Below are 72,089 nucleotides of genomic sequence, written 5' to 3' on the forward strand. Positions count from 1 at the left end.
ACATGGCGTCTGATCTCAATTCCAGCCAATTCTGCGTTGAAAAAGTCAAATGGTGCTCCTTCCCTTCCAAGCTCCCAAACAGTGTTTTACCCCCACATATAGGGTATCAGCATACTCAGGACAAATTGCAAAACAACTTTTGGGGTCCAATTTCTCCTGTTACCCTTAGGAAAATAAAAAATTGGGGGCAAAAATATCATTTTTGTGGAAAAAAATGATTTTTTTATTTTCACGCCCAGGCATTATAAACTTCTGTGAAGCACTTGGGGGTTCAAAGTGCTCACCACACAACTAGATAAGTTCCATGGGGGGTCTAGTTTCCAAAATGGGGTCACTTGTGGGGAGTTTCAATAGTTAAGGAACATCAGGGGCTCTCCAAACGCACATGACACCCGCAGACCAATCCATCAAAGTCTGCATTCCAAAACGTCACTACTTCCCTTCCGAGCCCCGACGTGTCCCCATACAGTAGTTTTCTCCCACATATGAGGTATCAGGGTACTCAGGACAAATTGGACAACAACTTTTGGGGTCCAATTTCTCCTTATACCCTTGAGAAAATAAAAAAATTGGTGACTTAAAGATCATGTTTGTGGAAAAAATACGATTTTTTTATTTTCACGCCCGGGCGTTATAAACTTCTGTGAAGCACTGGGGGGTTCAAAGTGCTCACCACACATCTAGATAAGTTCCTTGGGGGGTCTAGTTTCCAAAATGGTGTCATTTGTGGGGGGTTTCTACTGTTTTGGTACATCAGGGGTTTTCCAATCGCAACATGGTGTCCGATCTCAATTCCAGCCAAAAACGTCAAATGGTGCTGCTTCCCTTCCGAGCTCTGCCATGCGCCCAAATAGTCATTTACACCCACATATGTGGTATCAGCGTACTCAGGACAAATTGCACAATAACTTTTAGGGTCCTGTTACCCTTGGAAAAATAAAAATTGGGGGTGAAAAGATCATTTTTGTGGAAAAAATATGATTTTTTAATTGTACCGCTGTACGTTATAAACTTCTATGAAGCCCTTGTGGGTTCAAAGTTCTCACCACATATCTAGATAAGTTCCTTGGGGGTCTAGTTTCCAAAATGGGGTCACTTGTAGGGGGTTTCCACTGTTTAGGTACATCAGGGGCTCTCCAAACGCGACATGGCGTCCGATCTGAATTCCAGCCAATTTTGCATTGAAAAAGTCAAACGGCGCTCCTTCCCTGCTGAGGTCTGCCATGCGCCAAAACAGTGGTTCCCCCCCACATATCAGGTATCAGCGTACTCAGGACAAATTGCACAATATCTTTTGCAGTCCAATTTCTCCTGTTACCCTTGGTAAAATAAAAAAAATTGAACCTGAAGTATTTTTTTTGTGAAAAAAAGTTAAATGTTCATTTTTTTTTAAATATTCAAAAAATTCCTGTGACGCACCTAAAGGGTTAATAAACTTCTTGAATGTAGTTTTGAGCACCTTAAGAGGTGCAGTTTTTAGAATGGTGTCACTTTTGGGTATTTTCTATCATATAGACCCCTCTAAGTGGCTTCAAATGTGATGTGGTCCGTAAAAATAAAATGGTGTTGCAAAAATGAGAAATCGCTGGTCAATTTTTAACCCTTTATCACTTCCTAACGAAAAAAAATTTTGGTTCCAAAATTGTGCTGATGTAAAGTAAACATGTGGGAAATGTTATTTATTAAGTTTTTTGTGTGCCGTATCTCTGTGATTTAAGGGCATAAAAATTCAAATTTGGAAAATGGCGAAATTTTCAAAATTTTCGCCAAATTTCCATTTTTTTCACAAATAAACGCAAGTTATATGAATGAAATTTTACCACTTACGTGAAGTACAATATGTCTCGAGAAAACAATGTCAGAATCACCGGGATCCATGGAAGCATTTCAGAGTTATAACCTCATAAAGGGACAGTGGTCAGAATTGTAAAAATTGGCCCGGTCATGAGCGTGCAAACCACCCTTGGGGCTTAAGGGGTTAATGTGCCCATCCAGTATGTGGATTCAAAGGCTTATTGGGGTGCATATGACTTAGTAGCAGGGCAGGCCTTGCAGTCAATGCATAAGAAAAGAGAATGGGAGTACAAAATGAATAATGTGAAGTGGATTTTCCTGGGCCCATCCAGTACCTGGGTTCAAAGGCATATTGGGGTGCAGATAACTTGGCAGCAGGGCAGGCCTTGCTGTCAATGCAAAAAAAAACAGAATGGGAATACAAAATGAATAATGTGAAGTGGATTTTCCTGTGGCCATCCAATACGTGGCTTGAAAAACTTATTGGGGAGCATGTAACTTTGGAGCAAGCCAGGCCTTGCATTCAATGCAACATTTTTTCTGGAAGCCCTCCTGTACCTCTCATGAAAGGGGTATTGTGGTGCGTCATAATTCTTCTCAGCCCATCCACTCACTGCATAGGCAATAACAGTTTAGGAGACCCACTGTTTAATAATGACCCTTTAAGAAGATTAATTCTGCCTGATGCCCCGGTAAAAAATAGGCTCTGTGATTTTAAGAGTCCCTCCTTCATAAATGAAACAAGATGGGTCTGCTTATGTGTCACATACCACATGGCCAGCTAAGGTTGTAAAATGTTACAATGATATTTCCAAGTATATGCATTTGTATTGGTTGAAAGCAATGTTAAAGTTGAAAAACACTTCAAAAACGCTGTGTCTGAAGATAGCCCAAGTGGGGGAGGAACATTTTGGTCTGAAGTTAATTATTTTGCCTTATATACAAGTCATTAACCTGGAAAGGATGTACCTTTACATATTTCTATGCAAAATCCGTTTTGGTTTCGTTTTGGTATGTTTTTGGTGCACCGGTAAAAATGGCATGAAACTCTGACAACATTGTTTAAAGCTGTGAACTAGGAGTCAGAAATGCTTCCAGGGGCGATCCCCATGATGACCCTGTGTCATTTGAGCAGTGTTTCCATCATTTTCAGGCTTTTTATCCCTTAAAAGGATCCCCGGGGGGGATCGCAGTAAAAAAAAATGCTCGGGTCTCCCATAGACTTACATTGGGCTGGTTGTTCTGTCCAAGTACCCGAGTATTCCAATTTACTCGACCCGAGCAACGAGCACCCAAGCATTTTAGTGCTCGCCCATTACTACAGTCATGGCCAAAAGTTTTGAGAATGACACAAATATTAATTTTTACAAAGTCTACTGCTTCATTTTTTCTAATGGCAATTTGCATATACTCCAGAATGTTATAAAGAGTGATCAGCTTAACAGCAATTACTTGCAAAGTCAATATTTGCCTAGAAAATTAACTCTATCCCCCAAAACACATTTCAACATCATTGCAGCCCTGCCTTAAAAGGACCAGCTAACATCGTTTCAGTGATTGCTCCATTAACACAGGTGTGGGTGTTGATGAGGACAGGGCTGGAGATCAATCTGTCATGATGATTAAGTAAGAATGACACCACTGGACACTTTAAAAGGAGGCTGGTGCTTGGCATCATTGTTTCTCTTCTGTTAACCATGGTTATCTCTAAAGAAACACGTGCAGTCATCATTGCACTGCACAAAAATGGCCTAACAGGGAAGAGTATCGCAGCTACAAAGATTGCACCTCAGTCAACAATCTATCGCATCATCAAGAACTTCAAGGAGAGAGGTTCCCTTGTTGTCAAAAAGGCCCCAGGGCGCCCAAGAAAGACCAGCAAGCGCCAGGACCGTCTCTTAAAAGTGTTTCAGCTGCGGGATCAGGCTACCAGCAGTGCTGAGCTTGCTCAGGAATGGCAGCAGGCAGGTGTGAGTGCATCTGCACGCACTGTGAGGCAGAGACTCTTGGAGCAAGGCCTGGTCTCAAGGAGGGCAGCAAAGAAGCCACTTCTCTCCAGAAAAAACATCATGGACAGACTGATATTCTGCAAGAGGTACAGGGAGTGGACTGCTGAGGACTGGGGTAAAGTCATTTTCTCTGATGAATCCCCTTTTCGATTGTTTGGGACATCTGGAAAACGGCTTATTCGGAGAAGACCAGGTGAGCGCTACCACCAGTCTATCTCATGCCAACTGTCAAGCATACTGAAACCATACATGTGTGGGGTGGCTTCTCAGCCAAGGGAATGGGCTCTCTCTCAGTCTTGCCTAAAAACACAGCCATGAATAAAGAATGGTACCAGAATGTCCTCCAAGAGCAACTTCTCCCAACCGTCCAAGAGCAGTTTGGCGATCAACAATGCCTTTTTCAACATGATGGAGCACCTTGAATAAAGCAAAGGTGATAACTAAATGGCCCAGGGAACAAAACATAGAGATTTTGGGACCATGGCCTGGAAACTCCCCAGATCTTAATCCCATTGAGAACTTGTGGTCAATCATCAAGAGACGGGTGGACAAACAAAAACCTTCAAATTCAGACAAAATAAAAGCATTGATTTTGCAAGAATGGACTGCTATCAGTCAGGATTTGATCCAGAAGTTGATTGAGAGCATGCCAGGGAGAATTGCTGAGGTCCTGAAGAAGAAGGGTCAACACTGCAAATATTGACTTGCTGCATTAGCTCATTCTAACTGGCAATATAACCTTTTGTTACTCATAATATGATTGCAATTATATTTCTGTATGTGATAAAAACATCTGACAAACACACATAAAAACCAGAGGGCAGCAGATCATGTGAAAATATAATATTTGTGTCATTCTCAAAACTTTTGGCCATGACTGTAGACCTCACTCCTTGACTTTTACCTATGGGACTCTAGATTTGTCTGATTGAATACTAAATTTGAGCAAAGAGATTTTCAGGACCTCTGAAAACCTCTTACTACCTACCAGCATCTCCAGCGCCTCTTCTGCATAGTAGGCACAGTGCCACCTCATGCGTGTTTTACACCGCAACATAGTGGTGTCTCGAGTACTTCTAATCAAAAGAACAGAACGTTATTGAATACCCTTTTTTTCCTGAAATCTAGATTTGTAGATACTTATTGCTTATTAAAATATTAATAAGTAATAAATATCTAAAAATCTCCTTAGTAAGGCGAGATTCAGATGTCTTCTGTAAAAATGGGATCAATTTGCGGATGCGATTGTCTGCATGTGCAGCTGTGATGGCTCATGGCAATAAGTTATATGCTGTACATACGGGTGTATACGTTAAATTCCATTGTGAGGTTGGTGCTGAAAATACAAACCACTAGCGACACTTGCTGGCTGAAAAGAGGCAGTAGAACTATATCAACATTTTCTAGCCATGCAATATAATCAGTCATTATTTATTTCCAACATATTCTACAAAGTTTCGCTATTGGGATATACAGTATAACCTGTCAGTGGCAAATAGAATAAAGATTACAGCTATCTTCTTGCAAAGTCTCCAGTGACACCAGAGGGGGAAAATGGAGGAAGCTTTATTATGTTATCACCCCTGATACTGGTCACAGAGGAAGTTTGTCCTGTTTGCCAGCATACAAACCCAGGAATATTAGTGAATTAGAATCTGTAGGCCATGAGGAATGGATTAAGATTCCTCCAGAATGCTGCCAAAGGTTGGTATTTCAGTTTAAATTAGGTACCAAGCGTTTATTTATCCCTGCACAGGATGGCTAATTTAATCAGTGCTCCACCCGTGGCTGTTATTCTGTTAAATCCCATTATCAATCTTTGACAGAGGCATTTTACATGCGCAGGCAGGGGGTGTGTTGTTCCACACTCCCATAGGTGTATCCATGACTAGTGTTGAGCATTCCAATACCGCAAGTATCGGGTATCGGCCGATATTCGCTGTATCGGAATTCCGATACTTAGTTTGGATACTTTTTTCATATCGAATACCGGAATCGGAAGTTCCCATAATGCTAGGAGCCCGCTCGATTTGATTCAGCCAATGGGGATCCTCAGAAGTGTGGGCACATCCTGCTAGGCATGTAGGCATGTTAACTACTGGCATGGCAGTGATTGGCTGCTGAAATGATGTCATGATGCACTATAAAAACCGCTGCAGCCGCCATTTCTGGTCACTCTGCTGTGAATTCAGTTAGGGACAGGCTGCTGTTGAAGACTGTGAGGGACAGTTAGAAATAGCGATCATCCAAAATATCTATTGCTCTACCCAGGCTACATAATCCACCACTGTAGCATTTTTGTAGCCCAGCAGCGCTGTTTTAATAGCTGTCTGCAAGGGCTGTGTGAGTGCAGACCCACGCTGTGTAGTGTGTCCTGCAGGCACGTCTGCTTGTAGGCCGCCCAGCGTGTGTCTCTGCTTCATACACATTTTTCTTTTATTGCTGATTTTTTTTTTCTCCTGTATAGTGTGCTTCCATACGTATCCATATATGTTGGTTGCAAACACTAAAGGAGTGGACAGCGGAGCCTTTCAGCAGCCTTTCAGTGCTATAGCCCATTTCTCTGCACTGTTTTTGGCTGTCTGATAGGTCTCTCTGTGTGTGAGTGCAGCTCATGTTGCAGTGTGTTCTACAGCCACCGCTAGCTGTAGTCCGCTCAGCGTGCGTCACTGCCTCATACATAGTCCTTTTTTTGCAGCTAATTTAGCCAGATTTTTGCTCCTATATTAGTGTGCTTCCAACCGCATCCATTGTCATTGGTTGGTTGCAAACACTATATAGGATTAGATAGAGGAGCCTTTTTGCTGGCTTGTGCCCTTCAGGGCCAGCCAGACTAGTATCACCCTATTTTTTGGAGCCTCATCAATTGCATTGTAGGTTAGCTTCCTGCATTGTAATCGCTCCAAAAAGTTTGTGATACTATAGCTTTCAAACTTTGGTCACATCCTTTTCTTCCCCCCCCCCAAAAAAAAGGAAATAAAGTTCACCAAACACTCCACTTTACAGTTGTCTAGGCCACATTAGATCATATTAAAGTGTAGTACACACACTCTTAGCCAAATTAGTGTTTCTTATACTGGTTAGCAGGTGTTCAGGAATAAGAACACTAAGCCACCCCTTTTTTACTTTTCTGCCTATCTATCAGTCTACCAAGATGAAGAAGGCAGGGAGTAAGGCACGTGGTCATGGCCGTGGAGTTTCAGCAGGGAGAGGATGGGGGGATTCAGCAGGGAGAGGATGTGGGGATTCGATGTGTGCTGCGGCCACCAGTGACCCGGCATCCCCCACTTTTACCAGGCAACAGTCCTTCATGCGCAGCTTTGTAGGACCTCGCCGTACCCCACTGCTGCGTGACGAACAAATTGAAGCCGTTGTCGGATGGATGGCAGCTAACGCATCCACTTCAATGACTTCCGCATCCTCCCAAGGCCAGAGCACTGAAGAGCAACCATCTGTCTCTTCACCACCTGCCAAATTGCCCAGGCAGTCTGAGAGCCCTGGACAGGAGCCATCTCAATCTTTACTTCTGTTCTCAGAATCTGTTGGCTTGGAAAGAGGTGGCCAGCCAAGCAGCATTCTAGAGCGTGAAGAAGAGGGAGTATGCACTGATGCGCAACTGCTTTGTCCCTCTGAATCTGAAGAGGCGGGTGGGCCAGTGCCTATTGTCAGCACACCTCAGTGCTCATCTGATGATGATGAGACTCAGTTGCCAATTTCTGGTGCGTACGGTGCTGGCGAGACAACCCAGGACCAGCCGGTGCTTGAAGAGGGGAGTGGAGATGATGAGGTCCTTGACCCATCATGGCGTCAGCCACAGGAAGGTGGCGGGAGCAGCTCTGAGGAAGAGATTCCCCGAACGGCCAAAAGAGGAGGGAGAGGGCGGGGGAAGACTTGGTTGCCTGTATCCTCCACTTTGGCACCCGTGAGGAGCAATCCTCTTCCAAAACACAAAACGGGCGCTCCCAGGACTTGCAGTGCGTGGTCTTTTTTTGACACAGTTGCAGATGACATTTGCTTTGTCAAATGCAAGCTGTGTCATCAGAAAGTGAAACCAGGGAAAAATGTGAGCAACCTCAATACCACAAATATGTGGAAACATGTGTGTACCAAGCACGAGGTGGAGTTACACAGACACACTGAAGATGTAGGCCAACCTTCAGCAGCACCTACCACCTCTTCAGCTCGTGTTGGGGCCTCTTCCTCCAGCTCACACACAGCTGGTTCGGCTTCCTCACTGGAACGCCATGGAAGAACCACTGCCACTGTTGTCCAGAGACCCAGTGAAATTCCACCCACTGAACCACGTTCGCAGTCATCATCACACTCCCAGGCCACTCACCAGCAATCGGTAGCACAGGCATGGGAGAAAAAGCGGCCATACTCGGCAAACCATCCCCGAGCACTGGCTCTGAATGCCGGCATTGCCAAACTACTGGCCCTTGAGATGCTGTCATTCAGGCTGGTGGAGACTGACACCTTCCGGAACTTTATGTCATTGGCAGTTCCACAATACAATGTGCCCAGCCGCTTTTATTTCAGCAGGCAAGCCGTCCCTGCCCTGCAAAAGCATGTGGAGGGAAAAATTAAAAATGCGCTACTAAATGCCGTCAGTAGCAAGGTCCACCTGACCACCGAGGCGTGGACCAGTAGCCATGGACAGGGACGATACCTTTCCCTCACTGCCCATTGGGTCAATGTTGTGGAGCCGGGTACAGATCTGGAGAGTGGCTCTGTACGTATTCTGCCAACTCCAAGGATTGCAGGAATGCAGTCTGTACATATTGAGTCCTCCTCCTACTCTAGTTCCTCGGAATCAGCACTGCGTGAGCCTGTTAGGCCAGATATGAGCACAGGTGTGGCCAAACGTCAACAGGCCGTCCTTAAATTAATTTCTTTGGGGAATCGGAGCCACACAGCACAGGAGCTCTGGAATGCCATTAAGCAGGAGAGCGATGTGTGGTTTGTGCCAGCGAATCTCCAGCCAGGTTTGGTAGTGAGTGACAATGGCCGAAATCTAGTGGCAGCTCTGGGCCTAGGCAACCTCACTCACATACCATGTCTGGCACACGTGCTCAATTTGGTCGTGCAGAGCTTTCTGAGGGACTATCCGGATCTTGATGCACTGCTGCACAAGGTTCGCCTAGAGTGTGCTCACTTGCGGCGTTCCAGCATGGCAAGATCGCGCATTGCATCTCAGCAACGCCGATTCCGCCTGCCAGAACATCGCATCATATGTGACCTCCCCACCAGGTGGAATTCAACGTTACATATGTTGGAGCGGTTGTGTGAGCAGCAGGCAGCAGTAATGGAGTACCAGCTGCATCAGGCGCAAACAAGTCGCACTGTGCGCCGGACACACTTCACCACCACTGAGTGGGCCACTATGAGGGACATCTGCCAAGTTTTGCCTGCCTTCGATGACTCCACGCGGATGGCCAGTGCAGATGATGCACTAATCAGCATGACTGTCCCCCTCATCTGTCTGCTTCAAAAAACCTTACAAGCACTAAGTGAGGAGGTTTTTGAAGAGGTCGAGGATGAGCAGTCAGAAATGCCATCTGCTTCTGGCAAGTCTGCGCAACGTGCTTCCACACAAAGGCCCAGGCAGGGGACACTTAGTGAGGAGGATGACGAGAAGTCAATGGAGGAGGAGGAACACATCTCTCCAGAGGAGGGAGGTACACAAGGTTCTAGTAGTCAGTGTGTACAGCGAGGGTGGGGTGATGATGAGCAGGCAGAGCTGCTGCCTCAAGCTGGCGACAGCGTTTCCGGTCCAGTTGGCAGTCTGCAGCACATGGTTGATTTCATGCTGCAGTGCTTGTTAAATGACCGCCGCATCGCCAACATTCTCCACACGGCTGATTATTGGGTGTACACCCTCCTAGATCCTCGCTACCGGGACAACTTACAAAGCCTCATACCACAGTTGAACCGGGAGCGAAAAATGCCGGAGTACCAAGAAACACTTGTGCAGGCCATCATGTTCTCCATTCCCCCCGCAAGTGTTGCTGGTAGTGCTTTTCAAAGCAGCCATGTGGGTAGAGGCAGTGGAGGAAGCTCTGCACAAAGAGGTAGCAGAGGCAGTGCCGCAGGACAAGGCAAGGCCAGTATGGCCCAAATGTGGAAAAGTTTTGTGGGACCGCCACAAATGGCTACACCATCACAGACGGCTCCAGTCAGCAGGAGGCAACGTTTCCGTCAGATGGTGACAGACTACTTGTCTTGCCCTGTTAGTGTTCTCCCAGATGGCTCTTCCCCGTTCAAGTATTGGGTCTCTAAGCTGGATACATGGCCAGAGCTTAGCCAGTATGCATTGGAGGTGCTGGCTTGCCCTGCTGCCAGTGTATTATCGGAACGTGTCTTTAGTGCTGCAGGTGGTGTGGTAACAGACCGTCGCACGCGACTATCCGCCGATAATGTTGACCGGCTTACTTTTCTGAAAATGAACAAGGCCTGGATCTCACCTGAATTTGCCAGTCCTCTTCCAGAATAAATAATTGGCTGGCAACAGGATCCAGGTCTCCTGTTGTGTTCATGTTTCTTTGACCTGAACTTTATTTCGTGGGCTACAGCAACGCCCGTTGTTGCTCAGAAGTGCTGTCCACACAGACAAAACACTCGCTCATGTGTAAGTGGGGTTCGGTAACGTCAGCTGATCCCCTGCTGTGTGTATGGCAAAGTGTCCTGCTCCCTCCACAGTCAAACAACCTCAGATTTACACCTGGCTCCAAGTAAGCCTCGGCCTACTGCCTGATTTTCCCTGGGCTCCGACACCGCCAGTTGGTGCTCAGAAGTGCTGTCCGCACAGACAAAACACTCGCTCATGTGTAAGTGGGGTTCGGTAACGTCAGCTGATCCCCTGCTGTGTGTACGGCAAACTCTCCTGCTGCCTACAACTTCTGACTACCTCTGATTTAATATGTTCTCTGATTTGCCCTCTGTCTCCACTCTGTTTTGAGTATTTCCTCCGGCCTACAACACCGCCTGTTTCTGCTCTCAAGTGCCGTCTGCACAATCCACACTTGTTCCTGTGTTACCTGGGTCCTGTAACATCTGCTCATCTCCAGAGGTGAGCACGGCAATGTCTCCTGCTTTGTCTACATTCCCACTACTTGTAGTGAAAATGTGGACAGAGCAGGAGACATTGCCTGACTCACCTCTAGGGAGAAGCTGCTGTTACAGAACCCCAGTAACACAGAAACAAGTGTGGGTTGTGCAGACGGCATTTCAGAGCAGCAACTGGCGTGGTTGGAAGCCAGAGGAAATACTCGAAACAGAGTGAAGACAGAGGCCTAATTGGAGTACGTTGACAGTTAGTAGTAGTCTAGAAACAATCGCAAACTGCCACCAAGTAGGCCTTGGCCTACTACCTGATTTTCCCTGTGCTCCGTCACTGCCAGTTGGTGCTCAGAAGTGCTGTCCGCACAGACAAAACACTCGCTCATGTGTAAGTGGGGTTTGGAAACATCAGCTGATCCCCTGCTGTGTGTATGGCAAAGTGTCCTGCTCCCTCCACAGTCAAACAACCTCAGATTTACACCTGGCTCCTAGTAGGCCTCGGCCTGCACCCTGATTGTCCCTGGCTTCCAACAATGCTAGTTGGTGCTCGGAAGTGCTGTCCACACAGAAAAACACACTTGTTCATGTGAAAGTGGGGGTCAGTAACGTCAGCTGATCCCCTGCTGTGTGGAGGGCAAAGTGTCCTGCTCCCTCCAAAGTCAAAATACCTCAGCTTTACACCTGGCTCCTAGTAGGCCTCGGCCTGCACCCTGATTGTCCCTGGGCTCCAACAACGCTAGTTGGTGCTCGGAAGTGCTGTCCACACAGAAAAACACACTTGTTCATGTGAAAGTGGGGTTCGGTAACGTCAGCTGATCCCCTGCTGTGTGTATGGCAAAGTGTCCTGCTCCCTCCACAGTCAAACAACCTCAGATTTACACCTGGCTCCTAGTAGGCCTCGGCCTGCACCCTGATTGTCCCTGGCTTCCAACAACGCTAGTTGGTGCTCGGAAGTGCTGTCCACACAGAAAAACACACTTGTTCATGTGAAAGTGGGGGTCAGTAACGTCAGCTGATCCCCTGCTGTGTGGAGGGCAAAGTGTCATGCTCCCTCCAAAGTCAAAATACCTCAGCTTTACACCTGGCTCCTAGTAGGCCTCGGCCTGCACCCTGATTGTCCCTGGGCTCCAACAACGCTAGTTGGTGCTCGGAAGTGCTGTCCACACAGAAAAACACACTTGTTCATGTGAAAGTGGGGTTCGGTAACGTCAGCTGATCCCCTGCTGTGTGGAGGGCAAAGTGCTGCTGCTTCCAAATTGTAACTACTTCAGATTTAAACATTCTCTGATTTGGCCTATGTCTCCACTCTGTCTCTAGTATTTCCCCTGACCTCCAACACCGCCAGTTCCTGCTCACAGTTGCCGTCCACGCATTCCACACGTGTTCCTGTGTTACTGGGGTTCTGTAACGTCAGCAGATCCCCCAATATGTGTCCACCACTGTCTCCTGCGCTGTCCACCTTCCCACTGCAAGCGGTGGGAATGTGGACAGAGCAGGAGACAGTGGCAGACACTCATCAGGGGATCCGCTGACATTACAGAACCCCAGTAACCCAGGAACACGTGTGGATTGGGCAGACGGCTGCTGTACGCATAAACTGGCGGTGTTGGTGGTCACGTGAAATCCTGGAAACAGAGTGGAGACAGATGCCTAATTGGAGCACGTTGACAGTCTGTTGTAGCCTACAAACAATCAAAAACTGCCACCAAGTAGGCCTCGGCCTGCACCATGATTGTCCCTGGGCTCCAACAACGCCAGTTGGTGCTCGGAAGTGCTGTCCACACAGAAAAACACACTCGTTCATGTGAAAGTGGGGTTCGGTAACGTCAGCTGATCCCCTGCTGTGTGGAGGGCAAACTGCTGCTTCCTCCAAATTCAAACAACGTCTTATCTTAAACTGCCTCCAAGTAGGCCTCAGCCTACAAAATGACTATCCCTGGGCTCCAACATCGTCAGTTGTTGCTCGGAAGTGCTGTCCACACAGAAATAAACACTCGTTCATGTGAAAGTGGGGGTCAGTAACGTCAGCTGATCCCCTGCTGTGTGGAGGGAAAACTGCTGCTGCCTCCAAATTGTAACTACTTCAGATTTAAACATTCTCTGATTTGGCCTCTATCTCCACTCTGTCTCTAGTATTTCCCCTGACCTCCAACACCGCCAGTTCCTGCTCACAGTTGCCGTCCACGCATTCCACACGTGTTCCTGTGTTACTGGGGTTCTGTAACGTCAGCAGATCCCCCAATATGTGTCCGCCACTGTCTCCTGCGCTGTCCACCCTCCCACTGCAAGCGGTGGGAATGTGGACAGAGCAGGAGACAGTGGCAGACACTCATCAGGAGATCTGCTGACATTACAGAACCCCAGTAAACCAGGAACACGTGTGGATTGGGTAGACGGCTGCTGTACGCATAAACTGGCGGTGTTGGTGGTCACGTGAAATCATGGAAACAGAGTGGAGACAGATGCCTAAATGGAGCACGTTGACAGTCTGTTGTAGCCTACAAACAATCTAAAACTGCCACCAAGTAGGCCTCGGCCTGCACCATGATTGTCCCTGGGCTCCAACAACGCCAGTTGGTGCTCGGCAGTGTCTTTGGCACGGGTACTCCCTGTTGCGCAGCCTGGTTCCAGCACGCCAGCTGTTTCCGGGTAGTGTCAACGTCACTATGCCACCAATCCGTTGTCCTGTCGTCTTGCGGCCGGGTTAGCCGACTCTACGGTGCCTGCAGTTTAGGTGACTCCTATGTGGGCTGCGGGAACTGGCACTGAAGGCTGGATCCGTAGTGCCAATGGGACATGGACCCCCTGTAGGACTGTGGGTTTTGGTAACTGTGACCGGCTTGCGGCCTGGCTACTTTGCTTTGAATGGGTACCTTCTGCTACCCACCCGGGTTCCAGCACTGTCTGCTGGCTCTCGCCAGAGCCTTTGGCCTAGGTGCCTCCATCTCGGTATCCGAAGTCCAGCACCGTCAGCTGGTCCTTGGTAGTGCTTTCTAGCACAGGTACCTCCTGCCTAGTAACCGTGGTCCAGCACCGTCAGCTGTTCCTCGGTAGTGCCATTGGCTCTTGTAGCTTTTGCTACCCATCTGGGTTCCAGCACCGTCAGCTGGTTCTCGGCAGTGTCTTTGGCACAGGTACTCCCTGTTGCCCAGCCTGTTTTCAGCATGCCTGCTGTTTCCGTGTAGTGTCAAGGTCACTATGCCACCAATCCGTTGTCCTGTCGTCTTGCGGCCGGGTTAGCCGACTCTACGGTGCCTGCAGTTTAGGTGACTCCTATGTGGGCTGCGGGAACTGGCACTGAAGGCTGGATCCGTAGTGCCAATGGGACATGGACCCCCTGTAGGACTGTGGGTTTCGGTAACTGCAGCCGGCTTGCGGCCTGGCTACTTTGCTTTGAATGGGTACCTTCTGCTACCCACCCGGGTTCCAGCACTGTCTGCTGGTTCTCGCCAGAGCCTTTGGCCTAGGTGCCTCCATCTCGGTATCCGAAGTCCAGCACCGTCAGCTGGTCCTTGGTAGTGCTTTTTAGCACAGGTACCTTCTGCTTAGTAACCGTGGTCCAGTACCGTCAGTTGGTCCTCGGTAGTGCCATTGGCTCTTGTTCCTTCTGCTACCCACCCGGGTTCCAGCACTGTCTGCTGGTTCTCGCCACAGCCTTTGGCCTAGGTGCCTCCATCTCGGTATCCGAGGTCCAGCACCGTCAGCTGGTCCTTGGTAGTGCTTTTTAGCACAGGTACCTTCTGCTTAGTAACCGTGGTCCAGTACCGTCAGTTGGTCCTCGGTAGTGCCATTGGCTCTTGTTCCTTCTGCTACCCATCCGGGTGCCAGCACTGTCTGCTGGTTCTCGCCACAGCCTTTGGCCTAGGTGCCTCCATCTCGGTATCTGAGGTCCAGCACCGTCAGCTGGTCCTTGGTAGTGCTTTTTAGCACAGGTACCTTCTGCTTAGTAACCGTGGTCCAGCACCGTCAGTTGGTCCTCGGTAGTGCCATTGGCTCTTGTTCCTTCTGCTACCCATCCGGGTGCCAGCACTGTGCTGGTTCTCGCCAGAGCCTTTGGCCTAGGTGCCTCCATCTCGGTATCCGAGGTCCAGCACCGTCAGCTGGTCCTTGGTAGTGCTTTTTAGCACAGGTACCTTCTGCTTAGTAACCGTGGTCCAGCACCGTCAGTTGGTCCTCGGTAGTGCCATTGGCTCTTGTTCCTTCTGCTACCCATCCGGGTGCCAGCACTGTCTGCTGGTTCTCGCCACAGCCTTGGGCCTAGGTGCCTCCATCTCGGTATCCGAGGTCCAGTACCGTCAGCTGGTCCTTGGTAGTGCTTTTTAGCACAGGTACCTTCTGCTTAGTAACCGTGGTCCAGCACCGTCAGTTGGTCCTCGGTAGTGCCATTGGCTCTTGTTCCTTCTGCTACCCATCCGGGTGCCAGCATTGTCTGCTGGTTCTCGCCAGTTTCTCAGCCTTCTTGTACCTTCTGCTACATTTCCAAGATCAAGCTTTTTGAAATTGTCTTTGGTAATCCTTATTGATCTCCATGACGACGACCCTGATGATGATGACCTTGAAGACCACACCAAAGAAGACCAGAAATATGACCCTAAATAATAAGACCAAGAGGACAAAGAACATGAAGACAACCACCAAGATACAGAACAAAAGACAGAAGAACAAGAAGCAGAAGAAGCAAAAGCAGAAGAACAGAATGCAGAAGAACATTAAGCATAAGACTAAAAATCAGCATAGAAGAAATCAAAATTATAAGCAGAAGAAGACTAAGCAGTAAATGGGGGTGAGTCCGTTCCTCCTCGTGGTGCCCCTGGAAAATGCCTGCTGCTGCAGGCCAAACTGAATGCGGACAAATCCTGTTGTAAATCATAGAATCATAGAATCGTAGAGTTGGAAGGGACCTCCTGGGCCATCTGGTCCAACCCCCTGCTCAAAGCAGGATTCGCTAAATCATCCCAGTCAGATGTCTGTCCAGCCTCTGTTTGAAGACTTCCATTGAAGGAGAACTCACCACTTCTCGTGGCAGCCTGTTCCACTCATTGATCACTCTGTCAAAAAGTTTTTTCTAATATCTAATCTGTGTCTCTTCCCATTCAGTTTCATCCCATTGCTTCTAGTCTTTCCTTGTGCAAATGAGAATAAAGTTGATCCTTCTACAATGTGACAGCCCTTTAGATATTTGTAGACAGCTATTAAGTCTCCTCTCAGTCTTCTCTTTTGCAAACTAAACATTCCCAAATCCTGCAACCTTTCCTCATAAGACAGGGTTTGCAGACCGGTCACCTTTCTGGTCGCTCTTTTCTGAACTTGCTCCAGTTTGTTGATGTCTTTTTTAAAATGTGGTGCCCAAAACTGGACACAATATTCCAGATGAGGTCTGACCAAAGAGGAGTAGAGGGAAATAATGACTTCACGTGATCTAGACTGTATGCTTCTGTTAATACATCCTAGAATTGGATTTGCCTTTTTTGCTGCTGCATCACACTGTTGACTCATATTCAGTCTGTGATCTATTAGTATACCCAAGTCTTTTTCACATGTGCTGTCACTTAGCCCTATTCCTCCCATTCTATATATGCTTTTTTCATTTTTATTGCCCAGATGTAGTACTTTGCATTTCTCCCTGTTAAAAACCATTCTGTTAGTTGCTGCCCACTTCTCCAGTTTATTTAAATCTTTTTGAATCCTCTCTCTCTCTTCTCTAGTATTAGCTATCCCTCCTAGCTTTGTGTCATCAGCAAATTTAATCAGTTTACCCTCAATTCCTTCATCTAAATCGTTGATAAAGATGTTGAACAATACAGGGCCCAGGACAGAGCCCTGTGGTACCCCACTTGAGACATTCTTCCAACTGGATGTGCAGCCATTTACGACCACTCTTTGGGTCCGATCACTAAGCCAGTTATGAATCCACCTAACAGTTGCCTTGTCCATTCCATACTTAGTCATTTTTTCAATAAGGATTGTATGAGAGACTTTGTCAAATGCTTTGCTGAAGTCAAGATATACTATATCTACAGCATTTCCTTGATCCACCCAATCAGTGATACCGTCATAGAAGGAAATTAAGTTAGTCTGACATGACTTATTAGTTAGAAACCCATGCTGACTCTGTTTAATCACTTCATTCTTATCCAGGTATTGACATACATGTTGTTTAATAATTTGTTCAAAGATCTTTCCTGGTATAGAAGTCAGACTCACCGGCCTATAGTTGCCTGGGTCCACCTTCTTCCCCTTTTTGAAGATAGGAACAACATTTGCTCTTCTCCAGTCTTCTGGCACTTCTCCTGTTCTCCAAGAATTTTCAAAGATTATGGAGAGGGGTTCAAAAATTTCTTCTGCTATCTCCTTCAGTACTCTGGGGTGTAATTCATCTGGACCTGGAGACTTGAATTCATTTAGGTTAGCTAAGTGTTTCCTCACTATCTTTCTGTTTATAGATATCCTGGATTCTTCTATTCCCTTAATAGGACAGTGAATAACAGTTGATGTTGCATTTCCTTTCTGAGAGAAAACAGATGCAAAATAGGAATTTAAAAGTTCAGCCTTCTCAACATCCTGTCTTACCATTTCATCATTTTCATCCTGTAAAAATCCTATAGCATCTTTGACTTTTCTTTTACTTTTGACATATCCCCAAAATCCTTTATTATTGCTTTTGACATCTCTTGCAAGCCTCAGTTCATTTTCAGCTTTAGCTAATCTGATTTGTGCCCTGCAGGTTCTGCAGACAGCATTATATTCTTCTTTAGATATGTCTCCCTCTTTCCATTTTATAAACATTTTTTTCTTCCTTTTTAGCATGTGCTTAAGTTCTGTGTTCATCCATCCTGGTTTCCTTAAATGCTTCCTATTCTTCCCTCTTTTCGGAATTGTTAACAACTGTGCTTTGAGAATTTCATTTTTCAAGATTTCCCATCCTTCCTGGACATTTTTGTCTTTAAGGATATCCAGCCATTGGATCCCTCCAATTCTCTTTCTGAATCCCTTAAAATCTGCCTTTCTGAAATCTAACCTTGACGTCTGAGTCTTCACAGGTCTTCCACCTCTAGTAATCCAAAATTCTAAAATAGCATGGTCGCTACCTCCTAGGGTCCCAGCCACTTTTACCTCCTCAACCATTTCCTCCCTGTTTATAAGGATTAGATCCAAGGTAGCAGTTCCCCTTGTTTTCTCCCTTACCTTTTGGAAGATAAAGTTGTCAGCAAGAGAGGATAAGAATTTCCTTGACCTGTTAGTTTTGCCTGAGAGAGATTCCCAACAAATGTCTGGATAGTTGAAATCTCCCATGACAACTATGTCATATTTTTTGGAGAACTTGGCCATCTGATGCATAAAGAGTTCATCTATATCTTCGGCTTGCACAGGTGGCCTGTAGTAAATGCCTACAATGGTGTCCTTTCCATTGTTCTGTCCTTGTATTCTTACCCAAACAGTTTCCACAGAACTCCCAGTCTCTGAAGCTTCAATCTCTGTGCAGATATACGCGTTTCCAACATACAATGCGACACCCCCTCCTCGTTTATCAAGTCTGTTTCTTGCAAATAAGTTGTATCCTTCTAGTCTTGTATTCCAATCATGTGTATTGTCCCACCAAGTTTCAGTGATTCCAATTACATCATATTTCTGTTCCTGTGTTAGTAGTTCCAATTCTCCTTGTTTGTTGCCCATGCTTTGTGCATTAGTATAGAAACATTTTAGTTTGTGATTGGTTTCTCTTTCTCCAATATTTTTATTAATTAGATTCTTTCGTCTTTGTTCTTCCTTTCCACTTCTAATAGCAGAGTTCTCAATAGCATTTGTCAGGTGTATGGCTTTTTCTGGTCTTTTGCTTCCCTTCCCATGTTGTTCTAGTTTAAAGCTCTCCTTACAAGTGTAGCAAGGCGACTTCCAAATACATGCTTTCCAGTCTTCGTAAGGTGCACCCCATCTCTAGCAAGTAGTCCATCGTATAAGTAGTTCACTCCGTGATCCAGAAATCCAAATCGTTGCTGACGGCACCATCGACGTAGCCAGTTGTTCACCTGCAGAATCTTATCCCACCTCCTTGTTCCATGGCCACCCACTGGGAGGATGGATGAGAAGACCACCTGCGCTCCCAGTTCTTTCACTTTCTTGCCTAAGTCTTCAAAGTCTCTGCAGATGATTTCCAGGTCGTTTCTTGCGGTGTCATTTGTCCCCACATGTAGCAGGAATGGGTAGTCATCTGTAGGTCTGAAGAGTCCTGATATCCTGTCAGACACATCTTTAATTTTTGCACCTGGAAGACAGCACATTTCTCTTGTAGTTATATCCGGTCTGCAGATAGCGGCCTCTGTTCCTCTCAGCAGGGAATCCCCCATGACCACCACTCTCCGTTTCTTCTTCACAACATTTTTCTTTCTCCATCCAGGAGGACTCTGAGGGCGTACAAGGTTGCTGTTTGTTGGCAAAGTCTTATCCTGATGTATTTCTTCATCGTTTTCCTGCGTTAGAGCCTGGTACTGGTTCCTGAGCAGTATGGGTGCTGACTGCCTCCTGATCCTCCTGCTTCTCTGGGTCACATGTCTCCATTCCTCTGTTTCTTCAGGTGTACTTCGAATTTCTTCTCTTTCTGTAACATGAAGAGATAATTCTGCTCTGTCCAAGAACTCTTCACCTTCCTTAATGATCTTCAACGTAGCTAACCTCTCTTCGAGATTTTGCAACTTTTCCTCCAACAGGGACACAAGCTTGCATTTGTGGCATGTGAAGTTTGGCTTTTCCACTGGTAAATCTGTGAACATGTAGCAAGAAATGCAGCTCACCAAATGGCTCCTGGCCTCTTCCATCTTGAGATTTCTTAAAAACGATGAAAGATGAGCCAAAATTCGCTTTTTCCGATTTCCTCTTTTCAGCTGCAACGGCCAAAACCCAGTGATCGTTGAGCTCGCGGAGACTCTTCACTTATCCCAGAAGGCACTGGGAATATGCAAATGATCTCCTCAAGACTCTTCCCCTGGTTTTCCGATTTCCTCTTTTCAGCTGCAACGGCCAAAACCCAGTGATCGTTGAGCTCGCAGAGACTCTTCACTTATCCCAGAAGGCACTGGGAATATGCAAATGATCTCCTCAAGACTCTTCCCCTGGTTTTCCGATTTCCTCTTTTCAGCTGCAACGGCCAAAACCCAGTGATCGTTGAGCTCGCGGAGACTCTTCACTTATCCCAGAAGGCACTGGGAATATGCAAATGATCTCCTCAAGACTCTTCCCCTGGTTTTCCGATTTCCTCTTTTCAGCTGCAACGGCCAAAACCCAGTGATCGTTGAGCTCGCAGAGACTCTTCACTTATCCCAGAAGGCACTGGGAATATGCAAATGATCTCAAGACTCTTCCCCTGGTTTTCCGTTTTCCTCTTTTCAGCTGCAACGGCCAAAACCCAGTGATCGTTGAGCTCGCGGAGACTCTTCACTTATCCCAGAAGGCACTGGGAATATGCAAATGATCTCCTCAAGACTCTTCCCCTGGTTTTCCGATTTCCTCTTTTCAGCTGCAACGGCCAAAACCCAGTGATCGTTGAGCTCGCAGAGACTCTTCACTTATCCCAGAAGGCACTGGGAATATGCAAATGATCTCAAGACTCTTCCCCTGGTTTTCCGTTTTCCTCTTTTCAGCTGCAACGGCCAAAACCCAGTGATCGTTGAGCTCGCGGAGACTCTTCACTTATCCCAGAAGGCACTGGGAATATGCAAATGATCTCCTCAAGACTCTTCCCCTGGTTTTCCGATTTCCTCTTTTCAGCTGCAACGGCCAAAACCCAGTGATCGTTGAGCTCGCAGAGACTCTTCACTTATCCCAGAAGGCACTGGGAATATGCAAATGATCTCCTCAAGTCTATTCCCCTGGTAATCTTTAGTGACAGGCAGAACGTAAGGTGTAATCTTATAACTTTTATAGATAAGTACTACAGGAATACCTGTCACCATAAGAAAATGAAGACAAAGAAGAATAGGAAGAAGATGAAGAAATAGCATATTAAAATTAATAATAGCTGAATAAGAAGAATATGAAGAATGGAAAAAAAAAATTGATGGGAAGAAGATGAAGAAGAAGATGAATAAGGTGAAGAAAAAGTTGATGAAAAAAATGCTACTGCTGCGGATCATGAAGGAGAAAGTGTGGGAGAAGTACAAAAGAAGGTGAAGAGCATGGAAGTTGTGAAACATACATATCTGACAAAATATAAAAAAGGTTAACATAGTCAATATCTTTTTAACTCCGAACGTCTTGAAAAAAAAAATTGGAATTAATGCTATGCCAGGTGATTTGAATAAACCACTATGCCTTTAATGTCTCCTCCACCTCCCACAATACATTCTACATGATTCTTATTTGTTTTCAATTATGTAGAATTAGCCAACAAGGAAATAAAGGGCTATTTTTTAATTCCGATACCGGAAGTCCCATTGACTTGAATGGGACTTCCGGTATCGGAATCGGCGATACCCAATATTTTTTTCGTATCGGGCGATACCATTCGATACGATATTTTTGGGTATCGAACGGTATCGCTCAACACTATCCATGACATGATCCCAGGGCACTGATGGAATGTAATGACATCCCTGGGTCTAGTGATGACCCCTGTGCCTGTCATTAAGATCCTCTTGTAAAAGGCAGTCTGTGGCCAGCTTTAACAGGAGATCGTGTTTTTCTCTATACATAGAAGTGCTCATACCCTGCTATGCATAGCACAAGTGATCGAATGCCATCATGCCACAATGGTGCAATGAAATGCAATAAGAGGCTATCAAAACATTATACGAGGGGCGATCCAAAAGTAATGATAATCAATAATAAACACAATGAATATAGTCAAAAAAATTTTTTATTTTTCTACATAGTCTCCTAACAAGTCTATACATTTAGTCCATCTCTTTTCTAAACTTAGAATTCCCTTTGAAAAAAATTCTTGATCTTGACCCTCAAAAAACTCCCCAACAGCGGTTATCACGTCGCTATTGTCGTCAAATTTCTTGCCCCGGAGGTGTTCCTTGAGCCGAGGAAAGAGAAAGAAGTCACTGGGGGCTAGATCTGGCGAATAGAGGGGGTTTTCCACCAGTTCAAAGCCCGCTTCTTGAATGGTAGCCATGGCAACTGCAGCTTTGTGAGCCGGTGCGTTATCTTGGTGAAACAGCACTCCAGCCCGCAGTTTGTCGCGCCTTTTCTCCTTGATAGCCTCCCGCAATCTTCTTATTTGTTCTGCGCAGTAGGAGCCCGTAATAGTGGCTCCCTTCTCGAAATAGTCCACCATAATAATTCCTTCAGCGTCCAAAAAAACGGAGGCCATAACCTTCCCTGCTGAGCTTGACACTTTGAATTTCTTCGGCGTCGGTTCGTCGGCTCGTTTCCATGTCATCGATTGTTGTTTAGTTTCGGGATCAAAGTGGTGGATCCAGGTCTCATCCATGGTCAAAAAACGTGACAAAAAATGCTCCTTGTCTGCTTGGAACTTTTTGAGATTTGCTATTGATATGTCAACTCGTTTCTTCTTTTGCTCGTCGGTTAACATTTTTGGCACCCAACGCGCGGAGACCTTTTTCATATGCAATTCTTTTGCAAGGATTCTTTGAATACTGCCATATGAGATCCCTGTGACCTCAGCTACATGCCTGATAGTCACTCTTCGATCTGCCAACACAACTTCTTCAACTTTTTTCACGTTTTCTTCATTGAGGGACGTGGATGGGCGTCCTTCGCGATGTTCATCTTCCGTCGATGTTCTTCCCAGCTTAAATTCCTTGGCCCAGCGTGCAACTGTGGAATATGGAGGAGAAGAGTCCCCCAATGTTTCCACCAAGTCGCTGTGTATGTCTTTGGTAGACATTTTTTTCAAGCAGAGGTATTTGATGACAGCTCTGAGCTTGTTTTTTTCCATTTTGATGTTCACTCCTTGGCAGTTCATATTCAAATGAATGTAGCTCCCAGGAATCGTGGCCTATTTAAGTGATTTTTTTTTCCTGGACTAGTGGGTACCTAAGAGAGAAGAAAACATTTTATTTTAATTTCTGTGTGCAATAGAAATAACCGATTATCATTACTTTTGGATCGCCCCTCGTATCTACCCCAAAATGATATCAATAATAATGTCGGCTCAGGGAGCAAAAAATAAGCCCTCGCCCAGCCCCATATTCCAAAAAATGAAAATGTTACGGATCGAAAAAAGCAAAATGTTTTGTTTTTTTTTTACAAATTTACAAATTTTTTTCACCACTTAAATAAAAATAATATACTTGCTTGATATTTGCATACTCGTACTGAGCTGGAGAATCATATTGCTGGGTCAGTTGTTCCGTATAGTGAGCATGGTGAATAAAAAAAACAAACAAACAAACAATTGTAGAATTGCATTTTTCTTGCATTTTCACAACACTTGGAATTTTTTTCCCGCTTTCCAGTACATGTCATGATAAAATGAATGATGTCATTCAAAAGTAGAACTCGTCCCACAAAAAACAAACCCTCATACAGATATGTTGATGGAAAGATAAAAAAAAAGTTATGGCTCTTAGAAGAAAAGAAGGAAAAAATAAATAAAATTGCCCAGGGATAAAGGGGTTAAGTGTTTTCATGTTGAAATAATACAATAATAAAGCATGATACTTATCATTTCAGTCTACAGCATTTGCTTGTTTTTTTAGCGTTAAATTCATTAGGATGCCTAAATTTGTTACATTTTGTTCTAGCATGGTCAGAACCAAGACCCACATAGAAAATGGCTGTTGTAAGAAATCTTTCCCCACTAACTCAATAAATAGCAAGAATAAGGTAATATATATATATGTATGTATATATATACATACGGTATATATACAATTATACATATATACAGGGTGGTCCAAAAGTAGGTGGACAGTATGTGTAATAGTGTTATGAAGGGAACAGTCACAGGAGATAAGTATCTCAAAATTCTAATGAATCAAGTTGTTCCCCAGTTACAGCAACAGCCTAATTCAAATGACCTTTATTTCCAACAAGATGGGGCCCCTCCACATTACTCAAGAGTAGTCCGTGAGTATCTTGATGAAACATTTCCTAATAAATCGATAGGCCGAAGAGGCCCACTTGATTGGCTGGCACGTTCACCATATCACAATATGTGACTGGCCCTGCGTGACGCGCCCCGACTATCGGTCGGTCACCAAAACAACTAAACAAACAAGGGAACACTGGGGACACAATTACAACGGTGGGCCCTGCTATAGGTAATGGGGAAAGGGACACCTCCTGCACTCTACTGCGGCTGAGTCCTAGACTAACCTGACATCCCTATACAGCGCCAAACATTTCCGGAGTTGCTCGGCGGGCGCTCAGGTCCCCGCCCTGCATGTTTAGCGCTCTTTAGAGTGCCAATCAACATGCAGTTAATGTGGGTATAGTGGGTATACCATATTGAATACACAAATCCATCTAAACCAACAGTCCTTCAGAGGGCTATACACCACCAAATCTGTCCCTATCTCTGCAGCAACTCTCCCTACACTGCCTATGGCCCCGTCTCGCATAGCGAGATAGCCAGCGAGATCGCTGATGCGTCACTGATTTTATGACGCAACAGCGATCTTGCCAGCGATCTCACTACATGTGACACATAGCGGCGACCGGCCTCCCTGCTAGATATCGCTGATCGTGCTCGAATGTCCTAGGCCATTTTTTGATCGTTGGCGTCCCTCTGGCCAGCATGCATCGCTGTGTTTGACACTGACGAGCGACCTCGTTGGTGACGCAAAACTCAGGGACGCAGGCTGGAATCGTTCAGAATAGCTGATGTGTGACAATGCACCAGCGATCCTTACCAGTTCGTATCGTTGTCGGGATCGCTGGTGCATCATTGAAGTGATATGCCTGTTTGTCAGCTTACTAGTGACCATGTAGCGACGCACCAGCGATCCCTACCAGGTCGTATCGTTGTCAGGATCGCTGGTGCATCGCTATGTGAAACGAAACCCTTAGTATGGTGTATATCAAAATCAGTGGTAGGCAGGCATTTTATGTGGCATCTGTCTGCGCAGAAAATGATGCCATTTCTGGGCTACTGTAAAATTTTGTTGGAGTGTCTTATGCAAGTTATTGACACCAGTTTGCTGGAAAAAAAAATAGTTACCTATAGGCCAGCTATTTTAAACAAGGGTTTGGCCGTCACAGGGTTCACACCTGAGTACACAAAAAATTCTTCCATTTCTGGGCTACAGTCAAATTTTGTTGGAGTGTCTTATACAAGTTATTGACACCAGTTTGCTGAAAAAAAAAATAGTTACCTATAGGCCAGCTATTTTAAACAGGGGTTTGGCCATCACAGGGTTCACATCTGAGTACACAAAAAATTCTTCCATTTTTGGGCTACAGTCAAATTTTGTTGGAGTGTCTTATACAAGTTATTGACACTAGTTTGCTGAAAAAAAAAGTTCCCAATGTAAGGGGTTGAGAGTCTTACCCCCTTTAAACCTCCATGTTGTTATTGTGCATGTATATAAATATATATACTGTGTGTGTGTATGTATATATATATATATATATATATATATATATATATACTGCTCAAAAAAATAAAGGGAACACAAACAGTCTGTTGCAAATGGAAGTGTTCCCTTTATTTTTTTGAGCAGTATATATATATATTTAATACCGTTGTTGCGTAATATCGTGTATATTTTATGTTGCTGTATTACCCGTGTATAATATGCTGTTTTGCTGCTGCACCATGTATATGATAGGGTCAGGGCAGTCTGTGTTATGGCCACTAGATGGGGGCACTGAGCTCACTGCATAGTAGATATAGCTGTAGGACATATAGGAGTTAACTGTAGGAGGGATTAGCTGGAAAATAAGCCAGGAAGGTCTTTCTGTATCAGTCAGTCAGGGGCATGACCCCCTTGTGCTCGGGTGGGCTATATGCCCAAGCTGTCTAACGACCCCGTAATGTTAAAGCGTATGTCCAGCCATCCAGGGGGTACATAGAGAAGAACATGGTACAGCAGAAACAGCAGTAGAGAGGAAAAGAAGGAAGTAGAGGAAGCGTGAAGGACACCGTAAAAGTGTACAGGCAGGTCACTCCAGAATGTGGTGGATAGCTACGTGGGCTGAATCTCTGATGTTTGGGGTGAAACAGGCAGGAGAACGCTTCACTGTGGTGATGCTTTACAGGGAGGATACTAAGGAGCCGTTTGAGACGCTCCGTCCCACGGAAACACTTAGTGACGCAAGGAATAGTGAAGGGAAAGCTGAAGTAATGTGCCCTCTTTACTGTGATGAAAATGCTGGAAACTACGTGGATGTTATGTGTCCTGAAACAAATAAATTCGCTCAGTTAACAGTTGTCCTGGACTGTATCTCTATTCATTGGGATTCAGGATCAGCTTCAAGTCAGCGCAGCAAAGAAGACGATAACAGCACCGTGAGTACTGATAGTACTATGCAAGAGAAGAGGTACCATTTTCCTGTAGAGTGAGGCCAGGGTATGCAATGCCCGAGATACTCAGCCACGACTACTGCCTTGGCCATCCTTTACACCTACAGGCCAGCTATTTTAAACAGGGGTTTGGCCATCATAGGGTTCACATCTGAGTACGCAGAAAAGTCTGCCATTTCTGGGCTACTGTAAAATTTTGTTGGAGTGGAGTGTTGGCGTGGTGGAGTGGCTTCGGATACATTTTTTGCAAAAAAAATATCAACTAAATACCCTGTTTTTGTTATCATTTTTTACTAGCACTGGCTGTCTACTGTTATATTTTTTACAGCAGAGTATTGTTGCATGTTTGTCATACTGTGTTTTTTCTTTGTGTTTCAGTCTTTGGGTGGTGTGAACACTGTCCAACCGACTTGTTCACTTTTTGTGCGTGTCACATGTATTTTTAATCTATTAGTTCCTTGCTCAGCAAGGTTTGGGAGATTCCCGCCCCTCTCTTGTGTGACATGCACCTAAAGATCCGTCTCTTACACAGCGTACCTACATTAGGAAGCGCCTTCCTGAATCCTGCTCATTTAGGTACTGTTCACATGATCAGGTTTTAAATAAATTAGATAGGACTGCTCCAAGATGGGTATACCGTGACGTTGATGGAGTGGCTTCGTATACATTTTTTGCAAAAAACGTATCTACTAAATCCCTGTTTTTGTTATCATTTTTTACTAGCACTGGCTATCTACTGTTATATTTTTTACAGCAGAGTATTTTTGCATGTTTGTCATACTGTGTTTTTTCTTTGTGTTTCAGTCTATGGGTGGTGTGAACACTGTCCAACCGACTTGTTCACTTTTTGTGCGTGTCACATGTATTTTTAATCTATTAGTTCCTTGCTCAGCAAGGTTTGGGAGATTCCCGCCCCTCTCTTGTGTGACATGCACCTAAAGATCCGTCTCTTACACAGCGTACCTACATTAGGAAGCGCCTTCCTGAATCCTGCTCATTTAGGTACTGTTCACATGATCAGGTTTTAAATAAATTAGATAGGACTGCTCCAAGATGGGTATACCGTGACGTTGATGGAGTGGCTTCGTATACATTTTTGCAAAAAACGTATCTACTAAATCCCTGTTTTTGTTATCATTTTTTACTAGCACTGGCTGTCTACTGTTATATTTTTTACAGCAGAGTATTTTTGCACGTTTGTCATACTGTGTTTTTTCTTTGTGCTTACTGTAAAATTTTTATAAGCATACTACCCATGCCCATTAATCCCCTAAACAGGATGGGCAACACTCCACATCATACAGTGCCTTGCGAAAGTATTCGGCCCCCTGGAACTTTTCAACCTTTTCTCACATATTATGCTTCAAACATAAAGGTACCAAATGTAAATTTTTGGTGAAGAATCAACAACAAGTGGGACATAATTGTGAAGTTGAACCAAATTTATTGGTTATTTTAAATTTTTGTGGAAATTCAAAAACTGAAAACTGGGGCATGCAATATTATTCGGCCCCTTTACTTTCAGTGCAGGAAACTCACTCCACAAGTTCATTGTGAATCTCTGAATGATCCAATGTTGTCCTAAATGACTAATGATGATAAATATAATCCACCTGTGTGTAATCAAGTCTCTGCATAAATGCACCTGCTTTGTGATAGTCTCAGGGTTCTGTGTGAAGCACAGAGAGCATCATGAAAACCAAGGAACACAACAGGCAGGTCCGTGATACTGTTGTGGAGAAGTTTAAAGCCGGATTTGGATACAAAATGATTTCCAAAACTTTAAACATCCCAAGGAGCACTGTGCAAGCGATGATATTGAAATGGATGGAGTATCATACCACTGCAAATTTATCAAGACCTGGCCGTTCCTCTAAACTTTCATCTCAAACAAGGAGAAGACTGATCAGAGATGCTGCCAAAAGGCCCATGATTACTCTGGATGAACTGCAGAGATCTACAGCTGAGGTGGGACAGTATGTCCATAGGACAACAATCAGTCGTACACTGCACAAATCTGGCCTTTATGGAAGAGTGGCAAGAAGAAATCCTTTTCTCAAAGATATCCATAAAAAGTGTCTTTTAAAGTTTGCAACAAGCCACCTTGGAGACACACCAAACGTGTGGAAGAAGGTGCTCTGGTCAGATGAAATCAAAATCGAACTTTTTGGCAACAATGTCAAACAGTATGTTTGGTGTAAAGGCAACACAGCTCATCACCCTGAACATGCCATCTCCACTGTCAAACAAGGTGGTGGCAGCATCATGGCTTGGGCCTGCTTTTCTTCAGCAGGGACAGGGAAGATGGTTAAAATTGATGGGAAGATGGATGGAGCCAAACACAGGACCATTCTTGAAGAAAACCTGTTGGAGTCTGCGAAAGACCTGAGACTGGGACGGAGATTTGTCTTCCAACAAGACAATGATCCCAAACATAAAGCAAACTCTACAATGGAATGGTTCACAAATAAACGTATCCAGATGTTAGAATGGCCAAGTCAAAGACCAATCGAGAATCTGTGGAAAGAGCTGAAAACTGCTGTTCACAAGCGATCTCCATCAAACCTCACTGAGCTCGAGCTGTTTGCCAAGGAAGAATGGGCAAGAATTTCAGTCTCTCGATGTACAAAACTGATAGAGACATACCCCAAGCGACTTGCAGCTGTAATTCCAGCAAAAGGTGGCGCAACAAAGTATTAAATTAAAGGGGCCGAATAATATTGCACGCCCCACTTTTCAGTTTTTGAATTTCCACAAAAATTTAAAATAACCAATAAATTTCATTAAACTTCACAATTGTGTCCCACTTGTAGTTGATTCTTCACCAAAAACTTACTTTTGGTATCTTAATGTTTGAAGCATAATATGTGGGAAAAGGTTGAAAAGTTCCAGGGGGCCGAATATTTTCACAAGGCACTGTATGTAAACATATTGGTCTTACAGTCACTCGGCCAGACCGGGATCAAAAAGTGTCTCTCAAATCAATTTACAAAACAAATCAATTTTATTTAAACAGCTAAAATAGAACAAAATATAACAATAATAAAAAAAATTGGTGCCTCAAAGCATGCAAAAGAGGCCAACTCAAAAAAGGGGACACATGAATACCCATAGAAAAGTCCAATCACAGATAATTAATTACTATGTCAATTACTATGTAAATTCATGAGGGGCGTGGCCTGCATGCAGACCAGAGAGGCCACATAACTCACAGGCTCCTGCTTCTCCGGACTTAAACCGGCTAATAACAGCACTCTATATTACCTCTCCTCCTCCCTGTGCACAGCAACGGCTCCTGGAAGGTCCTGGGCACATGATGACCCGAGGGAGAGCGCAGAAGCGCAGTTCCCCGCCGAAGCTCCCGGACTTCTTCCCCCGAGGACAAACTGCACATGCTGCAGGTAAAATGACTGCGGCTTCCCCCTCAGCTTCCTCCCACTCATCGGGTGGCTCTTGGGGGAGGGGGGCTTCTGAGACTCACAGCAACCTGTCTCCTATTACTAAAGGAGACATGAGAGACTTTCTGGCCTCCATTTGTGCTTCCCTAAAGGAAGATATGCAGTCCATGCTGCAAGAGATTAGAGGGGAAGTCTCGTCCCAGGGGGAGAGAACTGCTCATGTCGAGAGCAAGATGGCTGAATATGCCAAGACTATAAATGCACTAGTGGATGAGAACGAAGCTTTGAGACAGGATATGGCTGTGGTCCAGGATAAGATGTATGATCTGGAAGATAGATCACGGAGGAATAATGTGCGTGTCAGGGGCATACCGGAGGACATTCCAGATGAGGATCTGGCTGACTTTTTGCTTAAATTCATGCAAACTGTACTCCCAACCTTGCTCCCCAGGGATTTCCTGATTGACAGGATACATAGACTCCCCAAACCCTGGCATGTGGACCCAGGCTTGCCCAGAGACACTTTGGCGCGCGTCCACTTCTATACTACCAAAGACGCCTTCATGCAGGGGATGAGGAAACCCCCTGAGCTCCCTGCTGAATACCAAGGCTTACAGGTGTTCCCAGATTTATCAGCGTCCACGCTGGCAAGGAGGCGAGAATTCGCTCATGTTTGTAAAGCACTACGTGATGTTCATATCCGATACAAATGGGGATTCAATCCTGTCAGGCTGATAATATCTTATGAAGGTCGTGGTGCGGTCTGCCAATCTCCCAAACAGGCTGAGAACAAGCTAACCGATTGGAAGATTTCCTTTGCTCCCCGCCAGAACCCGATGGGAAAGAAAATTGTTCAGGACTGGATTCAAACTTGAAGAGGAGGATGAGATGCTGTCCGGATGCAGGACTCTGCTGTGAGGGTGCTACGGATTTTGTCACTGTTTTTTTTTTTCTTTTTGCTCCTGCACCCCGTCCAAGATAACTCTCGGTTATTTTCCATCTTTTTGGGAGTGAACCTTGGAACTGCCCTGAGCTGACATTTACCTGCGGTCTAAGACTGACCACTCAGGCGTTTCACTGCCTGACTAGTGTGGCCTTTGGCCTAGTGCCTGCATGACTTTGTGTTTAGAATTTTTTTTACTTTTCTCTGTGTTTTGTTTCCCTTGTCTCCTGTTTTTTAGGTGCACCTCCGAAATGGGTCTTTTTAATGTGGTTACTGTGGTTCTCTGTTGCCAACACACGAGCCCAGATGCGGATGATGTGGGTTCATGAAGATGTATTTGTGATAGCAAGTTTTGTAATGTATAATTATGAGTGTAACCATTATGTCTTTAAATGTTAGGGGGTTGAATTCCCCCTGTAAGAGGTCCATCCTATGGAAAGAGGTGAAAAAATCAGGTGCAGAGATTATCTGCCTACAGGAGACGCACCTGATAGAAGCTGATAATTTTAGGCTGCGTCACCCACAGTTCTCTAATATTTACTTTGCTAATAATAACACTAAAAAGGCTGGGGTGTGCATCATCTTTAAAAATACATTAGCCATCAATTGTATTCAGAAGGTAGCGGATCCTGCGGGCAGATTTCTGTCCTTCATATGCACATTGAATGGCGAGTTGCACACTATCACAGTCATCTACGCCCCAAATCATTCACAACAGACATTTATCCGCAAAGTACTACATAGAGTGGATGGTCTGGCGCAGGGTGAAAAGATATACTGTGGAGACTTTAGTCTTCCCATGGACAGGGATCTAGACTGCTCACGAGGTGGCATTTGGCCTAGGGGGAGTTGAAAGGCATAGCCAAAGAATATCATCTACACGATTTCTGGAGGTACTCCCACGCGAGTGAAAAAGATTATACCTTTTATTCCTTCCGACACCGTACATATACTCGGATAGACCATATTCTGGTGGATACTTTGGTTCTTCCTAGGTGAGTCTCCTCCTGCATAGGACTAATTACCTGGTCTGACCATGCTCCCATTGTGTTACAGTTAGAGTTAAAACATCATGTGATCCCTGCTTTTCGGTGGCGTCTGAACCCGTCTCTTTTACTAAATGAGAAGGTGACGTGTGGTATCTCTACCGAGTTGACTCACTACTTCCATGTTAACGATAATGGGGAAGTTTTCAGATGAAACGCTATGGGCTGCGCATAAAGTGGTTATACGGGGATATCTCATACAACAAGCCTCCATACTGAAGAGTAAGAGAGGGATACGGGATGACCTCTTAGCTAGACTTGACCAGTTGGAATCACTGAATAAAACCTCACCCTCACAGGCGGTGTTGGATGAGATATACGGGGTTCGCTTTCAGTTGCGGGAGGTTTTGCTTTCTGCCTATGCCCGTAATTTATGTAAGCTTAAAACTCACTTTTACGCCACTGGAGATAGGGCGGGAGCAATACTGGCACGTAGGGTACGTAAACGAGAGGCTAAATCCAGAATAGATGGTTTACAAGATCAGAATGGGTGTCTGGTTAGGAATCCGATTGACATCGCGGAGACATTTGTAAAGTACTACTCCCATTTATATAACTTACATTCTGACCCGCAGACCCGTCAACCTACTCAGGTAGCAATCGATTCATATCTGCAATCAGTTAATTTACCGCGTGTATCCCAAGAACAATTATTATTGTTAAACGCCCAATTTACAGAAGAGGAGATCAAAAAAACTATTAAAAGCAGTAAGCTACACACCGCGCCTGGTCCGGATGGACTTTCAAATGAATATTATCGCGCTTTTCAGAAACTTCTGGCCCCGTATCTATTGAGGTTGTTTTCAAGTTGGCGGGATTCAGGCAAAGTTGCTGCCCCTAATTTGGAAGCTACTATTACCACTCTCCCTAAGCCAGGTAAGACCCCTGATAGTCCTGGGAATTTTAGACCCATTGCTTTATTGAATTGTGATTTAAAGATACAGTGGGGAAAAAAAGTATTTAGTCAGTCAGCAATAGTGCAAGTTCCACCACTTAAAAAGATGAGAGGCGTCTGTAATTTACATCATAGGTAGACCTCAACTATGGGAGACAAACTGAGAAAAAAAAATCCAGAAAATCACATTGTCTGTTTTTTTTTCATTTTATTTGCATATTATGGTGGAAAATAAGTATTTGGTCAGAAACAAGCAATCAAGATTTCTGGCTCTCACAGACCTGTAACTTCTTCTTTAAGAGTCTCCTCTTTCCTCCACTCATTACCTGTAGTAATGGCACCTGTTTAAACTTGTTATCAGTATAAAAAGACACCTGTGCACACCCTCAAACAGTCTGACTCCAAACTCCACTATGGTGAAGACCAAAGAGCTGTCAAAGGACACCAGAAACAAAATTGTAGCCCTGCACCAGGATGGGAAGACTGAATCTGCAATAGCCAACCAGCTTGGAGTGAAGAAATCAACTGTGGGAGCAATAATTAGAAAATGGAAGACATACAAGACCACTGATAATCTCCCTCGATCTGGTGCTCCACGCAAAATCCCACCCCGTGGGGTCAGAATGATCACAAGAACGGTGAGCAAAAATCCCAGAACCACGCGGGGGGACCTAGTGAATGAACTGCAGAGAGCTGGGACCAATGTAACAAGGCCTACCATAAGTAACACACTACGCCACCATGGACTCAGATCCTGCAGTGCCAGACGTGTCCCACTGCTTAAGCCTGTACATGTCCGGGCCCGTCTGAAGTTTGCTAGAGAGCATTTGGATGATCCAGAGGAGTTTTGGGAGAATGTCCTATGGTCTGATGAAACCAAACTGGAACTGTTTGGTAGAAACACAACTTGTCGTGTTTGGAGGAAAAAGAATAGTGAGTTGCATCCATCAAACACCATACCTACTGGAAAGCATGGTGGTGGAAACATCATGCTTTGGGGCTGTTTCTCTGCAAAGGGGCCAGGACGAGTGATCCGGGTACATGAAAGAATGAATGGGGCCATGTATCTTGAGATTTTGAGTGCAAACCTCCTTCCATCAGCAAGGGCATTGAAGATGAAACGTGGCTGGGTCTTTCAACATGACAATGATCCAAAGCACACCGCCAGGGCAACGAAGGAGTGGCTTCGTAAGAAGCATTTCAAGGTCCTGGAGTGGCCTAGCCAGTCTCCAGATCTCAACCCTATAGAAAACCTTTGGAGGGAGTTGAAAGTCCGTGTTGCCAAGCGAAAAGCCAAAAACATCACTGCTCTAGAGGAGATCTGCATGGAGGAATGGGCCAACATACCAACAACAGTGTGTGGCAACCTTGTGAAGACTTACAGAAAACGTTTGACCTCTGTCATTGCCAACAAAGGATATATCACAAAGTATTGAGATGAAATTTTGTTTCTGACCAAATACTTATTTTCCACCATAATATGCAAATAAAATGAAAAAAAAACAGACAATGTGATTTTCTGGATTTTTTTTTCTCAGTTTGTCTCCCATAGTTGAGGTCTACCTATGATGTAAATTACAGACGCCTCTCATCTTTTTAAGTGGTGGAACTTGCACTATTGCTGACTGACTAAATACTTTTTTTCCCCACTGTATATACCAAATTGCTAGCCTCCCGCCTTCATTTGATAATCCCCTCTCTTGTCTCTCCTGACCAGGTTGGTTTTGTGGCTGGCCGGGAAACCAAGGATGGTACCCGCCGAATGTTGAATCTCATTAGGGTGGCGGAACTGTCGGGCCTTCCCAGTGCATTCCTGTCCTTGGACGCTGAGAAGGCCTTTGATAGGGTGCACTGGGGATATTTGGGAAGTGTTCTTAGGAAGTTTGGTTTGGAGGGCCCCATCCTTTCGGCGATTTTAGCCATATATTCCACCCTATCAGCCAGAGTCCTAGCCTCTGGGTTTGTATCTACCCCCTTTTTGATCACTAACGGGACGCGACAGGGATGCCCACTATCCCCCATTATATTTGCATTATGCATGGAGCCACTTGCGGAGAAAATCCATCTTAACTATGATATCTCAGGTCTGATGGTGGGCCCGGCTGCTCACAAGATCGGTCTTTACGCGGACGACGTTATCATAGCCTGTGTGGACCTGGAGCGGTCGTTTTCGGCCGTCATGGTTGAACTAGAGGAGTTTGCGTCAGTATCCTATTACAAATTGAATGCATCCAAATCACTGGTATTCCCTGTCGCGGTCCCTTTGGTCACCAAAGCTGAATTAGAGAATAAGTTTCCCTTTCGTTGGACTGATCAGGGTATCCCTTACCTTGGTATAAAGCTTACACACTCTCAACATATCATAGAGGCGAACTATACTGCTTTATTCAGACAGATAAAGACCGCGCTGGACACCTTACATCTGTTTATGACCTCCTGGGTGGCTAGAATTAATATTTTCAAGATGAAAATTCTCCCCACGATATTATATTATTTCAGATGTCTCCCTTTGAGGGTCCCAAGCAAAATTATAACAAACCTTCAGTGCTTAACAAACAAATACATATGGGCCCACAAAACTCCTCAAGTGGCCAAGTCCCTTTTGTATTACCCTTATGATCTGGGCGGAATGGGATTGCCAAATTTGATGGCGTATTATAAGGTCTCAGTGGTAGCGGGGCTAAGGGATTGGTGGCATTTAGATAAGGATCATAGATGGTTGCAAACCGAAAATTTCTATGTGACTAGAGGCTCCACCCGATTTATGTTAGAGGTTGAAGCCTTTGGGCCGCGGCCTTGTAATCTCCCTCTACCAGCCATGTCTACTGCACTGCATTTTTGGAGACAGACGGTCCTGACTCTTATTAAAATCCTGTTACCTGAAGTGTCATTGAAGGCGCTAGAATTACATATCCTGTATATAGATTTACAGCCATGGGTACTGGCTGGGGTAAAATCACTTCATCAGCTGTGTGATGGCACAGCGATTAAGCCGTTTGACCGCCTAGTTGCAAAACACCCAGATATTCGACATAGATTTTATTAGTTTTTGCAACTAAGACATCTTATACACACTACACAACCGTCGTACTACTTTAATTCTAACCTAGACCGTACAGTAAATGGCCTCTTCCTGATGCCCGGACATAGTACTCACAATGTATCTATCTTGTATAGAGCCCTGAATGATCCTGACCCAGAGGTTAAACTGCAATTCATGAGACAATGGGAGGATGACTTGCAGGTCACCCTAGCGCCTGATGGGTGGCGGGAGGCGGTGTTAGAGGTTCGGAGAGTTTCCTCATGTTTAAACCATCTGGAAAAAAGTCCACTTACGCTGGTACTATTAACCAGTTAAAGTTGCTCACTTTGGCCCTCAGTGCTCCCCATTGTGTTGGAGAGGCTGCAGTATGCTGGGGACACTTAGCCACATGTGGTGGTCGTGCCCGAAATTACTAAATTTTTGGGCTAGCCTAGAGGACGTGATAGCTGAGGTAACTGGGATCCGGATGGCCTTACAACCCAGTATGGTTTTATTGCATATCGGTTTGGATGAGATCCCGTATGTGTTGAGAGGAGTGTTCTCACATTTGTTTATAGCCGCTAGACTGGCAGTGGCATCCAAATGGAGAGTGGCCAGCGCTCCGACCACACAATTTGTGATTGACAGGATGAACCTTCATTGCCAATACGAAAGGGCTCTGGTATTATCTGCATCATCTAAAAAGAAAAAGTCCCAGATTTGGGAACCATGGCTTGGTAGCCGTCTCTCCTTCAATCCACCGTGATGATGCTTGTGCTACTTCGATTCAGGGTCTGATATTCCCTGCCCGAGAGGAACCCTGCTATGTGTCTAGCTTATATGCCACTTTGATATTCAGGAACCTGCACTTTAGCAGGTCAGTTTCTGTTAAGACCTTTGATCTAAGTAATTTACAGTCGTATACTTAGGTGTACCTAACCCCTTTTCCCCCCTTATTCCTTGCCTCCTACGTTTGTATGTCTGTTTTCTTGATGTATTATTAATCTACTCTGCACTGTTTGCGGAATTGATGTGTTTTCCTGTTTAACTATGTAAAATTTCAATAAATATGATTTTGGAAAAAAAAAAAAAAACTATGTAAATTCATATAATTAAGATACTCTGTGATGTCTGCAAAACATACCGATAAGATTAATTGAATATCTCCATTGCTTATACCTAATAAAGATGCACCAACATTAGAATAATAATTTAGCCTGCATGTAGCAACATGCTCCTGTATAGAAAAAGTACAACGTGCATGCAAAGCAACACAGAGAGTAACAGATCGGTTAGAGACATGGTTTTGCCATCAATAGAAATCACTATAGTCTTCTACCATCTCTGCGCTCCTTGTCTAACTAATGAATGTCAAATGATAAGCATATCTATATTACCTAGGCCTGTGTCCGCTGTGTACATACAGTGTCTCTTGACACGCTGTGCCTCTGAACCCTGACGCGCGTTTCGTGAGTGCTTCTTCCTGGGGCATGTCTATGGATGGGCGTAATAGGAGTTATACCTTTGAGTGACCAATGGCACTTAAATAGGAGGAGTTACACCATCAAACAGGCAGTGAGATTTGAATTGGAAGAGATACACTATCAAGAGGCTACTGCGGCTTATGTGGGAGAAGTTAAGTCTTACACGTCATATATAGACTGCACATGTCCCGACTCATCGGTAACCAGGCATCCCGGTACAACCTTCAGCAACCAATGAATTCAAAAGAGAATTATACTGCGCGTGTTATGCAACACTTATGTATAAACTGGGCATGCAGCCATTAACTTGCCGGTGGCTATGCAACCAAATACATCTTTAAGCAACCAATGAGTTCAGAGTGAAAAGAATTAACCCACACACCTCACAGGGCAGCTACATATATGGCTGGAATTAAATAATAAACATATACTACCCAAATGCTGCTAGTGGACATATAGACTGCATTAAAATGCTACCCACTAAATACATGTTAATATGATACAATGCAAATAAAACACAATATATTACATTATAAAAACAATAATAATGAAAATCAAGTGCATGTATAATATATAAAATATTAAATGTGCTAAATAAGAGGAAGGGAAACAGTGACACTATTAAGATACGCTAATCCAGAAAGTGCACAGAAATGTAATGTGACTAGTGCCTAAAGAGAGTTCAATAATCAGAGAACCATGACCAATGAACTAGTGTGATTCTAACACTAGATCCAGGCTGACAGTGAGAAACGACTGCTGCCCCCCCTGCAAGACAGAGGCAAGCTAGTCATGAGCATCACTCAGCGTGTACCCAGCAATCATGTGCGTATAGAATAAGAGGTGATACAGTAGAGATATATATATATATATATATATATATATATATATATCCTAGTTGCAAAATCATAAAAAGGAAGCAATAAAAATGGAAGCAAATCCTTTAATTAGGAAAAAGTGACAAAGTGCATATAAAAGAAGCTGGATAGTCTGCATACAAATAAGGCACATGCAACAATTAAACCATCAATAATATATGATATTCCACCAAGATAGACAGTTTGTTTGAAAGAAAATATTATCAAAGATGCTTTAATATGCCTAAAGTAAGAGTAGCCTTGAAATACCCAGCAATCTATGCACTACTAGCATATTTTCCATAGCCAGTGCCACAACAATAAATGTCCACCCAAAAGAACATTCTGGGCTATACAGATTTAAAGGGGCGAACCCAATATATCCCCTCCCCTATAAAAGGATACCTCAATCACATAATTATAATTCTAACAGGAACAACTCGCATAATAAGGACAAAAGATCCCAAGCCTATGCCAAAACACAAGGATAATAATAAAAGGAAAGTCCCAATACAAAAATCTTCAGAAGTAGTATCTCCTTGGGTTCCTTCCAAGACAATCTGTAGATTAGGGTCCATATGGTGATGTCATCGTACTCAGTCCTCAGTGATCCCCAATGGACAATGGAGGAAACATGGAACTCCAATAAATAGTCAAAGTCATGACAACTCAACGACATACACTCCTATAAACAACAAAAATATAATTAAAACCAGAAAAAAATAGAAACAATAAAGAAACCACCATAAAGTAGGACACCCTACCACAAACACAACAATAACAAACATACGCTAAAAACACAATAGACTAAAAAAAATGGATATAAAAGATATGATGAATTACAAAAATGCACCAAAACCTCGGTTTTCATTAAGAACTTGGGGAGCCAAAGTGCCCTAACGGTATATCCAGCGACTTTCAGCTTGGCCAAGGGCTCTACACAAATCACCCCTCCTAGGTCCCAAGGTGACTACATGAACACCCTTTACCTTCATGAGATACGGGTCAAAGTTGGGAAATTTCTTGTAGTGTCGTGGAATGGTCTTTAACTTGGAAGCATCATCCACAGTCTTAGCCTTCTCAATGTCCAAATGGTGTTCACGGACTCGAACTTTCATTTCGTTCGTGCCTATGTACACTTTCCACATGGGCATGTTGCATGGTACACGACCCCTTTTGACGTAAAAGTGATATATCTCCTAATATCATATTTCTTGGATCCATCAAAATTCAAAAAAGTTCTGGCCTTAACGCAATTTGCACAGTACTTACATCTACCACATGGACAAAATCCAACTATTTCCTGATCTGGCTTCTTAGCTGTTTTATTGGGCTCATAATGACTATGCACCAGGATATCTCGAAGATTCCTGGATCTTTTAGCCACTATTGATGGTATGGAGGGTAAAATTTGCTTCAAAATCAAATCTGTATGTACAATGGGCCAGTGTTTACTCACAACTTGTTTAAATTGGTACCATGTATTGTGATATCCCGTAATGAACCGGACTTGATCGTCATTGGCATTAATAACTTTGGCCTTGTTATCATATAAAAGTGCATTCCTAGATGTTCATCTAGCCTGTAGATAACCCTTTCGTATCACCTTCCGATTGTATCCCAACTCCATAAACCTTCCTGTCAATTCCTTAGATTGAGCCTCAAAATCATTATCATTGGAACATATGCATCTAACGCGTAAAAATTGACCAATAGGGATTCCCCTGATAGTAGATTATGGGTGCGCAGATCGCGCATGAAGAGCCAAATTTGTTGCCGTCATCTAACAGGTAGGGCACGTATCTGAAGATCCAGTAAATCAACCAATCTACCAAATTTGAAAGTCAATTTTATGCTGAGGCAATTGTGATTAAGAGTATTCATCAATTTTTCCAAGTCCTCAACACTTCCCTCCCATACAAACCAAATGTCATCAATGCATCTCATCCATTCTTGGATGAGATAAATCTGAGGGATGGGATTGCAGATAAAGATCTCTCTTTCCTATGCCCCCAGAAAAAGATATACATAGGAGGGAGTGCAGCAAGCACCCATTGCCGTTCCCTGTAACTGCAGATACGTGTCCCGCCTGAACATGAACACGTTGTGTGTAAGCACAAATTCCATCAGTTCTAGTAGCAGCACGCACAATTTCCTATCAAGATTGCTGGATTCAAGATATGAAGCCACAGCTTTGATGCCATCAAAGTGCTTTATTGACGTGTACAACGACTCGACATCCGCAGTCACCATGACACTGTTTGCGGTCAAATGAAAATTGTCCAATCTGCGTAAAGCTTCTGTAGTATATTTTATGAATGACGGGAGTTCCCTAACCAATGGTTTTAAGTAGAAGTCCGGGACCTGACTAACAGTCTCACAAAGACTGCCATTGCCCGACACAATCGGTCTTCCGGGCGGATCCAACGGATCCTTATGTGTCTTCGGTAGGAGATACAGTGTAAACATCCTGGGATGCACATTTTTAGTAAACTCTAGTAGCCTCTTAGAGATAATTCCTGCAGAATGGGCTTTTTCCAAAATGGTACATAATTTATCTTGGTATGATCTCAAAGGATTAGCATACATTTTTCTATAACAATCCTTATTGTCCAGGAGACTATGTGTCTATGTGTTAGGCGTCGGATTCCGACCTCTGCACAGGAGGAATCCCCAGCCTTGCCTTCTATGGTCTCCCATTCAGTCCCGACCGCAGAGGAGGCTGCTCATTAAACGCGCCGTTCCCGGCGTCTTGCTCAAGCTAGTGAGGTCAAGTTGGTTGCTGCCGCCACCTCTGGTCCAGCTTTGGCAATCCGCACCAGTCAGCAGCGAGCAGCTTCAGATGCCAAGTTCTTTTTGCAGCCTACTGAGCATGCCCATGGGACGACCTCTCATTGGAGGTCGGAGGTCACATGCTCAGGTCCTCAAGCAGCTCGGATTGGACCATCAGGAAGGTTCACTTGACCGCTCGGCCATGCGCTAATATAGACTCTGATGGTAAGTTGTGTGTGTGATGACGGATGTATGAGACTGGTGACTGACTCATTATGAAACCCCTACCCTCAGTTGTGTATGAGTTAGGGTTTAGGGAGATAGAGTCAGCGCCAGTAATGGTATAATTTATGTTCCACAGAGCATCCCGCTCTCCACACGAGTGTTAGCACCAGATAGTGCCAGTCAGCACAAGGCACCACTGTACCGCATGTGCAACAGTGTTCCTCGCAGTGGCGCTGTGCGCAAGTCAAGCGCTTACCTCCTTGCTCTGGGTGGTTAGTGGCATCCGCTGAACCGGTGCAGTGCGCACATGGTGCGATTATATTATTTAGTTCAGGCATCGCAGTTGCGGTGTCGAACGCTAGTGGGATTCTAACCCTGCGTCCTTGGGGCAGAGTCCTGTGTCTCTTAACTAGTGTTCACCTTGCTGAACCCTGTGAGGTTAACAGGCTCCGGCTCTTGTGTTCTGCGGCTCTGTGCAGTAGCAGAGTTTGCTCCTGAACACCCAGCCGGTGTTCAATCTGTGTTCGCCATTACCGAGCAGCAGTATACCATCTCTACACTGTGGACTCCGGGTTGCGAACGCACCTTGTTATTATATTTTATTTGGTTCGTTCCGCCAACCCTAACACTATGTGCCTGCTCCTCATATTGCGTATGTGACCATATGACTAAATTCCAGCCTTTATCGGTGGGCTTAAACACTACATCATCCCACCCTTTCAAAGTATCCAGTGCTTGTCTGTCAGTTTGGCAAAAGTTGGAACTTCCAAAATCTTTTTTAGAAAGTTCCTCAATATCTCTGGACAACAGCTTTGTGAATACATCAGCAGCTGGACATATATTTAAGGCTGGAAACTTTGGGGCTTACCAATTAGATGATCTGGGAAATTACTCACCTTTGTTGGATTACTCTCCAATGCCAGGGCCTCCAAATTAGATTGAGCCTCCCTCTCCTCATCTGTATTGAAGATGTCATCCCCCTGTCCCTTGAAATGAAGCTTTTTCAATATTAATTTTTGAGAAAACAGATGTAGGTCCTTTACGGATCTGAATACATATGGGGAATACGAGGGACAGAAATTAAGACCCTTTTCAAGGATTTCAATTTGTCTGTCAGACAAAACATGTGATGACAAATTAATCACCTTCAATTTGTCATCTCTTTTGTATGTTTTTCTGTTGAAGAAATCTTTTGCTTTGGAATTTCCTCCATGCCTCGTGCGCTTATTATATGGAGTGATTTCAACAGTTTGATTGGAGGTACTGACATCAGACATAGAAGATACCGAACTGAAGGAATTTTTTCTAGATCTTTTACCGGATTCACCGGTCCTTGACCCTTGTCATATATACACATTATTTTTCTCATAGTCCAAAACATCCTTTTGGTATTTTTTGGTCGTGATTGCACAAATATCTCTTTCCCATTTTTCAAGGTCATAGTGACTGTTATGGAAATATATATGTATATGTATTTCATCTAGATCTCACTTGCCTGCTATAGGCTATATGCTATATACTCTTATATTCTCATATGCACACAGATACATATTCACAGTTTGAACCTTGTAACTAGTTGGTGGAAATGACCTGCTACCCCCCCCATGAGCCAGCCTGGGGAGCTGGTTATCTCATGATAGCATTGTCTTGTGACATTTGTCCCAGACATACTGAAGAGGAAGTTAGGCCAGATGGTCCAAGCCGATATTGGAGTCTTGCTGACATTGTAAGACAAGGGGGCAGTAAATCATCTGATGACTAAGTCACCTCAGGTCGGACACCCATATATGTTCATGTATTTAAACTGACCAATTAGATAAGAAGTTCAGCCTTTATGTTAATGAGCAACCATTCCTTTGTACGAACTGATAAAACCAAGTATATTCAATAAACTTCCAGAGTTCTGCTGGAAAGGATTGCTGCTAACTAGGCTTGGTGTCTTTCTTTCCTTGAGCGCTCAATAAGACTGTCTAATTAAGACAGGCCACAGCACACACAGAGATAAAGTATATATCTATATCAATCAAAAAGCTATGACAAGTGGAGCCCAGATGCGAGGCTGTGGACGAAAACGCACGGGGATCCTGCTGACCGGAGAGGACAGAGGTGCCGGCCAAGGCCTTGGCTCATGGGAACGGAGATTTGCGCAACTCCTTAAGTAAGGTAAGAAAATCTAGTTATCTTACCTGAATGTTCCCTGTGCCCAGTCCGGGTCAGCAACTCTAGCTGGTCAGTGTGGTCACCAAACCCAGGTAGTGTAAAAAAGTCCACGCTCTTATCCAAACCCTGGTGTGAGCAAAGTGTCTGCTGTGGTCCTGTGTGTCTAGATCCGGGAGAGAGTTGGTGGAAACACAGTGGCTGATTTGTGCTTGTGATTGCTGAGAAACCAATAGCAAGACATTGAATCTCTCTAACTAAGTTAAATCACGTCCCCGCACCACGCGGAGGTTTTGACTTAGACGGGATATCACAGGTAAGTTCCTCTGGGTAAGCTGTCACGGTCCCTGCACACATACACAGAGGTGGCAGCTTCAAGGAGGTATCACATGCAAATCCCTCAGCTGTCACAGCTCCCGCACACATGCGGATGCTGGCAGACTGGAGAGATATCACAGACTCATCACTGGAGAGATTACCACGGTCCCCGGGTGCACACGGAGGGGTGATAATCTAGTGGGATATCACGGCTCCCATCTCTCAAGACGGAGGGTGATACATCCCGGTGCTAACCAAAGCGCCACGGGTGATTGGCAGTTATCGGTTGTCAGCAGCTGTTTGACATACGAGTCACAAAACAAGGGCTTCGATGTCTCCCCGGATGTCTATATGTGCATCAACCTGTTTTTTCACTGCTGATTTCCACAAAGATCTGAAGCAGAAAAAGTTTTTTTCTTCCTTCTTGTACACTTCCTCTTTTTGCCTACAGGGTGTGCCCCTGATATATATATTTTACATATTGTCATATTTGTACTCTGCTTTTCCCTATTTTATGTTTTATCTTGCATTTTTGTTTCCACTACTTTTGAAGTTTTTACTAAATATTTTGGTTATCTTTTTTCTTCCTTTTTAAGCAAGTTAAAACGGGTTGCAAAGTTTTTAAAGTTTTAATCACCTTTTTTCAGTTTTTAAAACAGACATAGTATGTGGTTTTGCAAGAACAGTTTTTCTTCAAAGCTGTAGCATGGCTTAATGTATTGAAAAAAAAAAAAGGGAAGTTTAGCTAGTGAATCTAAATTGCCGTCTGCATTTCTTAAAGTGACAGCAGATTTTACAGCGTAGAAGGTGCTGAAAGTTAGTGTGACAGGAAAAGGATTATTTTTTACGTGTACAAAAAGTGTTCTCAGCGGCATTCTAATCTGTGCCATCTGAGAGGGACCACAGATCTAAGCATGCCTTCTGTGACAGCAGAAAAAGGGAAGCAGTCCGCTCCCCCCACCATCTCCTCTCACCCCACTCTTCCCTGCTCCCATCTCTCTCACCTCTCTCCTCCCTCTATCTCCGCTATTCTCACTCCCACCTCCTCTCTCATCTATTTTTCCACCTATACCTCCCTCGTCATCTCTCTCTCTCCTATCTTCTCCACCCCCGCCTATCTCTCCCCCTTCTCTCTCTCTCATCTCTCCTCCCTCTCCACCTTCCTCACCAACACCCATCTCTCATCCTCCCTCATCCCCCTTGTCTTCACTCTCTCCCCCTCTTTTATCTCCTCCCCACTCTCCTCCACTATCTCTCACTTCTTCTCCTACTCCCAATCTCTCCTCCACCCTTCCCTGCTTCTCTCGCTCTTCTTCCCCCCACCTCTCTGTTCATTGTCACCAGCTGGCCCAGTGCCAGATCCAGACAGTGAGGTGTCCCTATTTCCACAGGGCACCCTCTCTAAAGAGACAGCTATGACATCGGGAGAAGAAAGTGAATCACTCCCCACACACAACAACACAGGTGCCTTCCCGATACAACAGCTAGCAGAAGGGAGGTGTGGTCCATCAGAGACTGCATCTGCTAAGTCTGAGACTGAGGATCCTATGTGCCACACAGAGCTACAGTCTCAGAGGGGGGGAGTGCTGCCCACACACAAGACAAACACACAATGGCACGTTTCCTCCTCTGATGAATATGAAGAGGGGATTATGCTGCTCTAGCACTAGGGGAAACTCACAGACACCAAGAAGGCAGGGGCAGATAGAGCCAGAACTCTTACACTATGTGCCCTTCACCCCTAGTCAGGTGTTCAGTATTCTAAGAACTCTGCCCGACCCAGATATGGACCCCATGCCATTTTACCGAAGAATGCAGCAGAGCCAACAGACATATGTTGCAACCTGGAGTGATCTCTGGTCCATAATGGAGATAAAAGCAGGAGAAACACTCTGGCCAATCATGAAGGAACACTTCAAGCTTCCATCAGAATTAGATGTGCATTTCTGGGAATCAGGATCAAAGCTAATTGAACAGCTCAGAGAGTGGGCAAAAGCCAGACAAGCACTCAGCCTGCATAACATGAGCCAAGCCGAGTGAGTCTGTAGACGAGTTTCAAGGCAGAGTGAGACAAGTATTCCAAGTTTTAGGCTTCACTATTCATGATCAGATACACGGACAAATGTTGGCAGAGGCCTTTGTGCATGGACTAAGAGAACCAATCAAGAAACTACTAATAGTGGCCAGGCCTGAGTACAGGACAATAGCAGTAGATGTCCTGCTCGCAGTAGCCAGAAGAATTGAGTCCCTCCCAGGAGTGCGGAGGACAGTCCCTCCTATGGTGGCCACTGACGTGGAGGAGCAACCACCCTGCAGGAACAGGAGACCTGTCAGGTGTTTCAACTGTGGCAACCTTGGCCATTTCCGGAACCAGTGCACAGCACCCCAGCAACCCAGGTCATCCCGCAGAGGAGTAGGCCAAGAAAGAAACACAGAAGACAATGAAGAACCCTGTCCATTGGACAGAGGCAAACCAGGTCCGCTAGACGTCACGCCCCTGACATGTGAAACCCCACCAGCGGACCCAATACCTCAAATCACTGGGGGCTGTCATATCTTTCCTTGTGGACACTGGTGCAGTCAGAAGTAAAAATCCCCGACCCCACCAGTCTATCAGAACACTCTGTGTCTTGTATGGGGATTAAAGGTCAAGACAGACGTTCCCCAGCTTGCAAGTCCCTGAGCATGTGGACACAGCCAGGACACTCCATCCTGTTCCAGTTTATGGTGGAGACCTGCCCACCACACCTGATGAGCGCAGACCTACTGCAGGAACTGAAGGTGACCAAAGTGTCTCATGAAAATGTGACCTTGACCTCTTCTCCACCCCAGGCCCAGGAAGAATCAATCGTGCCCATGCTGGTGGCCCTACAAGAGCCTCACTCGAACAACCGGTGCAAGCCTACCCAAGGAGCTGTTGGACATAGCACCCGGAAGCCTATGGTCCAAGGGAGACTTCAAGTTGCGCCAGTGCGAATGTCACTCCAAGTCTGGAACCCCGGATGCTTAGAGGGCCCAGCATCCGCTGCTCATCACCCAGAGCCAAACTGCCTCTGACCAACTAGAGGTCTAAGTGGAACTGCTGTTCAAGAAACGGCCTAAGAATTTTGGCATTTGCCAGGAAAACTCTCAGCCCATAGGGACCATACCCGCTTCGTGAAATGACTACACTGCTTCCGGCTCCAGCGCCAGAGGATCATCTTGGACAAGATCCCGAGGGTGCTCCCTGAAGCTAATCCAGGCCCTGGACCAGAAGACAGCCACTCAGCTCCTCAAACTCGTTAACAAAAGCTGACCTGAGATAAAGCTGGGTGAAAGGAACTGCTGCTGGCTGGTAAAGAAGACGCCCCAGCAACAAGAAAGCTCAGCTGGACGTCATCTCGTATGAAGAGGACCCCAGTATAACGGCTTGTTTTCCTGCCAGCCCTAAACCAGAAGATGGGAGTCACTCATGGCACTGTGAAGAGCAAGGCCAGATTGAGCCGCCTCACCCACGGGAATCATGCAGTCCCAGCTTTTCTCGATCAAGAGGAAGACTGTGAAAGGAAAATCAGACTGGGTTGAATGGTGCATAACCTGAGGGCTGTGAGCGAAGCAACCGTGTTTGAAACCCCAGTTGTGCCAGATCTGCACACTCTGCTCACAAACGTGCCAGCCACAGCAACGGTGCTCATGGCAATAGATCTGTCCGAAGCTCCCCTCAATGTTCCCCCTCACCTGGATGACCAGTTCCTGAAAACGCACAAGGGGGGTGCAGAACAAATGGACAGTGATGCCCAAGAGGGCCCGGAACAGCCTTTCACAGCTTGACAGAGCATTGTCCTCCATCCCCGTCAACTGGATTGCGGAGCATGCAGAAGTCATCGACATCGCTACCTGCACAGCGCTTTCCATGTCTCCTCTACTCTGCCTGGTGGAGCAGCAACGTAAGTTCTGCAAAACAGAGTCCAGTGGTGTCAAAAGCAAGTTCCTGAAGACACCGTATTGCCCACTAGACGAAACACTTGACAGATGACCGGAGGACCGCGGAGGAGAAGATGGCTCCCTCAACAACTCCAAAGATGCAGGCCTTCCTTGGTCTAGTCTCGTACTGCAGAACTTGGATCCCTGATGCTCCAGGCTTAATGCAGCCTCTGTACAATTGCATCAACGCATTGCAGCCTTCATCTCGTACACGAAACTAAAAGACTTCATGGTCTCTGCGCCAGCTCTAGGCCTCCCTGACTACGAGAAGCCATCCCGTCTTTGCTGAACAGAAAAGGAAGGACAAAGATGGAAAAGGTCATGCTACTGGTGTCTTAAAACAGACCCACGGAGGAAAACCAGAGGCCTCCAGAATACCTCTCAGCCGGCCTGGATCCAGTTGCAAGGTTGGGCCCTCCTGCATGAAAACAATATCTGCAGTACACGCCCTCCTGACAGGGCTGTTCTCCACCACTCTTCAGTGCTCTCAGCCGTTACCTGTCTCTACTCCCACTCCCAAGGGGGGATGAGGATACGGACCCTCAGATGAAATGTCTGATGAAAAATCTGCAAGATACCGTAGATGGCTCCAGTTTTTCAGATGATGAAGGAAGGTTCCACACGGAATGTGCAGTGACCAGCAATCAAGACATCCTATGGTCCAGAAGTTTGTCAGCCAAGAGCCCAAAAAGCGGAACTGATAGAGCTGACGAAAGGCCTGCCAGATTGCGAAGAACAAAGCTTCCAGGTACTCGCATGGCATAGCACACGATTTTGGACCCATCTGGGCTGCAAGAGACTTCATCACAGCAAGCGGGTCGACTGTGAAGCACCATGGAGCCATCAGAGACCGGCTGGACGCTTTTCAACTACTAAAAGTGGTGGCAGTGTTGAAGGTCAAGGCACATGGAAAACTGAACAGAGTAGAGACACGGGGCATCAACATGGCAGACGTGGCAACCAAATAAGCAGCCAGAGGAAGACAATATGGAAAATGGGAGAGGTCGTAGAGCCGGACGGCTACTACATGACGACTGTAGATCAGAAAACCTGGCAAACAGAAGTCAATGGGAAAACCGGTGAAGACGCCATCTCTGAAATGGACAGAAGTGCTGCCTCCTCCTCCATCAGGGAACGAGCTGAATCACTTCCAGGATGAAGACTCTGACGTGCATATGAATTCTGAGGCAGAAGAATGGTGCCCACCTTTACCAGAAAGGACGTATTTGATGGAGAACATTCCAGAAGATTGTCCTCCACCTCCCCCTCGTGGGGAAGCTTCTTCTCCAGCACAATCCTACAGTCAGCAGTCCATGGCAACACTTGCCACTTCCCCCCGAGATTAGCTGCATGAGTCCGAAGGTATCCCAAGGCTACAACAGTTTGACTTTCCCCCTCATCCCCGGAGAATGCCGGCTGGATCTGTACCAATGCAAAGAGTCCCAAGTCCTCCTCTGACACAGTCTAACCTGAGTCTTCATACAGAGGGAGGCACGGACATAGACGAAACCTCAGCCAAAATCCAACAATCAGCTCAGAGAATGTCAATAACCACAACCCAGTCAGTAAACCTGACAAAATGACTTCCCGAAACCTGTACAAGAAGTAGCAGGATCAGACTCGGAAGGAGAAGGAAAGCTGGATGTTGAAGGGCAAAAGCACTGGGCTCCAAAGAAACCGTCTACCTCAAGACAGACCCAGTCTATCTCAAAGTGTGTACCCTACGGTGGTTCAATGGGCACATGGCCCCCGCACAGAATTGAAGACACAGATGAATGACCTGATTGGACTCAACTCACACCTTAACAGCCAAATTCCCAGCAGCTGTTTGGCCTCCAACAAATCCAACATCGGACAAGCGGGAAAAGTTCCCCCACGCCATCTGGCCTGAAGACTTCCCAGTAAGGAACCAGTTGGCGAAGACTACTGCAAAGAAGCTACTCTCAAAAATAGTGTGCGGATATGGGGGTTTCAGAAGCGATAGCAAGTGATCAGGGACCCACATTCACTGCAAACCTGACACAAGAGATCTGATCAGCAGTAGGGTCAGACTTAGGCCTACACACATTTCCCACCATCCCGCACCATAGACTAAGTGGGACACTTAAGAGCAGCATGCTAAAAAATATTGCCAAGAGACAGACAAACCCTGGCATTAGACACTCCCATAGGCTCAGAAAAAGCTGTCACCAATATGAAACTTTATTTGGGTCTAACCCCAGGTTAGGGGTATTCTTTACTTAGCAGTTAACTATGCAAAATGATACTTTGTCTGCATGTGTAATTGAATTTATCAAGAATCTTGCTAATGTCCATTCTCGAGTTTTTCCTTCACTGCCAGGTCCAGATTCGGTGCCTGGTATGCACGCCCTGAAGTCAGGAGACTGAGTGTGGGTGGAAAAAGTCCGTAAGGAGAAGCACTCGATCCCAGATCCGATGGCCCTTCTACATGTGCTGATGCCACCAACCTGGAAGGAAAGCTTCCACCTGGATCCACGCACCGCATTGCAGGAAAAAGCCCTCATACCAGAAGATACATCTGAGCTGGAATGGTGCTGTGGATGACCTACCTGACTGAATAAATCACCTACCTGATAGAGGATACACATGCACTGACTGTATAGACTGCTAACTAAGAGACTTTGATTACATTGCACCAAACCCCTGTTAGGGACAGATCTCCTGACCGCCCATTTGCGAAAAGTCTGTACAGAGGAGGATGTATGTGCTAGGCGTACGTCAGTCCACTGGCAGCATAAAAGAGTTGCAGCGCTTTGGGCCAGGAGCAGGATTTTAGGGCAAGTGATATCTAAGGGGGGATTGTTATGGAAATATATATGTATACAGTGGCATTTAAAAGTTTGTGCACCCCTGGTCAAAATTACTGTTATTGTGACCAGTTAAGCAAGTTGAAGATGGAATGATCTCTAAAAGGGCTAAAGTTAAAGATGACACATTTTCTCTGTATTTTAGGCCAAAAAAATTATATATTGTCATTTTTTACATTTTAAAAATTACAATAAGGAAAATAGGCCAATGCAAAAGTTTGGGCACCCTGCATAGTTAGTACCTAGTAGCACTCCCTTTTAAAAATATCACAGCTTGTAAACGCTTTTAGTAGCCAGCCAAGAGTCTTTCAATTCTTGTTTGATGGATTTTCATCCATTCTTCCTTGGAAAATTCTTCCATTTCTGTGAGATTCCTGGGTCGTCTTGTATGCACTGCTATTTTGAGGACAAGCCACAGATTTTCAATGATGATCGAATCGGGGGACTGTGAGGGCCATTGAAAAACCTCTAGCTATTGCCTTTTGAGGTAGTCTATTGTGAATTTTGATGTGTGTGATCATTATCCATTTGTAGAAGCCATCCTGTTTTCAAATTCAGCTTTTTTTACACATGGTGTTATGTTTGCATCAAGAATTTGTTGAAATTTCATTGACTCCATTCTTCCCTCTACCTGTGAAATGTTCCCTGTGCCATTGTCTGCAACACAACTCCAAAGCATGATTGATCCATCCCCATGCTTAATGGTTGGAGAGATGTTCTTTTCCTGAAATTCTATGCAATTTTTTCTCTGCACATACCTTTGATCATTGCGACCAAAGAGTTTTATTGTAACTTCAACGATTCACAGGACTTGTTTCTAAAATGCATTGGGCTTGTTTAGATGTTCTTTTGCATACCTCTGATGCTAAATTTTATGGTGAGGGTGCACGAGAGGTTTTCTTCTGATGACTCTTCCATGAAGGCCATATTTGATAAGGTGTCTCTGAACAGTAGAACAATTACCACAACTCCAGAATCTGCTAAATCTTTCTGAAGGTCTTTTGCAGTCAAGTGGGGGTTCTGATATGCCTTTCTAGCAATCCTACAAGCAGCTCTCTCTGAAATTTTGCTTGGCCTTCCAGACCTTATCTTGACCTCCACTGTTCCTGTAAACTGCTATTTCTGAATTACATATTGGACTGAGGAAAGGACAACTTGAAAATGCTTTGCTTCTTATAGCCTTCCCCTGCTTTGTGGGCCTCCACCATTTTCATTTTCAAAGTGCTAGGCAGCTGCTTAAAAGAACCCATGGTGGCTGTTTTTTCGCACAAGGTTAGAGGAGGCTATGTGTTTCTAAACCTGTGGAATCTGCATCATCTGGCCTTTCCTAACATTGAGGGTGAACAAGCCATACCCCTTACAGGCTAATTAAGGTCTGAAACCTTGGTCAAAGTTATCTGAGCACACAAATCTCCAAAGGTGCCCAAACTTTAGCATCGGACCATTTTTCTTTTTGTAATTTTTAAAATGTGAAAAAATGACAATGTGTATTACTTTTTAGCCTAAAATACAAAACAAATGTGTCATCTTTAACTTTAGGCCTTTTAGAGATCATTTTATCTTCAACTTGCTTAACTGTTCACAATAACAGTAATTTTGACCAGGGGTGCCTAAACTTTTGCATGCCACTGTATGTATTCCGTCTAAATCTCACTTGCCTGCTATAGGCTATATGCTATATACTCTTATATACTCATATGCACACAGATGCATATTCACAGTTTGAACCTTATAACTAGTTGGTGGAAATGACCTGCTACCCCCCCCCCCATGAGCCAGCCTGGGGAGCTGATGTTATCTCATGATAGCATTGTCTTGTGACATTTGTCCCAGACATACAGAAGAGGAAGTTAGGCCAGATGGTCCAAGCCGATATTGGAGTCTTGCTGACATTGTAAGACAAGGGGGCAGTAAATCATCTGATGACTAAGTCACCTCAGGTCGGACACCCATATATTTTCATGTATTTAAACTGACCAATTAGATAAAAAGTTCAGCCTTTATGTTAATGAGCAACCACTCCTTTGTACGAACTGATAAAACCAAGTATATTCAATAAACTTCCAGAGTTCTGCTGGAAAGGATTGCTGCTAACAAGGCTTGGCGTCTTTCTTTCCTTGAGCGCTCAATAAGACTCTGTCTAATTAGGACAGGCCGCAGCACACACAGAGATATATATCTGTATCAATCAAAAAGCTATGACATGACCTCTTTCAAAAAAAAATTTCCAATTGTTCTTTTTTTATATACCTTTTAAAAATATTCTCCAACTTTACAATTTCATCCTCAATTTTCTTGATGGACAGGGAATTGCTGTCAATAATTATTTGAAGAAACTCAAGGGAACAACTTGAAGCAGCTGATGTCCATCTATCAATTACCGTATTTTCCGCTTTGTAAGACGCACTTTTTTTTCCCCTAATTTGGGGGGAAAACGGGGGTGCGTCTTACAAAGTGGACATGCCTTACCTAGGCTGTGATCGGGGGCGTCCAGCGGTTGCTGCGGGTGTCTCCGGTGCCACGTTGTGTGCCCGTCGATGCCCGGGCTCTGCCAACATTGTGCGACAGGCCAGAGCCCCGGCATTTCCTCGGTTCCCTGTGTACCGGTAAAAAAAATTGCTGCCGGCGCGTCCGCAGATGGGATCTCGGGACCCAGCTCTCGAGAGATGAGATTTCAGATCTCATATCTCGAGAACTGGGTCCCGAGATCCCATCTCCGTACGCGCCGGCGGCCATTTGTTTTACCGGCACCACAGCGCGCGCACACAGGGAACCGAGGAAATGCCGGGGCTCTGGCCTGTCGCACAGAGCCCAGGGCATCGACGGGCACAAAACGCCGCACCGCTGGGCACCGGAGACACCCGCAGCACCGGCCAGCAACCACCGGACAAGCGGAGAAACCCGGCAGCAGCACAAGACCCTGCAGCAGCAGCAGCAACGGCACACATCGGAGCCCCCCCTCATCCCTGAATGCGGCTTGTAGCATCAATCCACGCCTGCTCCAGCAGCGAGTCTGGTACCCCGCTATACCTCAGCCACCAACTCCGGTAAGCAATAAGATGCAAGGATTATAAGAGGCACCACCATTTTATTAAAAAATATTTTTTTCTTATTTTTCTCCTCAAAATTTGTGGTGCGTCTTATAATCCGTAGCGTCTTATAAAGCTAAAAATACGGTAAATGCTGCTCACCTAAATCAAAAGTGGGAAATAGTTGCACTATAAGTCCTCTGGGAATAATTTTCTAATTGTCTAAAGTAGTTTTAGTCCACCACACATTGTTTTTTTTATGCACCCTAATCTTGTATTGTTTCATCAAATCCCTCTCCACATTTGAAGTATCAGTTGCTGGTTGTGAGGCACCAGTATGAAAAATATCCGATGCTTTTTGCCGCCAGGTCGATTCTCTGTCCAGAAAATCCATCATAATAAAGTGGGTACACTGTCTAAAGAGAGATATAATTAAAATAAGCATACTACCCATGCCCATTAATCCCCTAAACAGGATGAGCAACACTCCACATCATAAGTAAACATATAGATCTTTTACCTAATAAAGATGCACAAACATTATAATAATAATTTAGCCTGCATGTAGCAACATGCCCCTGTATAGAAAAAGTGCAACGTGCATGCAAAGCAACACAGAGAGTAACAGATTGGTTAGAGACATGGTTTTGCCATCACTAGATGTCACCATAGTCTTCTACCATGTAACTCCTCCCACTTAAGTCTCATTAGACGTTCGACGATGTAACCCCTCTTACTGAAGTCTCATTGGCCGCCCGACGGTATAACTCCTGTTACGCCTATCCATAGACACACCCCCAGGGAGAAGCACTCGTGAATTGAGGGGTTCGGAGGCACAGCATGTCACGAGACACTGTATGTACACAGCAGACACAGGCCCAGGTAATATGGATAGGATAGGGGATGCTTATCATTTGACCTTCCTTAGTTAGACAAGGAGCGCAGAGATGGTAGAAGACTATGGTGATTTCTATTGATGGCAAAACCATGTCTCTAACCGATCTGTTACTCGCTGTGTTGCTTTGCATGCATGTTGCACTTTTTCTATACAGGGGCATGTTGCTACATGCAGGCTAAATTATTCTAATGTTTGTGCATCTTTATTAGGTATAAGCAATGGAGCTATTTACTGAATCTTATCAGTATATTTTGCAGACATCACAGAGTATCTTTATTATATGAATTTACATAGTAATTGACATGAAAATGAATTATCTGTGATTGGATTTTTCTATGGGTATTCATGTGTCCCCTTTTTTCAGCTGGCCTCTTTTTGCATGGTTTGAGGCACCAATTTTTTATTATTGTTATATTTTGTTCAATTTTAGCTGTTTAAATAAAATTGATTTGTTTTAATAAATTGTTTTGAGAGACACTTCTTGATCCGTTATGGTCGAGTGACTGTAAGATCTATATGTTTGCATACTGTAAAATTTTGCTGGAATGTTTTATACAAGTTATTGAAACCAGTTTGCTGAAAAAAATAGTTACCTACAGACCAGCTATTTTAAACAGGGGTTTGGCCGTCACAGGGTTCACATCTGAGTGCGCAGAAAATTACTACTAGGGGACTGCAGCAGCACACCACTATTGAACCCAGAGCAGTGTCAAAAGGTTGTTGGATGGATAGCAGATAATGCTTTCAGTCACTTTGCCACCACCATCACCCTGTCTTCCACATGGTCAAGTCTGAGTAGCCGTGAGTCTGGACTGCATATTCCTCACCCTGATCCTCCTTCCTCCCACCATGCCGAGTGCCCGGAGACAACTGATCCCACACTTGGACACTGTCAAGAGCTGCTCACTTTTCCATTTATAAATTCGGGACTCTCGCCCGGTCCACTTGAAGCGGCGCAAGAGGAGATGGTATGTAGCCATGCCCAAATATTTGAGCAGTCACACGAAGGCGACAGTGGGAATGTGTCACAAGAGGCGGACGATGATGAGACACAATTGCCAGAAAGTCAGGAGGAAGAACAGGGTGTGGAAGAAGAAGACAAGGTGGTAGATGATATAGTAACTGACCCAAGCTGGAAGGAGGACATGCAGAGCAAGGACAGCAGCACACAGGGGGAGGGAGGCGTAGCACCACAACAGGCAGGAAGAAACATTGTGGTGTCCACAGACAGAAGGTGAGCAACCATTTCCCGTAACACCAACACGACGGAAATTGCCAGTCCAATTGTTAGGTCTACCCAAGTCCAGTTGTTTTTTAAAGACTCTGCCGATAACCCCAATAAGGCCATTTGCATCACCTGTCAAGCCAGCATTAGCAGGGGTAGCAAAACTACCAGCCTGACCACCACCAGGCATGATCAGGCACATGACAGCAAAGCAGACGACTTTGTGGGCTGAACCACAGGGTCTACGAACAGTGTCTGCGGGTGACACCACCGCTTCTTCCGCTGCTGTGTGTGAAAGCCAATCCCCTGTCCATGGTGCATGCGAACATGCGAAGATGCCTCCTGCCCTGCAACTGATGTTGCACATACTCAACTAGCACCATCATCAAGCATGTCCATGTCCTTGTCCCAGCACAGCGTTCAGTTGTCCATACCCCAGTCCTTGGAACACAAGCGCAAATACGTTTCAGCCAACGCCCCACAGGCCACACTACTAAATTCACACATTTCTTGTCTACTTGCGCTCGAAATGCGGCCTTATGGAGGACGAAGATGGCACACCTAAGGATGAGGCACTACCAGCAAGCAAAAAAGTAAAGGGCACACAGCAACACCCAGAAGTGACAACAAAAAGTACAGCCAAGAAGCAAAGTAGAGTGGTAGTGGTGGGAGACTCACTATTGAGAGGCACAGAAGCAGCCAACTGCAGACTAGACATAACCGCAAGAGATGTATGCTGCCTCCCAGGTACGAAGATCAAGGATGTGACTGATTGGATACCAAAGCTCATCAGTTCAAAGGACGTTCCACCCATTTCTTCTGATACATGCTGGCACCGATGACACGGCAAGGAAGGACCTACCAACAATCTGCAAAGACTTTTAAAGTTGGGGAAGAAAGTAAAGGAACTGGATGCACAGGTAGTATTGTCTTCTATCCTTGCAGTAGACGGGCATGGCACCAGGAGATGGAACAGGATCCTTGATGCGAACTAGCTAAGACAATGGTGCAGTCAACAAGGATTAGGATTCCTGGATCATGGTGTGAATTACCTGTACGATGGACTCCCCGCCAGAGACGGACTTCACCTCAACAAACCTGGGAAACACACATTTGTCAGAAGACTCGCTACACTCATCAGGATGGCGTTAAACTAAAAGAAGAGGGGACGGGAAGAAAAACATTAGACTCGAACATGAAGCCAGAAAATATACTGATGAAGGATATGAGGTGCGGCAAAGAAGACCCAAGACAACATACTTAGAAGGGAGGTAAAAAAATTTCTAAAACAATCCACAGGGAGGAGATTGGAACAAAAAAAATCCTCTAAACTGCATGCGGGCAAATGTCAGAAGCCTGACAAACAAGATGGAAGAACTAGAAGCAGAAATATCTACAGGTAACTATGACATAGTGGGAATAACCGAGACATGGTTAGATGAAAGCTATTACTGGGCAGTTAACTTACAGAGTTACAGTCTGTTTAGAAAGGATCGTAAAAATAGGAGAGGAGAAGGAGTTTGTTTTTATGTAAAGTCTTGACTAAAGTCCACTTTAAGGAAGGATATTAGCAAAGGGAATGAGGATGTCGAGTCCATGTGGGTCGAAATACATGGAGGGAAAAATAGTAACAAAATTCTCATTGGGGTCTGTTTACAAACCCTAAATATAACAGAAATCATGGAAAGTCTACTACTAATGCAGATAGATGAAGCTGCAACCCATAATGAGGTCCTTGTTATGGGGGACTTTAACTACCCAGATATTAACTGGGAAACAGAGACCTGTGAAACCCATAAAGGCAACAGGTTTTTGCTAATAACCAAGAAAAATTATCTTTCACAATTGGTGCAGAATGCAACCAGAGGAGCAGCACTTTTAGACCTAATACTATCTAAAAGACCAGACAGAATAGCAAATCTGCAGATCGTCAGGCATGTAGGAAATAGCGACCACAATATTGTACAGTTTCACTTGTCTTTCGCTAGGGGGACTTGTTAGGGAGTCAGAAAAACGCTGAACTTTAGGAAGGCAAAGTTTGACCAGCTTAGAGATGCCCTGAATCTGGTTGCCTGGGACAAGGTCCTCAGAAATAAGAATACAAATAATAAATGGGAAATATTTAAGAACATCCTAAATAGGCACTGTAAGTGGTTTATACCTTGTAGGAATAAAAGGACAAGATATAGGAAAAACACAATGTGGCTAAACAAAGAATTAAGAGGGGCAATTAACAGTAAAAAGAAAGCATTTAATCTACTAAAGCAGGATAGCACCGTTGAAGCTAATCTAAAAAAAACTAATTAAAGCTGCCAAAAAGGAAACAGAGAAGCATATTGCTAAAGAGAGTAAAACTAATCCCAAACTGTTCTTCAACTATATCAATAGTAAAAGAATCAAAAGTGAAAGTGTAGGCCCCTTAAAAAATTGTGAGGAAAGAATGGTTGTAGATGACAAGGAAAAAGCTAATATATTAAACACCTTCTTCTCCACAGTATTCACGATGAAAAATGAAATGCTAGCTGAAATGCCGAGAGACAAAGAAAACCCTATATTAAATGTTACCAATCTAACCCAAGAAGAGTTGTGAAACCGGCTAAATAAGAATAAAATAGATAAATCTCCGGGTCCGGAAGGCATACACCCACGAGCACTAGGAGAACTAAGTAATGCAATAGACAAGCCATTATTTCTTATATTCAGGGACTCTATAGCGATGGGGTCTGTTCCACAGGACTGGCGCATAGCAAATGTGGTACCTATATTCAAAAAGGTCTCTAAAAGTGAACCTGGAAATTACAGACCAGTAAGTCTAACTTCTATTGTTGGTAAAATATTTGAATGGTTTCTGAGGGATGTTATTCTCGATCATCTCAATGAGAATAATTGTTTAACTCCATATCAGTATGGGTTAAACCAATCAAATCAGTTTTTATGAAGAGGTAAGCTATAGACTGGACCAAAGTGAGTCATTGGACGTGGTATATCTTGATTTTTCCAAAGCGTATGACACCGTGCCACACAAGATGTTGGTACACAAAATGAGAATGTTTGGTCTGGGGGAAAATGTGTGTAAATGGGTAACTGGCTTAGTGATAGAAAGCAGAAGGTGGTTATAAATGGTATATCTCTAAGTGGGTCGCTGTGACCAGTGGGGTACCACAGAGGTTGGTGTTGGGACCTATTCTCTTCAACATATTTATTAACGATCTGGTAGAAGGTTTGTACAGTAAAATATTGATTTTTGCAGATGATACAAAACTATGTAAAGCAGTCAATACAAGAGAAGATAGTATTCTGCTACAGATGGATCTGGATAAGTTGGAAACTTGGGCCGAAAGGTGGCAGATGCGGTTTAACAATGATAAATGTAAGGTTATTATACACATGGGAAGAAGGAATCAATATAACTATTACACACTGAATGGGAAACCACTGGGTAAATCTGACATGGAGAAGGATTTGGGGATCCTAGTTTATGATAAACTTACGGGGACAATACAAATATCTCTCCGATGATCCATTTATACCAAGGATTGTGACGGTCACTAGGGGGCATTCTCTCCATCTAGAGGAGAGAAGATTTTTCCACCAACATAGAAGAGGGTTCTTACTGTTAAGGCAGTGAGAATCTGGAATTCCTTCCCTGAGGAGGTGGTGATGGTGAACTCAGTCTAGGGGTTCAAGAGAGGCCTGGATGTCTTACTGGAGCGTAACAATATTGTATCTTACAGTTATTAGGTTCTTTAGAAGGATGTAGATCTGGGGATTTATTCTGATGCAATATAGACAGAACTGGATGGACAATTGTCTTTTTTTGGCCTTGCTAACTATCTTACTATGTTATGTACCATGGCTGGCCCATGTGCTTAACCTCGTTGTTCAACGGCTTCTTAAAAGCTACCCGAAGCTGCCAGATCTGCTTGTGAAAGTATGCCGCCTGTGTGCACATTTTAAGAAAGTCAGCTACAGCTTCCGCTGCCCTTTCCGTGCTTCAGCAGTGTGCAGCTTCCGGCTCACGGACTGTTGTGTGATGTCCCCACGCGTTGAAACTCTACACTATATATGTTGGAAAGGGATTTGTGAGCAGAAGAGGGCAGTAGTTGACTACCAGCATCAATAAAGCTGTCGGTATTCAATTCAGAAACCACACATAAGACCTCAGGCGTGGACATGGATGTCAGACATATGTGTTAATAAACTGCATGTACTGAGGATGTCGCCACGGATCCGAGACAGGCCAAGAGTTAAAGGTTTATTTACAGGGATTTACTCTCCACGCAGGGAGGAGCAGTTGGGGGATAAATGTGACAGTATAAAACAGTAAAACAGCACAATGGAACTGTAGAAAGCAATAAAACAGTTATGCAGGTGTTGAAACAGTAAAACACAGGTAATTGCAACTTATCAGTCCGGGAAAAGCTTGATTGAAGAGTCTACTTCTCCCATGTTGGCACTGACAACAGCGGCGTTTGCAGTCTCTAGCGTCTCTACTCTGAATGAAGTTGGGACCTCAGGGGTTAAAGCAAGGAGCAGGGAGACGCTGCAAACCTGAGTCTCCCCTGTTCTGAATCACTGTATGATACCCCATCTGTCTCTCTGCAGGAACGATGCTGCACACACTGGGAAGTCTCTTTACCACATTAAGGGGCTCCGGCTTGACACTGCAGTCCCCGGGACTGTGCTCTTGTTTCACTGTCTCTGCATTGTCAGGGGGAAGTCTCCTCTAATCACGGAGGCTACTGGGTCCACGTACTCATATGCGGCACTCTCAACACCTCATCCTTCAGTCTCAGTCCCTTGACAGAGATTCCTCTTTCTCTGGGAGCACGGTGCTGCAGTCTGTTCCCTGTCCCGCGTGCTCTGCTCTGCGTCTCGAGCGCTCTGCTTTCCGCCCTCACCCTGCACAGCTTCCTGTCCACCTCCCCTTCTCTTTTGTCACTGCCTCCCACGGTCATATGGTACAGTCGGTCCAGGCCAGGAAGTCTTCCCCCGGCAACCCTGCTGCCTGGCTAGGTGGTTCAGTACATGGAGAAGGAGAGGTAGCCCCTTTTGGGCTTTTCTTCCTCTTCACCCTGTTACATTTGTACCATCCTCCAAAACTTTGAAGACTCCACCAAGATTGTGAGCGACGATGACGCCATAATTAGCATCCCGCTTATCTGTGTTCTGAAACGCTTTCTGCTCACAATAAAAGAGGATGCATTGCAAGCGGAGCATGATGAGACGCAGCAAGGAACCATACTGGGTGATTACACACAGCCCAGCCTCATCTCATCCCAATGTGGATTGGGTGACAAAGAGAAGAGGAGGAAGAACAGGAGCTAATTTCAAGCGCTATAGACGGTACTACAAGCACAACTGTCATACCGTCTATTCAGCGTGGATGGGCTGAGGACAGGGAGGAGGAGGAGGAAGGCAAGGAGGAGAGCATGGTCAGTCATCCTCTTAGTGAGGACATGGAAGTCTTGCCTGTTAGAAGTCAGGCACGCATGACTTAGTTTATGTTACGCTGCTTTTCCCGTGACCCTCGCGTTCTAAAAATTTTGTCTGACAGTCATTACTGGTTGGTGACACTTCTAGACCAACGCCACAGGGAGAACTTTCTTTCTCTTATTCCAAAGGCAGACAGGTGTACTAAAATGGTGCAGTACCAGAGGGCCCTTGTTGCGGAATTATTAAATAAATTCCCATCTGAAAACGCTGGCAGCAGATGTCACAGTTCACTGGAAAACCAAGGAGTTCAGGTGAGAGAGTCACAACTCCAATCCAGCAGAGGCAGGGGATCACTGGCAAAATTCTGGGAGACTTTTCTCAGACCCTCCCATCGCACAGGCTGAGGCGTGGGGTACTTTCACAAGGAGTGCAAAGTTATGGAAGATGCTAAGAGAGTACCTTGCTGATCGTACCAATGTCCTCCGTGATTCCTCTGTGCCATATAATTATTGGGTATCCAAGCTTGACACGTGGCATGAACTGGCTCTCTATGCCTTGGAGGTCCTGGCCTGCCCCGCCGCTAGTGTTTTGTCAGAGCGGGTATTTAGCTGGTGGAATTATAACTGATAAGCGCATCTGCCTGTCAGCTGAAAATGCAGACAGGCTGATAAAAATGCAGACAGGCTCATAAAAATGAACAAGGGCTGAATTGGGCCAGACGTCGCTACACCACCAAATGACAGCAATGAAACATAAAGTCAAATCCAGTTTTTTTGGAATGTCTATTCCCATGAACCTCTTCATACCCACACATGGGTATACGCTTCCTGTTTTGGCCTATTTGCTGCTGTCCTCCTCCTTCTACTCATCCTCATCATCCACCACCACTATATCACCAGGGTGATCGTAGTCTGAGATGCAACACCCACATTATTGTTTTAAAGGGTGTATATGATGCCCGTAACCAAAAGTTTAATACAGAGCATTGCAAAAGTATTCAGCCCCCTGGAACTTTTCAACCTTTTCCCACATATCATGCTTCAAACATAAAGATACCAAATGTAAATTTTTGGTGAAGAATCAACAACAAGTGGGACACAATTGTGAAGTTGAACAAAATTTATTGGTTATTTTAAATTTTTGTGGAAATTCAAAAACTGAAAAGTGGGGAGTGCAGTATCATTCTGCCCCTTTAACTTAATACTTTGCTGCGCTACCTTTTGCTGCGATTACAGCTGCAAGTCGCTTGTGGTATGTCTCTATCAGTTTTGTACATCGAGAGACTGAAATTCTTGCCCATTCTTCCTTGGCAAACAGCTCGAGCTCAGTGTGGTTTGATGGAGATCGTTTGTGAACAGCAATTTTCAGCTCTTTCCACAGATTCTCGATTGGATTCAGGTCTGGACTTTGACTTGGCCATTCTAACACCTGGATAAGTATATTTGTGAACCATTCCATTGTAGATTTTGCTTTATGTTTGGGATCATTGTCTTGTTGGAAGGCAAATCTCCGTCCCAGTCTCAGGTCTTTTGCAGACTCCAACAGGTTTTCTTCAAGAATGGTCCTGTATTTGGCGCCATCCATCTTCCCATCAATTTTAACCATCTTCCCTGTCCCTGCTGAAGAAAAGCAGGCCCAAACCATGATGCTGCCAACACAATGTTTGACAGTGGGGATGGTGTGTTCAGGGTGATAAGCTGTGTTGCCTTAATGCCAAACATATCGTTTGGCATTGTTGCCAAAAAGTTCGATTTTGGTTTCATCTGACCAGAGCAACTTCATCTACATGTTTGGTGTGTCTCTCAGGTGGCTTGTTGCAAACTTTAAACGACACTTTTTATGGATATCTTTGAGAAATGGCTTTCTTCTTGCCACTCTTCCATAAAGGCCAGATTTGTGCAGTTTACGACTGATTGTTGTCCTATGGACAGACTGTCCCACCTCAGCTTTAGATATCTGCAGTTCATCCAGAGTGATCATGGGCCTCTTGGCTGCATCTCTGATCAGTATTCTCCTTGTTTGAGATGAAAGTTTAGAGGAACGGCCAGGTCTTGGTAGATTTGCAGTGGTATGATACTCCTTCCATTTCAATATGATAGCTTGCACAGTGCTCCTTGGGATGTTTAAAGTTTTGGAAATCATTTTGTATACAAATCCGGCTTTAAACTTCTCCACAACAATATCACGGACCTGCCTGTTGTGTTCCTTGGTCTTCATGATGCTCTCTGTGCTTCAAACAGATCCCTGAGACTATCACAGAGCAGGTGCATTTATACGGAGACTTGATTACACACAGGTGGATTATATTTATCATCATTAGTCATTTAAGACAACATTTAATCATTCAGAGATCCACAATGAACTTCTGGAGTGAGTTTGCTGCACTGAAAGTAAAGGGGCCGAATAATATTGCATGCCCCACTTTTCAGTTTTTGAATTTCCACAAAAATTTAAAATAACCAATAAATTTCGTTCAACTTCAAAATTGTGTCCCACTTGTAGTTTATTCTTCACCAAAAAATTATATTTGGTATATTTATGTTTGAAGCATGATATGTGGGAAAAGGTTGAAAAGTTCCAGGGGGCCGAACACTTTCGCAAGGCACTGTACAGTATGTTGATGTATTCCCCCCAGGGGGAAATGTTTGTCAGTCCACACACTTACTGCATGGGCATTTACAAGTATAGGAGATTCACTCCTTTGTAATGGGAACAGATTTTTAGGAGGCCCTCCTCCACGTCTCTTCATCCACCACCACAATATCACAAGGGTGACCGTGGTCCGTGATGCAACACCCACATTATTGTCTTAAAGGGTGTTTATGATGCCCATAACCAAAATTTTTATACAGTATGTTGATGGATACCCCCAGGGGGAAATGCTTGTCAGCCCATACACTTACTGCATGGGCATTAAAAGTATAGGAGACCCCCTCCTTTTGTAATGGGAACAAACAGATATTTATGAGGCTCTCCTCCACGTCTCTTCATCTACCACCACCCACTATACCACCAGGGTGACCGTGGTCCGTGATGCAGCACCAACGTTATTGTTTTAAAGGGTGTTTATCATGCCCGTAACCAAAATTTTTAGACAGCATGTTGATGTATACCCTCTAGGGGGAAATGTTTGCCAACCCATACACTTACTGCATGGGCATTACAAGTATAGGAGACCCGCTCCTTTGTAATGAGAACAGATTTTTAGGAGGCCCTCCTCCACGTGTCTTCCAAGGGCTATTGGGGAGCATCCAAATTTGGAGCAGGCCTTGCACTCACTGCACAGGCAAACAGTATGGGAGACCCACTTCCTAATAATGGGAATTGTATGGGTTGGTCAGCTTCAACAATGCAATTCTCCACTGCCGGGTCTTCATCCTCAACACTTCAATTCTCCAATGCAGGCTCTTCAGGCTCAACAGTGCAATTCACACTGCATAGGCAAACAGTATGGGAGTACCAAATTACTAATAATGGGATCTTTTGTTTCATGTGGCCATCCTGTATGTCTGTTCAAAGGGTTATTGGTGTGCGTCCAAATTTGGGGCAGGTTTTGCATTCACTTCATGGGCAAACAGTATGGGAGTACCAAATTACTAATAATAGGAACAATGCTTTCAGGTGGCCTTCCAGTATGTGGCTTCAAAGGGGTATTGGGGTGCATCTAAATTTGATGCAGGGCAGGCCTTGCTTGCAATGCATAAGCAAACAGTATGGGAGTACCAACTTCCTAATAATGGGAACAATGCTTTCAGATGGCCATCCAGTACGTCTGTTCAAAGTGTTATTGGGGTGCGTGTAACTTTGGGGCTGGGCAGGCCTTGCATTCAATGCATAGGCAAACAGTATGGGAGTGCCGAATTACTAATAATGGGAACTTTGGTTTCATGTGGCCATCCTGTATGTCTGTTCAAAGGGTTATTGGTGTGCCTCCAAATTTGGGGAGACCTTGCATTCACTTCTTGGGCAAACAGTATGGGAGTACCAAATTACTAATAATGGGAACAATGCTTTCAGGTGGCCATCCTGTACGTCTGTTGATAGGGTTATTGGGGTGCGTGTAACTTTGGGCCTGAGCAGGCCTTGCATTCAATACATAGGCAAACAGTATGGGAGTGCCGAATTACTAATAATGGGAACTTTGGTTTCATGTGGCCATCCTGTATGTCTGTTCAAAGGGTTATTGGTGTGCCTCCAAATTTGGGGAGACCTTGCATTCACTTCATGGGCAAACAGTATGGGAGTACCAAATTACTAATAATGGGAACAATGCTTTCAGATGGCCATCCTGTACGTCTGTTCATAGGGTTATTGGGGTGCGTGTAACTTTGGGCCTGAGCAGGCCTTGCATTCAATACATAGGCAAACAGTATGGGAATACCGAATTACTAATAATGGGAACTTTGGTTTCATGGGGCCATCCTGTACGTCTGTTCAAAGGGTTATTGGTGTGCCTCCAAATTTGGAGCAGGCCTTGCATTCACTTCATGGGCAAACAGTATGGGAGTACCAAATTACTAATAATGGAACATTGCTTTCAGATGGCCCTCCTGTACGTGGCTTCAAAGGGGTATTGTTGTGCGTGTAAATTTGATGCAGGGCAGGCCTTGCCTGCAATGCATAAGCAAACAGTATGGGAGTACCAACTTCCTAATAATGGGGAAAATGCTTTCAGGTGACCATCCAGTACGTGGCTTCATAGAATCATAGAATCACAGAAAGGTAGAGTAGAGTTGGAAGGGACCTCCTGGGCCATCTGGTCCAACCCCCTGCTCAAAGCAGGATTCACTAAAATATCCCAGACAGATGTCTGTCCACCCTCTGTTTGAAGACTTCTATTGAAGGAGAACTCACCACCTCTCGTGGCAGCCTGTTCCACTCATTGATAACCCTAACTGTCAAAAAGTTTTTTCTAATATCTTATCTGTGTCTCCTCCCATTCAGTTTCATCCCATTGCTTCTAGTCTTTCCTTGTGCAAATGAGGATAAAAAGGATCCTTCTACAATGTGACAGCCCCTGAGATATTTGTAGACAGCTATTAAGTCTCCTCTCAGTCTTCTCTTTTGCAAGCTAAACATTCCCAAATCCTGCAACCGTTTCTTATAGGACATGGTTTGCAGACCGGTCACCATTCTTCCTCCAGGGACCTGGAGGAAGACACATTTAATGTCGAAACATGTCGTCCAAAAGGGATTGACTATATGCAATATTGTTACTGAAGAAACATGGAACCTTTTTAATGGAAAAATAAGTTATATTTTACCCCACCATTGGACTGATCGCTGGAGAAACCATACTATTTCCTTTACGTGCAAGGATTTATCCCAATCCATTTTCCGAGCGAACTGCTACCACAGGCTGGACTTATTCCTGGTTTTCTTCAAAGCGGTGAGCTGGCTATGCCCCAAAATTTTTTTCACTTTTTTAAAATATGGTGCCCAAAACTGGACACAGTATTCCACATGAGGTCTGACCAAAGAGGAGTAGAGGGCAATAATGACTTCACGTGATCTAGACTGTATGCTTCTGTTAATACATCCTAGAATTGTATTTGCCTTTTTTGCTGCTGCATCACAATGTTGACTCATGTTCAGTCTGTGATCTATTAGCATACCCAAGTCTTTTTCACAGGTGTTGTTGCTTAGTCTTATTCCTCCCATTCTGTATATGCTTTTTTCATTTTTATTGCCCAGATGTAGTACTTTATATTTTTCCCTATTAAAAACCATTCTGTTAGTTGCTGCCCACTGCTCCAGTTTATTTATATCTTTTTGAATCCTCTCTATCTTCTCTAGTATTAGCTATCCCTCCTAGCCTTGTGTCATCAGCAAATTTATTCAGTTTACCCTCAATTCCTTCATCCAAATCATTGATAAAGATGTTGAACAATACAGGGCCCAGGACAGAGCCCTGTGGTTCCCCACTTGAGACATTCTTCCAACTGGATGTGCAGTCATCTATGGCTACTCTTTGGGTCCGATCACTAAGCCATTTATGAATCCACCTAACAGTTGCCTTGTCAATTCCATACTTAGTCATTTTTTCAATAAGGATTGTGTGATACTTTGTCAAATTATTTGCTTAAGTCAATATATACCATATCTACAGCACTTCCCTGATCCACCCAATCAGTGATTCTGTCATAGAAGGATATTAAGTAAGTCTGACAAGACTTATTAGTTACAAACCCATGCTGACTCTGTTTAATCACTTCATTCTTATGCAGGTACTTACATACATGTTGTTTAATAATTTGTTCAAAGATCTTTCCTGGTATAGAAGTCACATCACCGGCCTATAGTTCCCTGGGTCCACTTTTTCACCTTTTTGAAGATAGGAACATTTGCTCTTCTCTAGTCTTTTGGGACTCCTCCTGTTCTCCAAGAATTTTCAAAGATTATGGAGAGTGGTTAAAAAATTTCTTCTGCTATCTCCTTCAGTACTCTGGTGTGTAATTCATCTCAACCTGGAGACTTGAATTCATTTAGGTTAGCTAAGTGTTTCCTCACTATCTTTCTGTTTATAGATATCCTGGATTCTTCCATTGCCTTAATAGGACAGTGAAGATCAGTTGATGTTACATTTCCTTTCTCAGAGAAAACAGATGCAAAATAGGAATTTAAAAGTTCAACCTTCTCAACATCCTGTCTTACCATTTCATCATTTTCATCCTGTAAAAATCCTATAGCATCTATGACTTTTCTTTTACTTTTGACATATCCCCCAAATCCTTTTTTATTGCTTTTGACATCTCTTGCAAGCATTAATTCATTGTCAGCTTTAGATAATCTGATTCGTGCCCTGCAGGTTCTGCAGACAGCATTATATTCTTGAAAATAAAACACACTTCACTGCGCTTATGCTAAAGAAGTAACAATTGAATAAAGGCCAAAAAACACCACAACCAAGGTTACAATTGAAATATAACCTTTACCTGATGTTGCACACAGTTACTGATGAACAGCGGTGATACTAAAATTACTCAAATTACACAAACACTGTGTGAGTTAAATTCATTAGCCCCTAGAAACTCCGGATGAATAAAGGCCAAAAATCACACAAGGCAGAGATTACAATGGCACACACTAACTGACTGATGGTGGTGAGGAAGTAGTTAAACCACACTCATTGCACTTAAGCCCACATCAATAGGGAACGGCACTTTTGGACACTTACTTGCAGTGATAAGGTGCCGGGTTGCCGAGTTCAACTTTCAGGCAGTAAAGCAGCGTGTGACATGTGGGAGTGCGCTCTCAAAGCAACGCTGGTTGATGAGATCCAGCTGACAGGCGAGGACAGAGAGCAGGGAGCTTTGTGAAGGCAGAAGCAGACGGCTGGGAGCGTGACGTCATGAGACCAGCTGCTAGGCTGGATGGGGAGTGTGAGGGGTCAGTCTGAACAAAACTGAATGGTTTTTAACAGGGAGAAATGCAAAGTACTACATCTGGGCAATAAAAATGAAAAAAGCATATATAGAATGGGAGGAATAGGGCTAAGTGACAGCACATGTGAAAAAGACTTGGGTATACTAATAGATCACAGACTGAATATGAGTCAACAGTGTGATGCAGCAGCAAAAAAGGCAAATGCAATTCTAGGATGTATTAACAGAAGCATACAGTCTAGATCACGTGAAGTAATTATTTCCCTCTACTCCTCTTTGGTCAGACCTCATCTGGAATATTGTGTCCAATTTTGGGCACCACATTTTAAAAAAGACATCAACAAACTGGAGCAAGTTCAGAAAAGAGCGACCAGAATGGTGACCGGTCTGCAAACCCTGTCTTATGAGGAAAGGTTGCAGGATTTGGGAATGTTTAGTTTGCAAAAGAGAAGACTGAGAGGAGACTTAATAGCTGTCTACAAATATCTAAAGGGCTGTCACATTGTAGAAGGATCAACTTTATTCTCATTTGCACAAGGAAAGACTAGAAGCAATGGGATGAAGCTGAAAGGGAGGAGACACAGATTAGATATTAGAAAAAACTTTTTGACAGTTAGAGTGATCATTGAGTGGAACAGGCTGCCACGAGAAGTGGTGAGTTCTCCTTCAATGGAAGTCTTCAAACAGAGGCTGGACAGACATCTAACTGGGATGATTTAGCGAATCCTGCTTTGAGCAGGGGGTTGGACCAGATGGCCCAGGAGGTCCCTTCCAACTCTACGATTCTATGATTCTATGATTCAGGCTCCGGCCGTAGCCCGCCGCCGACACACTGCAGGGAACAGACAGCTGGGAGCGTGACGTCACGAGACCAGCTGCTAGGCTGGATGGGGAGTGTGAGGGGTCAGTCTGAACAAAACTGTTCTCCAAGAATTTTCAAAGATTATGGAGAGGGGTTCAAAAATTTCTTCTGCTATCTCCTTCAGTACTCTGGGGTGTAATTCATCTGGACCTGGAGACTTGAATTCATTTAGGTTAGCTAAGTGTTTCCTCACTATCTTTCTGTTTATAGATATCCTGGATTCTTCTATTCCCTTAATAGGACAGTGAAGAATAGTTGATGTTACATTTCCTTTCTGAGAGAAAACAGATGCAAAATAGGAATTTAAAAGTTCGGCCTTCTCAACATCCTGTCTTACCATTTCATCATTTTCATCCTGTAAAAATCCTATAGCATCTTTGACTTTTCTTTTACTTTTGACATATCCCCAAAATCCTTTATTATTGCTTTTGACATCTCTTGCAAGCCTCAATTCATTTTCAGCTTTAGATAATCTGATTTGTGCCCTGCAGGTTCTGCAGACAGCATTATATTCTTCTTTAGATATGCCTCCCTCTTTCCATTTGATAAACATTTCTTTCTTCCTTTTTAGCATTTGTTTAAGTTCTGTGTTCATCCATCCTGGTTTCCTTAAATGCTTCCTATTCTTCCCTCTTTTCAGAATTGTTAATGATTGTGCTTTGAGAATCTCATTTTTCAAGATTTCCCATCCTTCCTGGATATTTTTGTCCTTAAGGATATCCAGCCATTGGATCAGTCCAATTCTCTTTCTGAGTCCCTTAAAATCTACCATTCTGAAATCTAACCTTGACGTCTGAGTCTACACAGGTCTTCCTCTTCTAGTTATCCAAAATTCTAAAATAGCATGGTCTCTACCTCCTAGGTTCCCAGCCACTCTTACCTCCCTCCTCAACCATTTCCTCCCTGTTTATAAGGATTAGATCCAAGGTAGCAGATCCCCTTGTTTTCTCACTTACTTTTGGAAGATAAAGTTGTCAGCAAGAGAGGATAAGAATTTCCTTGACCTGTTAGTTTTTCCTGAAAGAGATTTTCAACAAATGTCTGGCTAGTTGAAATCTCCCATGACAACTATGTCATATTTTTTGCAGAACTTGGCCATTTGATGCATAAAGAGTTCATCCATATCTTCAGCTTGAACAGGTGGCCTGTAGTAAATGCCTACAATGGTGTCCTTTCCATTGTTCTGTAGTTGTATTCTTACCCAAAGAATTTCCACAGAACTCCCAGTCTCTGAAACTTCAATCTCTGTGCAGATATATGCTTTTCTAACATATAATGCTGCACCTCCTCCTCGTTTATCAAGTCTGTTTCCTGCAAATAAGTTGTATCCTTCTAGCCTTGTATTGCAATCATGTGTATCGCCCCACCAAGTTTCAGTGATTCTACTGACATCATATTTCTTTTCCTGAATTAGTAGGTCCAATTCTCCTTGTTTGTTGCCCATGCTTTGTGCATTCGTATAGAAACATTTTACTGTAGTTTGTGATTGGTTTCTCTTTCTCCAATATTTTTATTATTTAGATTTTTTTGTCTTTGCTCTTCCCTTCCATTTCTAATAGCAGAATTCTCAATAGCATTGGTCAGGTGTATGGCTTTTTCTGGCCTTTTACTTCCCTTCCCACATTGTTCTAGTTTAAAATTTTCCTTATAAGTGTAGCAAGGCGACTTCCAAATACATGTTTTCCAGTCTTCGTAAGATGCACCCCATCTCTAGCAAGTAGTCCATCATATAGGTAATTCACTCCGTGATCCAGAAATCCAAATCCTTGCTGACGGCACCATCGACGTAGCCAATTGTTCCCCTGCAGAATCTTATTCCACCTCCTTGTTCCATGGCCATTCACTGGAAGGATGGAAGAGAAGACCACCAACGCTCCGAGTTCTTTCACTTTCTTACCTAAGTTTTCAAAGTCTCTGCAGATGGTTTCCAGGTCATTTCTTGCGGTGTCATTAGTCCGCACATGTATTAGCAGGAATGGGTAGTCATCAGTAGGTCTGAAGAGTCCTGATATCCTGTCAGGCACATCTTTAATTTTTGCACCTGGAAAACAGCACATTTCCCTTGAGGTTATATCCGGTCTGCAGATAGCGGCCTCTGTTCCTTTCAACAGGGAATCCCCATGACGACAACTCTCCGTTTCTTCTTCACAACATTTTTCTTTCCCCATCCAGGAGGACTCTGAAGGCGTACAAGGTTGTTGTTTGTGGGCAAAGTCTTATCCTGATGTATTTCTTCATAGTTCTCCTGCATAAGAGCCTGGTACTGGTTCCTGAGCAGTATGGGTGCTGACTGCCTCTTGATCCTCCTGTTTCTCTGGGTCACATGCTTCCATTCCTCTGTTTCTTCAGGTGCACTTTGAATTTCTTCTCTTTCAGTAACATGAAGAGATAATTCTGCTCTGTCTAAGAACTCTTCACCTTCCTTAATTATTTTAAGTGTAGATAACCTCTCTTCGAGATTTTGCAACTTTTCCTCCAACAGTGACACAAGCTTGCATTTCTGGCATGTGAAGTTTGGCTTTTCCACTGGAAAGTCTGTGAACATGTAGCAAGAAATGCAGCTCACCAAGTGGCTCCTGGCCTCTGCCATGTTCTTATTGTTAAAGAGATATCAAAGCGGTGAAAAATGTGCCAAAATTCGGTTTTGGGTAGCACCACCTTGGTGGAGGACATTTTTTTTCTTCTCCTACAAGATGGCACCACCGGCGAATGCGCAACCACAGCTATAGGATCTCTATGCAATAGATAGCTACTGCGCAGGCGAGGCAGGCGCCATTTTCAGAATGACTTTTTTTTCCTCGCTCAAGTAAATCTACAAAAGTTATTAAGTGCACATTAACCTTGCGATTATGCTGCAGCGCAGGTGCCACTGCTGTCACCTGCCTGAAGAAGCGTTTTTTCTTTTATTCAGCATGTGATGGCATTCATTATGCAAATTAGGGGGCAGGTCACTGAGGGAGCAGTGACCTGTCAGCAGTCTGCATTATGAATAGTCAGGGCCAGTTTTAGACAAATTGGGGCCCTAGGCAAAATTCAAAGTGGGACCCCCATGTC

General features: G+C 44.5%; 1 protein-coding gene across 1 annotated transcript; it reads right to left on the reverse strand.

Moving 5' to 3' along the window:
- Positions 1-21,699: 21,699 nt before the first annotated feature.
- Positions 21,700-37,206, reverse strand: LOC141048106 (histone-lysine N-methyltransferase SETMAR-like). Its single transcript, XM_073543507.1, has 2 exons — positions 36,994-37,206; positions 21,700-22,859 (listed from the first exon to the last, which is right to left on the reverse strand). Exon 2 carries the CDS (start codon positions 22,786-22,788, stop codon positions 21,712-21,714), a length of 1,077 nt encoding a protein of 358 aa, XP_073399608.1. The 5' UTR covers positions 22,789-22,859; positions 36,994-37,206; the 3' UTR covers positions 21,700-21,711.
- Positions 37,207-72,089: the final 34,883 nt, after the last annotated feature.

The sequence above is a fragment of the Dendrobates tinctorius genome, unplaced genomic scaffold (genome assembly GCF_039654945.1).
Source record: "Dendrobates tinctorius isolate UK_male_01 unplaced genomic scaffold, ASM3965494v1 ptg000133l, whole genome shotgun sequence".
Classification (NCBI taxonomy): domain Eukaryota; kingdom Metazoa; phylum Chordata; class Amphibia; order Anura; family Dendrobatidae; genus Dendrobates; species Dendrobates tinctorius.

Bases quoted from the DNA above. Each gene is read 5' to 3' on its own strand.
- LOC141048106 (XM_073543507.1), bottom strand. From the start codon at position 22,788: ATGAACTGCCAAGGAGTGAACATCAAAATGGAAAAAAACAAGCTCAGA.